At 39.2% G+C, this 72,089-nt stretch overlaps 1 protein-coding gene across 2 annotated transcripts; it reads right to left on the bottom strand.

The window, feature by feature from the left end:
• Positions 1 to 34,534: 34,534 nt before the first annotated feature.
• On the bottom strand, positions 34,535 to 56,205 carry Slc5a7 (solute carrier family 5 member 7). Of its 2 annotated transcripts, none has more exons than XM_050160547.1 (9): positions 56,018 to 56,205; positions 54,544 to 54,779; positions 51,119 to 51,232; positions 50,256 to 50,411; positions 45,148 to 45,296; positions 42,193 to 42,336; positions 39,965 to 40,118; positions 37,389 to 37,606; positions 34,535 to 35,851 (listed from the first exon to the last, which is right to left on the bottom strand). In XM_050160547.1, exons 2-9 carry the CDS (start codon positions 54,719 to 54,721, stop codon positions 35,222 to 35,224), a joined length of 1,743 nt encoding a protein of 580 aa, XP_050016504.1. In that variant the 5' UTR covers positions 54,722 to 54,779; positions 56,018 to 56,205; the 3' UTR covers positions 34,535 to 35,221. The 2 variants fall into 2 exon arrangements, with proteins under 2 accessions (XP_050016504.1, XP_050016505.1); XM_050160548.1 differs by lacking the exon at positions 56,018 to 56,205 and adding an exon at positions 55,739 to 55,984.
• Positions 56,206 to 72,089: the final 15,884 nt, after the last annotated feature.

The raw sequence follows: 72,089 nt of genomic DNA, 5'->3' as shown, positions 1-72,089 counted from the left end.
AATATCCATGAGTTTCTGTACTCACTAGAGATTCTTGTCCTGTTGATTTCACATTTCATTATGGCCAGAAAGGATATCTAGAATTATTTCATTTTTCTGTATTGGTTGAGATCTGCTTGGTGTGTGAGATCCCTGGCGAGGTCTATTTTAGAGAAATGTGCATTAGATGCTGAATAGAATGTGTACCTTTCAGTGTTTGGGGGAATATGCTGTAAATACATAGTTCTGGGGAGCTTACTTAGCTGGGCTGAGGCTCAGGCTTAGTCAGGGGGTGTTGTTGGTGTATATTAGGGGAGATACTTTAAACATGTTGGACAATGAAAGAATTGGAGTGCAAGTGGTTTAAATGCTGGCATGGACCTTAAGTGACTTCTCTAAAAACATTGCATATGATAACTTTGTTGTTCCGTATGAAATTGATGATTTGCCCTTTAAGAAAAGACAGGGTCCAGGGATGATTAATTAATACAATTTGAGACATTAAGAAAAGCCTCCCTGATTCCTTGTGTTTATGACAATTTCTTCTAGAGGTGATCACAAGTAATATATGACCAATAAGAACTGATGCTATGTTTGTAATTTAGGACAGGCAGCAGTCCATGCAACCAGAAGTAATTTTCCCCATGATTTCCACTGAGTAGCCTTAGCTGGTGTGCTGGCTAGTTTTGTGTTACCTTGACACAATCTAGGGTCATCGTGGAAGAAGGAACCTAAACTGAGAAAATGCCCCACAAGACGGCCCTGAGGTTCATTTTTTGATCTATGATTGATATGGGAGAACCCAGCTCACTGAGCATGATGCAAGCTCTAACTGGTGGTTATGAGTTCTACAATATAAGAGGCTGAGCAAGACATGAAGCAGCCCTCCTGAATGGCCTGTGCATTTAGGTTTCCGTCCTGCTTGAGTTCTGGCCCTGACTTCCTTCAGTGGTGTACTATGATGCCTAAGTTAAGCAAACTAAACCCTTTATTACCCACCAAATTTCTATGGCTATGGTGTTTTATCCCAGCTATAGAAACAAACTGGCTACAAATGATGATAGCCTCTGCCTCCCTATGTAGCTGTCTCTTCACTTGGGTGTAGAGAGTTATCAGGAGCACTGAAGGATCACATAGTTAGGAGTTAAGTGATCCCTATGTCAACATAGTATCAGAATTATGGAAACACTAAGGAAAGCAACTTCAACCTGCACTGAGCATGCATATCCACCCACCTTGTACACACCCAGTCTGGAGATCCCTGTTTTAAGGTAGAAGACTCAAGGTTTGTTCATTCCAATTAGTATAAAACTGCTTAGAGACTGCAGACATTTTTAGATTCAATTATTACTTCCAAATAGTGACTTCTAAAGGTAGTATTTTTTCTTTAATTGTCCTTTGTATTTCTGATTTCTCAACTGTTTCTTCCCATGGGATTTTTTAACTTGACTTCATGCCAGAGATGACCGTTATCCAATAACAAGATCAAAGTGAGATAGAGGATGACAAGATATTTTGTGGCTTCTCTGTTTAGGAACATAAGCATCTTTTAAATGTTTTTAAATTTTCAAGTAATTAACTAGGATACCAGGGTATACATCAAGAATGAACACTGGCCTTGGAGATGTTCTTGCCTTCACTCTTATTACTAAGGCTTCAGGACATATTTTATGTAAGCTTTATGACATGTTTTTACAGAATGAGGACAGACTGTACATCTCTGTAACTTGTCAGAGTATTTTTATTAGATAAGAAGTGATAGGCATCAACTCCCAGTCCAAGAACTTCCAATTGCAAGGTTGGAGAACTTTGTTCAGTGAGTGGCAGCTCCCAGTGATGGCAGAACAGGGCTTATTTTTTTTTAATTAATTAATTTATTTATTAAAGATTTCTGTCTCTTCCCCACCGCCGCCTCCCCTTTCCCTCCCCCTCCCCCAATCAAGTCCCCTTCCCTCGTCAGCCCAAAAAGCAATCAGGGTTCTCTGCCCTGTGGGAAGTTCAAGGACCACCCACCTCCATTCAGGTCTAGTAAGGTGAGCATCCACGAAACTGCCTAGGCTCCCACGAAACCAATAGGTCCAGTAGAATCAAAAACCCGTTGCCATTGTTCTTGAGGTCTCAGAACAGGGTTTAAAATAAGGCTCTCTCCCTGGGTTGGGGTGGGAATTTTAATAAGGTGCCTTGATCTGAGTGGGACGGATGTGACTAAGATCCATTCATGTCTTTAGGATGGATAGAACTCTAATGGTTTGGGTCAGTAGAGAATTGCCAAAGGAAGTGATGCCTGAGAAAAGTGAAATGGGCTTGAGGAAAAAGGTGGAAACATGCTCAGCTCCTTATTACTACCACGTCCTCAACTGTAGAGCCACTGGGTAACCTCAAATTGCCTTTTAGAATGTACATGGTAGATGTCAGAGAGCAAGGAGGACAAACAGGAATACCGATGGCATGGGTGAAACATATACTCACTCTTTGTGACACGACATGAAACAAACCAACTCAATATTTGAATTTGATGTAAAATTTATTAAAACATACATGGATGCTATACAATGTTTTTTTATAGTCATTTGTAGGATGTACAAACAGGATAATCACATGAAATATCCACTGAAGACAAGCACAAGATAAGGACTTTGAGTGTAACCAACTATACAATAATGATGAATTTCTGGAAATACTCATGAAAATTAGCTTATAGTTTGTTACAGCCCAAAAGACTTGCCTCAATCCTCCTATTACTAACTGCTGATTTTCTAAGACAGGAATCAGGTATTGATGAAGACTATTTGGAAAATACAAGGGTTTGTTTCTGTCCAAGTCTAAGTCTTTCAGCCGAAAATGAAAATATTGCAAAAACATTGTTGTCGTACAAAATTCACATCTTCTTTTCTGTTTATTCTTTCTGGTATTAGGATTGAAGTCAAGACCTTGCTAAAGTTTTATTGCTGAGCTCCATTTCCAGGCTCCCAAAGGCATCTTTTAAAGGAACAAGTTGTGTTACAGCACAGAGATGAAAAAAATTATTCCATGAGATGAATCAGATCAAGTAAATAGTCGAAGGACTCCAGTTGTTGAAGTAAAAGGAAAGAAAATATTAAAGTAAACATTGGAAGCGACAAGATGATAATTTATTTGAATCAGTTGGTTTTGCTTTTGTTCTGTAACCAATGAAGCCCTAGATTTAAACAGCTCTTGAAATAAGATTTTCAACCAGCAACAAAGAGATTTCATACAACAAACGGTGCATGTGTTGTGTGGCCTCAGAGGCCGCAATGAACAAGGTGGAGGTCAAATCCGAACTGGAGGAGAAAGAATCTTATTAAATGGAGCTGGGCTTGGGTCTGACTCAGCTGTAAGTCAGAATGCCCCTCTCCCCAATGCCACTTTTCTTTCTTCTTCCCACTCAATCGAGGATAAAGAAGTTGGGGACAAAATTATCAGCCCTTGGTTAAATGTGTAGACAAGCATGTCAGAAGGGAGAGAATTACTTCAGAATTGGACTTTTTTTTAAATCAAATCTTATGCAGATTAAAAGTTCTCTTAGTTAAAGATTTCAACCCTTTTCCTACTGGAACATTATTCAAAATTTTCTGAAACTTAACTCTCCTCCCATTTTCTTCCATCAGAGCCACTGCCCATATGGCCATCACATCATGAGCTAGACTCCAGTCCTTTTATCACCACAGGCAGACTCATGGGGAGTTATGAGCCTCTGAAGCCTGGAATGCATTTGTAGAAGCAAAACAACATATGAAAGCTTCCTGTCTTGGCCCTTGGGAGAGATGTTTATATTTTCGAAAGTTTTGCAATCAGGGTGTGAGGCAGTTTGTTTACTTCGTCAGCTGCCAACCTCCCCGGGAAGATGAGCACAGTGCAGAAGGCGGCCACCAGTAGAAAGAAGACCAGCTGTGTGACGAACAATCAGCACCTGCTGCTGAGACCCAGCCGCTCAGGGAGCCCCAATCATCACCGTGGAGATCGTTGCCCTCTCATTATGGCTGATGTCGTTTGAAATGAGTGTCTAAGGGAAAACAAGCCGCATCCGCAAAGTTTTATGACCCCAGTAACTAAGATGTCTATTTATCAGTGTTCTTCGGGTAGCTGAGAAAATGAGCGGCAGGAACCTGTAGAGATTTCTCAACAAGGCTTCTTGTAGATTTTACTGAACTGCTGCGTAAATGCTCTATAAATAGACCCAAGAGAAAGTGCCACTGTAGACCTAGAGTTGAGACCCTCACATGAGCTGTGAGTTCAGCTCCAGTCTCCAAGAGCAGTATGACGTTTTTACTACTGAGACATCTCTCTAGCCCCCAAATTAATTTCCTTTAACTAGAAAGAAAGTTGAAGCCTAGTATGTAGGTTCATACTTGTAACCCTGGAATGTGGGAAAGCCAACCATGCATCCACATACTCGAGAGTGGCTTTGCTTACATGATATTCCAGGCCTGCGTGGCTACTGAGTGAGATCCTGTCTCAACTAAAATAACAACAGAACAAACCCAATCAGCCAAACAAATTAAATGTAATCCTTCAGAAATTATCCTCCACAAAACAAAGCAAAACAGAAGAGATTTGAGGTACAAATTATTCAGCTCTACGAGTACTTGCATTTGAAAGGGAGCAAGTTCTAACCTTAAACTAGACTTGTGGTTCCTTTGGGAATAACAATGCTTCCTGGCCAAGAAAATGAAGTTTAAAACCCAGGGTTGACCCAGGTCCCAGGGATCTCTTTCTCTTAAGACTGTTACATGGATTGTATCCATAAGCTTCAGGAAAGAACTTGATACTTTAACTTGTTTCTCTATCTCCGAGGTAAAAGATGAAAATGTAGAAATATGGTTTCTATTTTATAAGTGATTTTTTTATTTCACTGCAGAAGAGTGCTGATTTCTATTGGCTAATATGTATGGATGAGCAAAGAAAGAGAAAATACTGCTCATGTGAAGGGTGACAAAATTGCTTCTCTGTCTGTGGGTGGGAGTCAGTTACCCATAATTTAGTCTAAATCCGTATTCAAGAAGTACTGGTGTGCTTGGCTCAGAGCTCCCTGTCTTTGGCCTTGTTCTGAGAGGAGATATTATTGTTCTCCTTTGAACTGGACACTGTTCTTGGCCCTTTGTCTTTACCAGGTAGTGAACTCTCATCTGGCATTCATGACCTCCTCACTGTTCTGTCTGTTCATAGGATAAAGGATGAGGATTCTGCTTTCTTCACGATAAACCAGCACACTTCTGAGTATGTGTAGAAAATTAATGCTCCATTCAATCAAGTAGACAGATGACTTTTCTCCGGGGACTAATAGTCTCTCAAGACTGCAGAGTGAAAGCTAAGCATCTGGATGCCCAATGCCATGCTTCAGAATCTGGGGATTAAGTGCAAGACTGTCTCTGACCCCATATGTAGAAGCATTACCAAGATGGACAGTTATGTCTATGAAAAGCCTGGGGTTATGAGACGATTATACAGGGTAGGTCATGGTGGTTGGTAGGTTATGTACACAACAGTAGATGAGTATCCCAATGGCATCTCTTCACATGCTGGAGACACAGAGAACCAGGTAGCTACCTGCTCAATCCAGGAAGCTCAGCAATCCCAATCTGTCACAGAATATGTGTGTAGAGTTGTTGGCATGTAGTCTGCCTTGAAAGGGACAAGAAGCTTGAAGCCAGTGTTAACAGAGAGTCATAGCAGCAGCAATTGATGCTTTCACTCCGGGAGAAGGAGGGAAGGTAGGTTTGTGCTAGTTTCTTCTTCTTCCCTGCTTGTTTTCATCCAGGCCATCTGTTGGAAAGTACTGTATTGAGGGTGAGTGTTTTCACTTCCAATCACGATCTTGAATGCTAATCTTCTGTGGAAGTGTCCCATAGACATGCAGGTACATTTTACTAGTCTTCAATATCCCTTCATCCTATTCAATTTCCAAAACCGCCAGCCATCGCAAGAAAAACTTTAAAGACTTTGTAAGATTGGAGACCATGATGTGGGTTGACTGACTTGTCTAGGCTTCTCACTTGGCACCATGTCTGCAGGAAATCCGGAAGCTCAGAGGTAGAGCTGGGCACACTACAGAACTGAGGTGGATTGGTGATAGAAACCTGGTGGGACCCTTCAGGGACAGGAGGATCAGTGCATAGAAACTCGTACTTATTTTTCTATTGATATAGTCAAATTCCCTGTGACCAAGGCAATTTATAAAAGAAGGTGCATATTTGAGGCTTATGGTTTCAGAATGTTGAATTCGTTGGCTAAGCAAAGGCACGGCAGCAGGGATATCTAAGAGTTCACATATTTATCCACAATTAGGAGACACACAGAGAGAGGTACATTGGGAATGACATGAGTCTTTACAAATCTCAAAGATTGCCCCAGTGACATACCTCTTCAACAAAACCATGCCTCTACTCTCTCCCAAATATTTCCACCAACTGGGAACCAAGTATTCAAACATATGAGCCTATTGGAGGCCAACCTCATTCAAGACGCCATATATTCTAACCTTGGTTACAGCTTATTTGGTAGTGAGTTAAGAAGTAGGTCAGAGTCCTTATGTTCTCACACTTCCCAACATCTCCTCTTGAGAGTCCTATATTCTTGAAATGAGAAAGTGTGTTCTTTACTGTGGAGATTCCTGCTTCATATACTGAAATCAGGGTGGCTTCCTTCTACTTTGAAGTAGACCATCTCCTGCCTCTTCTTTAGTTTCACATGCATACTTATGATCATTTGTGCACTATTCACAATACCCAAGACATAAAACCAATCATCCATAGGAGACTGGATACAGGAAATGTGCTCCATATGGTACATATATACAATGCAGTTTTATTCCACTGCATAGATGAAAGAAGCTAAACCATTTCAAGAAGGTGGGTAAAACTGGAAGTCATAGTATCAAGTAAATTAAAGCAGACTCAGACAAGTAGTATATTGTGTCTTTCATATGTGGACTCGGGACATATCTTAATTTAGTCAAGTTGACAACTAAGCCCAAAATAGATCTTGCACCAAAGGCTCTGCTTCAATGGCTCCCATTTATCCTTGCCTACTTCCTTCCATTAGCAGTGTGAGTGAGGGCATTTGTTCATATCAAACGCAATCATACAACATGACGTCTAATTGTTATTTCTGGAAAGATTCCCAAGTGAGTAGCCAGGAAAGTTTGTCTCCCTTTAAGCAAGCCGCACTTCTTCCTTGAAGGCAGCAGGCCTCCCTCTCTCTGTGTTCATGTGTTCCCACAGCAGGTACACTGGATAGTCATGCCTCTGGGCACTTCACTCTTTAGTATAATTATCTACTAGAGATAATAACTCAACATTGGTGAGTGAGGAATTAATGAAATCCTGGCTAGGGAACAGTGTCAAGGGCAAATGGCATCATTGCTGGCACCAGTTTCCGGGCATTCTATGATGGGCTTACAAAGGATTGGCTTACCTTCTTTTTGCTTTCATTTCCGTTACTTTTCTGTCTTCTCATTTTCAGGCTTATTCTAGTTTGCTGTCTAGACCTGGGATAAACACCACCATGACGGAAAGCAACTTGAGTAGGAGGGGATTTATTTGGCTTGCGTGTTATAGTCCGTTATGGTGGGAGGGAATAAACCTAGGTAGGAACTCAAAGCAGGAGCTGGAAGCTGGAACCACTGAGGAGCACTGCTTACTGGCTTGCTCCTTCCGGCTTGCTCAGCCATCCTCTATATAGCTCAAGTCCACTTGCCTTGAGATGTATTGCCCACACTGGGGTGAGGCCTTTCATATCAATTAGGAATTGAGAACATGGCCACAGGCCAGTCTGATGGAGGCAATTCTTCAGTTGAGGTTTTTCTTTCACCAGGTAACTTTAGTTTGTGTCCTTTTGAAACTAGTTAGTAAAATGCCCTCTCTTCATTTCTGTTTTTATTTTTTTTCTGGCTTCAGTTTTATGTTCTGTTTTTCTTCCTCCTTCCTGTTTGGTTGTGTTCTGGAATTCCCCACTTTTCTCTCCTAATTTCCATGCAGAGTTCATCCACAGAGGCACACTCATCTTTCTTTGGCAGAGCTTGTCCCCAAGAGCCAAAAAAGCATAAGGATTTTTATCCCTGACATTAAAACCAGTCTCGGGGTAGTTATTCATCACCTGCTTCTTGCCGCTAGAATTCAACATGTCTTGAGAGTATTCTCTTAAAAGCAGCCTTGAGAGGTGCCCTCACATCATGAGATGTCTTACAACCTCATATGGGACTTTTTCTAGAGGTGCCAACCAAAGCTATGACACCACAGAACTCTGTGAAAGCAGAAGCCTCCATGTTCTCTCTTCCGGGTACCAGCTTGGATTTCTCCGAAGCTGTGTAGGGCAGAGCTCTGAGTGTTTACTTCTCTGATGAATTCTTAATGCAAATGGCCAGCCGTCCTGGGGAGCACAGGCTTCAGTACCCACTGAGCGGGACAGCAAACAGCATGTGAGGTGCTGATGTCAAAGGCTATTAATGCAAATGAGAATTAATATTTTGCATCGAGATCTGCTTCCGGACAGGCTAATCACTGTGCCACCTGTTTACAGAAACACACTGCTAATCAGGCAGTGAGATCTTTTTAATTCCTGCGTCTCTCTGTGTACGCTTTTAAGCCTCCGAGAGCATTAAATTAGCCTCAATTAGTAAATCTAATGGATGCTGAAGTGCCGAACCTTTTAATTCCATGGAAAACAGCCCTCTGGGCACAAACATTATTTCAAATGAGATTTTAAGCATTTCTTTATTTAATGTGAGGGGGATGCATGCCACCAGTGCGCAGGTGGAGGTCGAAGTACAGCTTGGTTGTGTCTTTCCTTCCATTGTATGGGTCCTAGGGATCCAGTTCAGGAGTTCAGGTCCTCAGACTTGACAGCAAGTTCCTATCCCTATTGAGACATCTCTCTAGCCCAGGATCCGTTTTTTTCCCCCTAGGAGCTGTTTGCTGCATGTCTTGAAAGGTTACTTAGAGGTTGATTATAACCAGAACACTGATATTGATATTATTTATGGCATTTTTTAAAAATCATTTTTAGAAAAAAAATGGGTCTCTTTCAAGGAATTGCAAGTCTAACGTCTGAATTTGAATTTAACCCTTTCTCTTATTGGAGCAACAAAGGAGAAGCAATCTCACTGCATGCACTTTTCATGGCAAGAACAGTTTCCACGCAGATAAAACCATGAAGTATAAACCAGCAGCAGCTACGCAACAGCCACCTTTTCCTGGAGACCTTATCAGCACCAGTTCTCCCATTCACTGCTTTATTAAAATGCCCTAGGCTTGATTTCAGTGGATGTTTCCTGTAATAGAACACAATCAGAGTTCTATGTCACTATGATTTAGATGCCAAATTTATTCTTCTTAATAAAAAGGTGAACAAATCATAGGTAATGAGAAAAAACATTTTATTGAGTAGCTGCTGGCTATATAGTGAATGCTAGACAGCCTTGGGTTTCCACCCATAATTATGCTTCGTAGGGCCGGTGACTGATAACTTCAAGTCCTCCTGTGATAATAGTTGGAAGAAAAAGCTTAATCATGGGGTCTTGTACCTATAAAATACACAATTACCAAGAAATAATCATACGAGTTAAATAACGTGAGCTAACATTCCAAATAATATTATTTATCCTCATCCTTGCAACCAGTTTAGATTGGTAAATAGTTTTCTAACCAGAAGAGACTCTTGGCAAATGATCCAGAAGGTCTTTTTCTATGTGCATCTAGTAAAATGTGAAGAAGCCCTTTCTCTTGGAAGAGGAGGCTGATTATGACTTTTAGTTCGGTGGTGACACTGAGGGCAGTAACTAGATCTACACATTTGATATTGGTCAGCTTCAGGAGAATCATTTTGCACAGGTTGATTCAGGAGTCACCAATGTCTGGGAGACAGAGCAGGGAGACACAGCTTTTTAAAATCCTCCCAATACCATTATCTAAAGACATCTGTGTAGCAAGCTAGCAGCACCACTTAACAAAAGCATGAACATTGCATACCATGTAAGAGGCAGTCAGTCTTGACAATTTGTTAACTCCAAATTTAGTTAAATTCAAAGTTGAAGTTTAACAAGATAAATCTGGCATTTGTTATTGCCCTAGTTTGTAACCATTGCATCTAGGAAGATATTAACAGCTTCAATAATACTGATCTAATTAATACATTTAACTTCATAAATTTTCGGTAAATTTAATGGTTAATAAACCTATTAGGATTAAATAAAGAAGCAAAAGAATCAATCAAGCAAACTATTCTTAATATTAACAAGAATACATTAACAATATATTCAAATACTATCTTATACTAAGGGCAGCATATCTTTACCTCCATAATGGACTCCATCTCTTCCCACAGATACAGTTTGCAGGCTTAGAATATTCTCCAAGGTGTGTTGGCTTTTCCTTTCCGAAATTGGGACAGGAAGAGTGCAAACAGCAATCTGCTTCCTTGCAGTGCTTGGTGGTGTTACTATGCTCACCTGGCTTTGTGGTATTGGGCTGTTGGTTGACAGAGCAGATCTGTACTAGTTATATGTGTCAGTCTGAACTGCATCTCTGAATTGTGTTGATAAGCCAGAAACACTTGCTGGGCAAGTGCCATGTGATTAAGTTCTTCCTGGTGGCTCTGGATATTGACTCAGTCTTTGGAAGTAACAGATGGAAAGAATCTGGTTACACTTTAAGTGTTTTTCACTGGCTGAGACTGGCATATTACGCCATTTTCTTATAATTTTATTATTAATAAGAAGTTTTACTTTGCTCAACTTAGATGTGGTAGGGAGGGCCTTGGACTTGCCACAGGGCAGGGTGCCTTGTCTCTCTTAGGATTGAAGGGGGGAGGGGTGAGAGGGTATGGGGAGGGAGGGGGAGGAGGGAAGGGAGTGGGAATTTGGATTGGTATTTTTTTAAAGTAATAAAATAAAAAAACAATTTTTTTAGATCATTGGCTTAGAAGTTAAAGGAACTGAGTTCAGATCTACTTGGATTTACATTCAATTCTTCCATAATAGGCATTTCAAAAATAACTGTTCTATGCAAAAATTACACACTGAATACTATACCACAGACATGGGAAATGTGGGGTTGGAGAAAAAAATCAGAAATTTATGATGCATGATTAAGTAAGAATTTAATAAAATTATAGAACTACTTTGCCATGTTAACAGTCAGGAATGCATAATCACTACAATAGATATAGCATTAAACTTGGAAAAGAAGTCTTGTTTATGGACTATTATAATAAAGTGGAAGAAGAACTAGGACCAGAAATTGAACAGAAAGTTGACATGAAAAGAGGACCTAGGACCAGAGATAACAGTGTGCCTCGGGTATGTTTCTGCACATCATGGTGTTACAACATTTTATGTAAGTGAGTTTGGTCTCTTGCATTTACTCAGTATATCTAGTAGATGAAATCGTGGATAAACACAAAATTTGCATTATGCTATTATTCCTCTTGAATAGTGGTTACTCTAGAACAGATTCCTATTTTTGAAGGAATCTGAAATGTAACTAAGTTGACTGGACTTCCTCTAACTTATCTACCAGTCCTGAAGGCACTGCCTAATTCCTTGACAGTTCCTCCACCTTACCCATCTTTGTCAACTCTCTGACTTTGTTCAACCAGTAACCGAGTCTGCTGCATGTGCCTGAGCCATTGTTCTGTACCCGAGGCCCTCACAGTTCTAGGAACTGATGTACTTGAGTCTGAAAATATTACCCCAGCCCTGTGCTTTTCCCCTGGCTCACATATAGGGTCATCTGTCTGAAGCACCATCATCAAATTGCTTGCACATTAGGACCAACTGGGGAGCTTTGAAAAATCAAATTTCTCACTTGGTGTCCCAAAACAATTACTGGGAATCTCTGAAGTCCGTAATTAGGACTTTTAAAAAGCTCATGCAGTGATTCTGATGTACACCTAAGCTTAAAAACCACTGGTTTAAATTGCTGCTGTTCAAACTCAAATGAGAACGATCATATGGCATGTTTCCATTTCAGTAAGTTTGGGTGACCCCTCAAGATCATCATCATCTTCCTCCTCTTCCTCCTCTTCCTCCTCCTTCTGCTCCTCCTGCTCCTCCTGCTTCTCCCCTTCTCCTTCTCCTTCTCCTTCTCCTTCTCCTTCTCCTTCTCCTTCTCCTTCTCCTTCTCCTTCTCCTTCTCCTTCTCCTTCTCCTTCTTCTTCTTCCTCTTCCTCTTCCTCTTCCGCTTCCGCTTCCTCTTCTTCTTCTTCTTCTTCTTCCTCTCCCACACCGTGTGTGTCTGTGGGTTGTTATTTGTTTGTTTGTGTGTGTGTGTGTGTGTGTGTGTGTATTCATGTGTGGCTAGGTGCATAAGTGTAGATGTGCATATGGTGGAGGCCAGAGGGCAACTTTGGGTGTCTTTCCTCTGGAGCTGTCTACACTGATTTTTTTTAAAAATTTATTTATTTATTTATTAAAGATTTCTGTCTCTTCCCCACCGCCGCCTCCCCTTTCCCTCCCTCTCCCCCAATCAAGTCCCCCTCCCTCGTCAGCCCAAAGAGCAGTCAGGGTTCCCTGCCCTGTGGGAAGTCCAAGGGCCACCCACCTCCATCCAGGTCTAGTAAGGTGAGCATCCACGAAACTGCCTAGGCTCCCACGAAACCAATAGGTACAGTAGGATCAAAAACCCATTGCCATTGTTCTTGAGGTCTCAGTAGTCCTCAGCGCTACACTGATTTTTGAGACAGGGTCCTTTACTAGTCTGTAGCTTGCCAACTCCGTAGACTTTCTGGCTAGTGAACCTCAGGGATCTGTTTGCTCCTACCACTTCAATGCTGGGGTTATGAGTGGGCACCACTGTCATTGTGCCTCACTATTTTTTTATGTGGGTGCTGGTATCCAATGCAGGTCCTCATGCTTTTAAAGCGAGAACTCTGCCACCTGAGTGAGCCATGTCCCTAACACCAAGATGCTTCATTTCTCCTTTCTTTCTTTCTTTCTTTCTTTCTTTCTTTCTTTCTTTCTTTCTTTCTTTCTTTCTTTCTTTTCTTTCTTTTCTTTCTTTTCTTTCTTTTCTTTTTGTTTTTAGAGACAGGATTTCTCTGTGTAGCTTTTGTAGAGCAGGCTGGCCTTGAAGTCACAGAGATCCGCCTGCCTCTGCCTCCTGAGTGCTGGAATTAAAGGCGGGAACCATCATCGCCCTGCATGAGGCTTCACTTAAAATAAGCTCCCAGGTATGCAACACTGCTGATTCAAAGCCACATTTTAAAAAGCAAAAAGCTTTCCAGACAGTGACATAGCATTTGTGACCTTATCTTTGCTTTATCTTCCTTGGCCTTGGAAAACGTATTTCATCATACTTTCCAGCATGTGGAAATGATTGGTCACCAAAGGCCAGAAGCACCCTAACTCTGAATTCTGAAGCAGAATCAATCTTCTGCTGGTACCTGGATCAGGTATTGGGCCCTGTTGTTTCTCAGGAACACTGCCCCCCAAAGACAAGCTTTCCCTATCATGGTGAAGCACACAGGAGCATATAATGTTGTTTTTTTCTGCTACGGTCATTACTACCACAGAAAATTAGTTTTTTTTTTTTTTTAACCAATGCCTTGCCCTTCTGCTCATAAATACTATAGCCATGGACATAACTAAAGAATTTTCATGTGTGTGTTAAACTACTTTGGTCATTTTCTTGTTCTGGACAAAAGTGAATATTCCTTAGACCCTACTTTGGACAAAGGTCAGAGTTGAATTTTTTTGCCAGGGTGTCTGGTTGAGTCTAGCTAACAGGATCCAGTCCTCCCAGCCTTGGTCTAGGGAGCTCTTTTTGAAAAACTTCTATTCTGCTTTCAAAAAGCCTTCTTTTTGTGTATGAAACTAACAAAGAAATACAATTTTTTGAAATGATAACAAAATAATCTTCAATTCTGGCTGTTTGTGGTCAAAACCACGTTGTAGACACTTCAAGAAGCCACTTTCATGCATTCCATTCTATGGTTGGCAGTGTGTTCTTGTCCTTTGGTGGTATGAGACCTGAGGTACTACTGGTGAGTTTCAGCTAGTAAGTCCCTTACTGTCCTGTGAATCTGGGTCCTAGACAAAGATTTTGGAGGCATAAATAATTATTTCCCATTGTTTCTAGCCAGCTATACATTTGACGGAATAATCACCTCACCCTGTGTAAGTCCCTCCCTGATGAAATGAATTCAAAGCTCCGTGCTTTCTGGTCTCCCTGTGACTCCCATATACGCTTGGGCTCTTCCAAGGAAAGCACAGAGTGCTCTGCTCTCGACCTGACTATATCTAGTCTTCCCTTCCAAGTTGAAACAAATGCTGTAAAAACACCATTTTCAAATTCTGAAGATTATATTTCTTATTCCTTTGGGTATGTACTTTTCTTTTCTCATAAATGCCTTTCAAATTCATCCTGGTCTGGAACCTTGGCATGTGTTGAACCTTGACCTTTGCCTGGAAACAGTGCAAGGCAAATTGTTTTACCAAATGCCGCCCTTTCTTGCCATCTGTCTGGGAACTGCTGTTGTACTTGGAGATCACAAACACTGTGCAAAATTACATGAACCAAATACCATCTTCGAAATGAGATTAGCTACTCCATTATACTTGAAGATATAAAGAATGTTTTCTTTTCTTGAACACAAAAGGCTTGTATTTATAGCTTGATGCTAGAGGAACTAATTTCTTCAGCCCTACTGCCGGCATTTATGAATCATAATTTTACTTTTATGTATTGATTTTATGGTCTGCAAACAAGAAAATAAAGCAACAGTGGCAACAACAAATCTGTTTTTTTCTCATTCTCTCTGTTACTCTTAGTCTGAGCAAATAACCAAGATCACTTGCAAACTGAGAAGCTATGTTCAGCACCTGTAAAGACGAAGTAGCCTAAAGTGAGCGTGCTTAATCCTAGACCCCTGTGCTTATGTGAAGATCGCCTCATGTGTGTGTGTGTGTGTGTGTGTGTGTGTAAGTGTATGCACGTGTGGTGCCCATGCACACTTATGAGAGTAAGTAGACTCTCTATAAGAATACACCCTGCTGAAGAAATTGCATTTAGAAGAGAAGCATTATTTTCATCACCCTGGAGCAATGTATTCCAATAAAAAAAAGGGCTGTTTTCTTCCCATGAGCAATGTGCCTCCTTCATCTTAGGCTTTCTTAATAGAAGATGTCATGACTGCTCCCCCACCCGACCCTGCCTCCTGGATAGCACTCACCAAAAGAATTTGTCCTCCATTATGGAAACTTACACAAGCAAACATCTGTGTTCATAGGGTCTCCGCCAATAAATGTCTCTGTTGTTTCTTTGCCTGTCTCTAAGGTAGGTGCTCAGGCTCTGTGGGTAATGAGTTTATTGGGTATATGCTCTTTTAATCTTTCCCAGACAACATTCTTTCTCTATGTATTGTGTCATGCAGAGACTGGTATGGCTGATCAGCCCTTGCTTAGCCTCCTGTCTACTTGGGTTGAACAGTGTTCTTCTGTGTAGCTTATGTACCAGTTGGCTTAACATGCCCTTTGAAGTAAAGCCAGAAGGGTTGAAAGTGTAACTCATTCATAAAGTGCTTGTCTAATGATATGATATGAATACCAAATACTAATACCTCAGTTATTGGTGCTTGTGTGGAATGTTTTGGAAATTTTAGAGGACTTACTTGAAGCTAATAGATCACTGGGTGAAGGTTCTTGAAGGTTCCATCTGTCTCTCTCTTGGCTTCCTGTCAAGTGAAGACTCCTTGAAGATAGGTTCCTGGTACGATAGCACCAGCCCAAGCACATGGATCCTCTAAACTGTGTGTGTAAAGAAATCATTTCTCTGATAAATATTTATATCACTTATTATGGTGATAATCATGAGAAGCCAAGTAACATACCTGGTATGCAGGATGCCCCACGTTTATTTTATTGCCCACCATTAAAAAGCAACAACAGACAAAGAGTCAGAGAAGGAAACTGTTGGTTCAGTGTGCAGTGTTATTAATGGTCTTTTGATCATATTCCAGAGTAGCTGGAAGTTTTAATAATGCTAATAAACATAAGTACATTTTAATTTATATATGCCTGCATGTGTTATTTTCTCAGCCTTGTCTTCAACAAATGAGATAAAGAAGAGAACAGGATGAGGTGAAAATATAAGATAAGCAAGGTCAACTAAAAATAGGAAAATGGAAAAAAAAGGAAGGAAGAAGAGAGAATGATGTCATAAATTAGAAAAAAGAAAGAGCAGAAGAGCAAAACATTAAAAAGAAAATAGAAGATGATGAATGAAATCCAAAAACATAAAAGGTTTTCTATAAAAATATAGACTAAAAGTATTCCTGAAAGTCTGCCAAAAATCACAAAAGGATGGTGGGTGTTAGAAAACGGTGTGTTAGCGACCTGTTCTCAGGGTGTGTTTGCAAGGGTTGGGGTCAGAGGAGCGCTTGAGTTCCCGTCTTTCCTGTGATTGTTGCTGTTGGTAAGTCTTCACTTTCTAGTGTCAGATATCTACCAAACCTGCCTTCGCTTTAGAAGTTTCTCCTCTCCTTGTCCCTCTCCTTGTCCCGGCAGCCTCTGCAGACCACACTTAGCTTGACAGTCTATGGGCGTCTCTACCTTCCTGCTCTTCCCAGGTAGTGCACCCTGGAGAGGCTAATGTTCTGGCTGTCAGAGGCTTGGGGGCTGTCACTCAAGTACAGTGGGAATGGGAGATGCAAAAAAAACACCGTCCTCAGCCTGGTATGGCTAAACCTGTCTCCACACTTTTAAAATTTATGAGACATTGATCCTTCTGTCAGAGGGATGCAGCTGTGGATGTCAGGCTGCCAGCATGGCTCTGCAGCTCTCAGTCTTCACAGCAGAGAGCTGGCTCTGGAAGTTGATCCACTTTTGACCTCAAATTCAAGCTATGAGACTCTAAAGTTATTGTCAGTTTATGACACTGGTCCTAACCGCTGCTGAGGGATACTTTGTAAATCTTCTGAAATGTGTCAAATATTAAAAAAAATGCATGCAATGTTGACAAAATGGAAAATGGAACACAGATGAGGTAGATGACCAGTACTTTCTTCTTTAGAGCAATATTCCAATTTTCAGTAAGTTGCCATTGTGGGGCAAAGTGGTCAGTACATTTTTCATAAATCTATAGTCATTGAAATGGTGGATAATGATACCTAAGTTACTGCAGGTTTGTTTCCATAGGGTTATTGCTCTGTAATACTGAGAAATTAAAGAAGTGCGACAGCATGCCCATACATTTGTTTAATGCAATATTCTTACATTATTTGTATGTAAATTATATTTTTATAATTTCTGGTTATGACTATACCACTGAAAGCATTTCTGTGCAACTTTTATAGCAAAATCGAATTTACAAGTGAATAGTTTTATAATATGACAAAATTAATACAGGCCTGAAAATTAAGAGTAGTTACAATCAAAAAAACCAAAACCAAAACCAAAACAAAACCAATCAACCAATCAGAAAAAAAAACTGGTTCAGTTAGAAAGAAAATTCCACTTTCTATTCATCAAAGGACAATCTTATCCTCTGTGAAACAAAAGCATTCTGGGAAGAAGTAGCATCTGAATTAAGATGTGTTTGTAAGACGGTTGTTATCTGTTTCAGAGGATTGAATATGAAGATCTGGCAACAGAAAACTACAGCTACTGAAGATGTAGCTAGAGTTAATTCCCCAACTTGACCCCTTTTAACACTGGGCTGCAGACTCATTAAGGGTTGGATGGATATGAAGTAGTTCTAGTAAGCTTGCTCAGCGAGTTTCAAAAGGTGCTTGGCTCTGGAAGCAGCCACACAACTCGGGAATAGGAGGAGGGGCCAGATTGTAGCATAAGATTTTTTAAAAAAATCTTTTTCCATTTTTCTATTACTTAGTATATGTGTATTTTCATACAACCGTTATCCGAACTAAATTTTGTGCATAGGCTGAGCATCTTTATTTGGGAAATCCCAACACAACTTGTTCCAAACCTTTTGGGTCTCTGATATGATAGAAAAGTAGACAATTCTTTTCTCTTGAGAAAGATTGAAATAAAAAAATGCAAGTACCCTAAAAGTATCTTGTAAAATTAAATTATCTATGAAGTACTAGTGAATTTTGTGTTTTGAATTGTATCTCATCTTCATGAGATCTCAATATGTATTGACATATATTCTAAAATTGACAAAAATCTGATACCTAAAGCATTCCTGTCTAAAGCATTTCCCATAAGAAAACTCAACATGCTATATATTCAAATCCTAGTTTTATTTCTCCATTATTTTTGTTCTATTTACTTTTCTTTTCTCTCTTGTTTGTTTGTTGTTTTATTTTGTTTTTGAAATAGGGTCTCTCTGTGTAACCGTGGCTTTTCTGGAACTGGCTATGTAGATCAGGCTAGCTTCAAATGAAAAGAGATCCACTTGCCTTTACCTTCTCAGCTTTAGCAACAAAGCTGTGAGACACGATGCCAGACTTCTTTCTGTAGTTTCTAGTTCAGTGGTAAAGGACTGTGTACTAAATAATCTTGGTTATTTAACAATATCCGTATTGTTAAATAGAATGAAATAAAAATAAAAAATTACATTTAACAATAACCAAGGTTATGTACCACACCATCTTGGGTTGCCTGGAGGTACTTTCTTCCAGAAGCACGCATGAGAGGAACTGGAGAGGAAAAGCTTTTCCCAGCACTATGACCAAGCCACCCTGCCCCTCATTAGCACTCTGGATCCCACTGTGCAGTGGGGGATTGCCAAAGACAGCAGTCTCCTCATTCAAGTGCGAGACTGTGCCGTGGATAAACAGGTATATAAACAGTATAGCAATAAAAGCTTTACTGATAATAAGTCATATACAATACTGTATTAATAGTTATTTTGTTTTACATATGTTTTAATATAAAAATAAGATTTACATACTGATGAGGTGGTATGCATGTTTTTTTACATATTTAATTAAATCTTGACTACTATTTGATACTGCAGGCGGTAGAGCATTTTCTTCATTTTTTTAAGAGTTGATGGATATTTTTCTCCATAATCATCAATGTTGAAAATGTTGCTTTGGTATAAATACATAACACAAAATGGCCACAGTTTGTTAAACAACTTGAGAAAGTACTGAAATCACTGCCTGTATCCTTTCTGACCACAATGTGATGAAAGTTAAAATGGACAGGAAATGCATCTCTAAAATTCATGGATATTAAGCCTCTCATTCCTGAATGGTAAATGGGTAAAAAAGGAAATAATTTTTTTTCCTGGAACTGAAGAAGAATGAAAAAAATACAATACCACAGAATCTCTGTGACACTTTAAAAGTCACTCTGTGAATGAAATTTAGGAGCTTATATTAAAAAGTCAGAACACAAATCCATGGCTGAATAGAGCAACTAAAATAGTTGGAAAAGGAAGACAAACAAAATCAAAACCTAGCTGACAGTAAGAAATAATAGAATTCAGAGCAGAAATTTATGAAGCAGAAACAAAGAAAATATACAAAGAAACAAGGAATCTATTATCTGTTTCTTTGAAAAGGTAAACAAGGTTGACAGGCCCTTCACTCAACTAAATAATATAAAGTCATAGAAGGCCAAAATTAGCAAAATAAAAAATAAACAAGAAAATACTACAACACACATAAAAGAATTTTAGATCATTTTAAGGAATACTATAAAAATCTGCAGTCCAGTAAGTTAGAAGACCTAAAAGAAATGGGTGGATTTATAGATTCAGCCAAACTACAAAAAAGAAACAAAGATGTACCTAAACAGACCCATATGAAATGAAGAGATTGAAAGACTTAGAAAAAAACTTTCAACTAAAAATAGTTCAGAGTCAGATAGATTTGCAGCATAATTCTACCAGACATTGAAAAAGATCTACAACCTGTTTTTTTTTAATTTAAATATATATGTACACATATATTTAAATATGCATATTTAAACAGGAAATATATATATATATATATATTAAAGAAAGGAAAGAAACAGAAAGAGTACTCCCAGACTCTTTCTATGAAGCTAGGATCACTTCATTACCAAAGCCAGAAAGATACAAGAAAAAAAGGAAGGGAAGAAAGAAAGAAAAGAAGAAAAAAAGAAAGAAGAAATAAAGAAAAAATAAAGCTACCTACAGACCAATATCCCTGATGAACACAGATTCAAAAATGCTCAATATAATACATGCAAATGAAATACAGACATACATCAAAAAGATTATCAATCATGATTAAATTTGCTTTATACCAGAGATGAAGGGATGGTTCGATATGTGCAAGACAATAACTGTAATAAGTCATGTAAATGGATGTAAAGAAATAATTATCATCTCAATAGATACAGAAAAAAACCTTTCATGACAATCAATATGGCTACAAACAAACAAAATCTGGAGATTTTATCTTACCTTATCAAAATGTATAATTAACTATCTGGGATCCTATGTTCACTGTTTGTATGTTTGTAAACTTGTACAGTCACAGAAATCAGTGTGAAGAAGTATCCTCAAAAAGCTAAGACAAAAAACAAAAACAAAACAAAACAAAACAAAAACCCAAAACCAAAACACCAAAACCACAAAAAATTCCACATGATCCTTGGCACACGCCTAAAGGAATTGACATCCTACTTCCCAGATACTTGCTCAGCCATGTTCATTCCGGCTTTATTCACAGTGGTGAGGAAATGGAAAAGGCCTAAATATCCTTCAGCTGATGAGTGGGTACTGAGAATGAGCTACCATACACACAGCAGAATGCAATTCATTTGTAATAAAAAATGAAATCACAAACTTTTCAGGTAAATAAATTGAACTAGAAAAGATCATACCGAGTGACATAACAGACTCAGTAAGACAAAGGTCGATGGCCAATGGCATATATGCAGTATAGAAGCTGTACATGTGTAAAGGTCTTTACTTGGTGCTGCTCTTAGGAACTGCAATTCAGAAAACAGAGATCCAGGTAGTTTTAAATTGGTGCTCTAAAAAAAAAAAAAAGGCAGGGAATGTAGGGATTGGCATGGTAGCCATTGGTGTTGATGTGTTATAGAGTAATAAAACTTTCTTTATAAGGAAACTACAGATGAAATTGAGAATTAAGACTTACAAACAAGAAGATAAGGGACAGCATATCATTAGTGCAAAGGGCATAAGACCAGAGTCTTATTATCTGCTGAACTGTACTAGTAGTCTTGGCTCAGTATGTAGTCTGATCTGGAGATCTGCATTCAAGGGCGGATGTGGAAAAGTCTGAGTAGACTTGGGTAGTGTTACAATCTTGCAGGAATTCAATATATTTGATACATTCTAACTGCTTCTCCTCTGGTTTTGTAAAGCTCCTTCCTGGCTTCATTGTGATTCCTCCTGTTTCCTCCTATCATAAGACAAACAGGAAAGTGTGTCTTCTGGCAAATATTCGGTGTGCTTGTTGTCTGACTAAGGCCATGTCCTGCTTTCATCTTCTTCATATTCTTTCCTTGACCAGCACGAAGGACCTGCAGAGAAGTTCATCAGAGGTTGGCTATTCTAGGAGTAAACATGTCACTCAGAATTCACCCAGAGCTGCTCTGTGTCACTCAGATGTCCCAGGCAGAGGATATATCCACACGAAAAGAATTTTAATAGTAAATACTTTCATGAAAAAATATTTCTTAATTCCTGAAGCAGGCTAGTTGATAGGGAAACTATAATCTAGTTGACAAATTTAGCAAGGATGAATAATTGTATTAATGAAAATATTAATGAAAATAAAGTAAGACCAAGGAATCCTGATGCCTGGACCCAGAATAAGGCTCTCTGATTAGTGAAGCCTGGAAACAAACGAGACCTTTGCATTTTCAAAAACCTCTTGTGAAACTTTGACATGCATGTCAGGGTAGGAACTCTGGTATGAGACCTTTCAGGTTAAGTTAATAGAACATTCTTCCATAAAATTATCATTCTAGATATTAGACATATATATGTGCATAAATACACATATAACCATATTTATTTATCCATATTTTACACACATAAAATTTTCATTTATGTAAAATATTTAAGTATAGCATATACTAAAGTATGCATAGTTTCTTCTTATGATATGTCAGAGCATGAATAGTATAACTATTAGAATTGGTAAATAACCTTATAAACAGAACTGGGTACCATGCTCCAAATGTTTGCAATAGCCTGGATTCAAGCAAGACAATTAATTCTTAAACATTTTCACATTTCTAGGGCCCAAGAGTAGGGCTAGAAGCATTCAATACAACGAATATACAGTTGATGGCTGTAAATTAGATTCATGAAGGAAAAGAAAACCTGAATGTAGCACATAAAGTTGATCAATTTAGTCCACAGTTTACCTAGGCAACTGTTCCCTGTGGTTGAACAGTTGGTGCTGAGTCATAATGTGTTGGTTCAAAGTGCTGTGATGAGCCTGAGTTATAGCCCCTTAACAGAGACAGGTGTGCACCCACCAGTTCCCGCTTTTCACTTTGCTCTATCTTCTAAATTATAGCAGCACAGTTATGGTCCATTTTTATTAAAGCAAAAAGAAATCCATTTTTTCTCTTCAGGGGGAAAAGTAGAGAAACAACGAAAGAGTTTCAACCTATGTGATGCTTTGTACTTTGCGAACCCCTTATTTGAAATGTTTTATCCTTACAACATCACATTTTAAAGCTAGTGGAAGCAAATAGACTGAGTGGTACTCTGTACAGGTATTCACAGTCAAATGACATAATTGAAATAAATTGTGAGGAAGATTAATTTATTTAAAAATGTTAAACATTTAACTCAGAGGGAACCATGCTATCTCATAGCTATAGGCATTTTGTCTCGGTTTTCATTTTCTAGCAAGTGCTTTAGGAACACCCAGAACAAATAGTAGTAATTCATCTCTCCAAAGAAGGAGAGCTCTCCACCATTCCATTCATGTGATGCCAGGAAGGCCTGGAGAACAGGTCTGAGATGGGCGAGGACAGCCAGGAAGGACATTAAGGTTGCTCTTTAAGATGATGGAATAACTTGTGATTGCACAGTGAAGACGGTGTGACAACTCTATAAATGCCGCTAAACCACACAATGAGTGAAGGCAATCACTGGAATATTAGAACAAAGCAGATAATTTGAAAAGGGGGAACCTTCAATATCCCGAGTAAGCCACAAACTAATGAATACGTTTTTTTTTTTTTTCATTTAAGGACATTTGTAAACTTTCCAGCCCTTATCTCTTTGGAGGATTTCTCATGCTAAGGTTTTAAAGACAATGCTTGTGGAATACCCTTACCTACCAATAGGTTTGGAAAGCAAGAGTCCTTGTTCTGAATATAAAAATCACAACATTTGGTTGACAGTTATAGCCTTTTGTTAGATTGACCCTGATGGAGGTGTCATGGAAACAAAAGAAAGATAAGCATTCCTGGAAGAAGAAAGCTCTCTGTTCAGATCTGACTCCAGTGTCAATTAGGCAAGGGCCACACATACCCGAAATTGGTATTTTCAACCTTCAAATCCTCACTGACTTAGATAATTTGACTAGTTAAAACAGAAAAAATGTTTGAATTCTCCACCTTTATATCTTTTTATTTTTTCTGTTTTCACTCCTGTCCTATATTCCTCCATTTCAGCACTTTCAAATTTTACAGGGTTAATCGAAAAGGTTTGAGGAGAAAAATGACCTACCCAAATATCATGTCTAAATTGATTAAAGGAAGCAATTAATTAAAGATAGAGTTTTATACCTGCACACAGGCTGTCTCTCTCTAAAAGCTGGGTTCAAGAGATCAGCACTGGATGTGAGAAAGGCAAAGCTTTTATAGCTCAGGGTAGGAGGCTTCCAAATGGGGGATTTAGTAGGCAAAATACAGTTATAGAAGCAGAACATCAGCATAGCAAATTAGTCATAATGACTTCCTGAAACAAAGACATGATTGCAAGGCAGTATAACAAGGTAGTCATAATAACAGGTAGTCAAGACAAGGTAGTCATAACAACCTTTTGAAACAAACAAAGGGTTTCAAGATGGTTTTGAAGCATAGACATGGCTGCAATTTCCTGGAACAGGAAATATATAACCATTTGTATTTAAGATTATAGGCGGGACATAACCCAATCCTTGAGAAAAGGAAGTTTAATCATAAATAGGAATGAGCCTAGTTTGTCTTTACTATAAGACAGCTTTTAAACTTAAAATGGAAACAGTTGGTTCACCAATCACCTCAAACTTTTAAACCCTTTTCTATAATCTCTCTCTCTCTCTCTCTCTCTCTCTCTCTCTCTCTCTCTCTCTCTCTCTCTCTCTCTCTCTCTTTCTCTCTCTCTCTCTCTCTCTCTCTCATGCCAATCTGTCTAATATAACCCTTCCCTCTAGAAATCAGAACATATTAACTAATGCTATAAAAATTTTCTGTGCTGTTTAAGTTGAGATACTGTCTTTAGATGGGGTTTAGCCTTCCTATTCCAGAATAATGTGTTGTCCTCCAAATCCCTGTTTTGGGTCAGGCTGGCCTCCTGACTTTGTAACTACATAAAAGAGAGCAAATTGGTACAATTCTTTCCTCATCCTGGAATTGGAATGGTAACATTCCTCAGGAAGTTATTCTTCTGCAACTCTGAGAGAAAATTCCTGCTGTGACTGCAACTACTCTATCGGCTACAGACAGACTCATCTTCCTTAAATTAAGACCAGGAAATTCCTTCCCCATTTTGGACCTACCAGCTTATGCTGTAGGTACACTTTCCTTCTATATTCATATGAACCTACCTAACTAATGTCTTTTAAAGAGCAGGGTGCAGCAGCATACATTAGATCTACAAAGTAGTGGGTTATATGAGGATTTGGAATTCCCTGATGTGGGGAATAGGCTCACTTTACTACAGGACTGAGTACACCTTGAAGAGAATACAACTATGTGGTTTCTTCCCATTTTGGTTAAGGGAGGTCATTGAGATGGAAGCCACCATGTAATCTGGCTATCATCTTTGCTAATATAGATATTACTATATCTATATTATATAATATAATAACCATAAAGAAGGTTGATAAATATCATGTTATTTTGCTACCATGGTGGCTAGTGTCACCACATGGCACAAACCAAAATGTTGAAATCTGATAAAATTTCATGTCCCACTGAGTCTTCGGGGGATCACCACACCCCTTTTATGTTTGACTAAGAAAAAAACTATCAGACCTCCAAGTATTTAGTTTTTAAGGTTGATGTTTTATTTTGTTTTCATCTTGATATGGTTTTTACTTAACACATTTTTTGCCCTCTAGAGGGGACCTAAAAGTTTTCCTGGCCAAGCATTGCCAGCACAGGCAGACTAACAAAGCTTCAAGCTTCAAAGGTGCAAACTGTTCAATTCATTTAAGAAGAAGCAATTGTAGAGATTGAAGGCAGAAAGAGAGATGTGGTCTGACCTTAGGTGATGCTATGTTTATTTCCTGGTGAAGGGGTATTTTGTAACATACTTGTTCAGATGGCTAAAATGCCTACAGAGGAAGATGAGAGGTAGCCCTGTATAGAGGTGGAAATGATTTTTAGTAGACTCCAGGATATTAAGTCCCAGAAACCCAGGACAAAAGGATAATTGAGGTGCCTATTATAGCAAAGCTATGCTGGCCAGTTCTTTCAAGATCACTCAGTACCTGAGGCTTCTCCTACCCTAGACTTCTCTCTCCCAGGGGTCAGGTTTCTGTCTCCCTTTCCCCAGCCTGATCCTCATATTTTCCAGCCATTTTGACTACTTGCTACACTGGTATCTTAGCCTCTTGACCCTGGGCACCTCTCTTGGTCCATATCTCCCCCTCCCCCGGGAGCCCCCTTCTCTCCTCTCATAATGTGGTTTAGTCTGCCAGCCATGTTCAGCTTGGATTCTTCCTTCTGCCTATTTTCTCCTTTATATCTGTAAATTATTAAAATATTCTTCTTACTTCAGGAGTAACCTTGTTCTCCTTCTTTTATTTCATTTGTTCATTCAAAAGGGATGCTGAGAACCCTTCAACAAGAAACTATTTTTCCTAACTCTAGGAGAATATAAAAAATGCAGGGCAGGGTGTTTATAACTGTCTTTTTTTTTTCCCTCTGAGGAGGGTCTTTGTCAGAGGATGTAGTTATAGGTCCACTGAAGGGGGGGGGTGGTCCTCTGGTTATGTAGCAGGGGAAGGTTGTTACGACTCACTGGGAGGGATCAAGTGATTGCTGTCCTTACTCCTGAGACTTGGAAAATATTGTTAGAGAGCTGTAAGAGGTAAACAAATGATATTTTACAGAGTAAAACTGAGAGTTTTTTCAGGACGGCTGAGGAATAGTGAGAAACAGAGGCAAAAGAAATGGAGTGGGCTGGTGAGAGAAAGTGAGTATAGAGTTCAGGATGACAGTGACTAGTCTGGATGCCAGAATTACTGAAGCGAAATGAGCTAGCAGAAGCATCAGTGAGCTGCAAAGCATAGAAGGAAGGGAACAGGAGAAAATAGACAACTAATGTAAAGAATTGTACTTGGCCAGGGATAAAGGGGATGGAAATCTTTTTTAGCCAGATTTTTTTCACAGCATCTAAAAGGTCTTTTTTTTTTTTTTTTTTTTTAAATAGAGATGTAGGGTTAGAGCAACTGGGAGAGCTTGTGTGGAACATTTTGTTTGGGATAGCATACAGTTCAGTAAGTAAAACATTTTAGAAACAAGGTAAAATCATAAATATGAGGATAATAAGGAAGAAAGAAATAAACAAGGTGGGGGGGGGGAGCCAGAGTTGGAGGGAACCCAAAGCCCATATATAGGAAGAAGGCTGTGGTTGATTTCTTTTTTTTTTTTTTTTTTTTTTTTTTTTTTTTTTGGACCCTGTCTCTAGGCTCCATTTCAAGCCAGATAGGGGTTGTTGGTTTGGAAGCAGCAAGTTTGTGGAGACACAAATCCCATCCAAGTTACATATAGGATATATTATAGCAAATTGAGATTATCTATACATTCTGTTTAAATCACACTCAATGAATTTACAAATTGTAAAATACAGAAAGTAAAAGTTTCAACAACTTTAAAGAGTAATGAAAACCAAGGTGGGAGGAACTCAGAGAGTTAAACACCTTGACATTTGTAACCTCTGTGAGAAATAGTTTCCTTCTCAGTTGTTCTCAAGATGCAAAGTGTCTTTTTCTAGGCTGTTCTGTTTTTCTCTCTTTCCTATTACAGAGTCAGGTGGACGTCCTAACCTCAGGACAGAGACTTTGGAGGAGAATTTTAAATAACCATGTTTGGGACTAGGCAAGATGGGCCAAAATCTAACCCTGAAGTCAGCCTTCTCAGTAAAATAGAACATCGTGAAACAATACTTCAATATTATCCATCCCTAAAATACAGTTGAATGTCTGCAAGACTGAACCCGGTGATCTACATATCCATAATCAGTTTATGTGAGTCCCAGATGGAAGTAATCAACCTGGAATGCTTTTACCTCTTAGATGTTGCAGATACAAGCAGGATTTTTCTAGCCTTAAAGAGGCAGAAACACAAGTAGGCGAAAAGCTTAAAGAAAAGAGGCATAAGGCAAAGAGTCCTATGAAGATACAAGTTTGGAGGTAAAGCGGAAGTGGTGGTATTCTGGCTCTAGATATGGTTTTAAGCCAGAGTCTTGCAAAAGGTTTAAGTGAACTAAAAGTTTTATGGTGGAGACAGGCCTTGGACCATGCTGCTAGCTCATATTATGGAGTTACCTAAATTAATTAGGCATTAGAAATCAAAATTTCCAAATTTGGATTGAGTATAGATTTGTATTGAAATACTAAGGAGAGTTGCTGGTTGCCATTCTCCTAATTAGAGCTCCTTTAAGTTTGCTGTCAAACAGGCCAGAGGAATATCTTTTGGTACAGAAAGTTTGGAACCCACGACTTGTTCCAGGACTAAGAAACAGGCAGGGGTCAATGTCCAGATGTTTTGAGCATCCTTGTGGTGGCTTGCCACTCATGGGGAGTGGCGCTATTAGGAAGTATAGCCTTGTTGCAGTAGGTGTGGCTTCACTGGAGGAAGCGTGCCGTTGGGAGTTGCTCTTTAGGGCTTCAGAAGAAGCTCAAGGAAGACTCAGTGACTCATGCTTTCTTCCTGCTGCCTGTGGATCCAGAAGTGGAATTCTCAGCTACCTGTCTAGTACTATGGTCAGCTCTCTGAGTCTGCATCTGTGAGTTCAACTGACTGTGAATGGAGAACTTGGATAAAATGGTATTTGCATCAAACAGGAAGGCACTTTTGTCATTGTTTCCTATACATCAGAGTGTAACAACTATTTCTATTGCATTTGCCTGGCATTGGCTATTGTAAGTAATCTGGAGCTGGTCAAATAGAGAAAGAGTATACATAGGCTATCTGCAAACATCATAACTTTTTACACAAAGGCTGGAGTGTCATGAATCTCTGTATCCAAAGAGTGGTCAACATAAGGAGTCTGAGACTCAGTTCCTCATAGACACTGAGGGACATCTATATATACAGAAAAGCAAATTATCTTACCCATCAGCTCCTGTGCTCATCCTGGTAGGTTTAAATCAGTCTCTTGAACTGTATAGATGATCCATTGTTTTCTTCTTGAGTTCACATTTATTTATTTGTCTGTGCCTATGTGAGTTTGAGGGCTCACACATGCTCTGGTGCATGTATGGAGGTCAGAGGACAATTTGGGAAGTGGACGCTCTCCTTCTGCTGTGTGGGTCTCAGGGATTGAACTTAGCTCGTCAGATTTGGCAGTAAGCATACTGACCAGCTAAGACATCCTGTGTGTACTTCCCCTTTTCTCTTTTTGAGAATCTGCTTCTTGTCTCTCCAGGTAATTCCATCTTTTGCACGCACAAGGCCATAGCCCTAGTTCAGTCCACTCTCCTTTATCTCTTATTCCCTTTTATATCTGCTTCCAATAAAAATTGCAACTTTAATTTCTTCCTCTTTATCCAATCATTTCATGACCTTTCCCAAATTTTGCCACCTGACCCATGGAGTAACTAAGACAACATTATGACTGAAAAGTGAGATGGTGGTAAGACTGGAAGGTTGCTGTAGCCCGAGTCTAACCACGGGTTACATGCAGCAGTTAAGGAAAAGGTTGGTAACTCAAAAATTTATTGCAAGGTAGGTTTCTATCTTTAGAACCTTGGAGTCACCAACACAGATAAGAAACTGGTTTTAAAAATGATAACATGAAATGCCTAGACCATTGGTTTTCTAAGGGTGTAGGCTTCCTGTTTCTCTCCTGAGGTCATCCTCTTCCCATTCCCCCACTGACTCACTGTTCTCTGTACTTTGCAAGGTTTCGCTGCTCTTCTATTTTGAACTCTGACATTGGGGGCAGAAATATTTTAAAGATTATTTATACCATTTTTAGAAAATTACTTGAAATCAAGAAACAACAATTTATCACTTGATATCAAATAATTAGGAGACCAAGCAGAATTGAGAGCAATCTCTCCTAATAACGTGAGCTAAAATAAGAGAATTAGTTTCCACAGAATCTGCTAATGGACTAGTCAGATGAATGATAAAACCTGCTTTCAAATTGAATACTGTTTTTTAAAGCTTTTAACTTTTAAAGCTTGAATTATGAAGAAGAATGCATTCAAATTATGGATTTTAGTGGTTTTCTTTTTGATAGCCATGTTTCTGAATAACTATGGTATCAGAGTTGTTTTGCATGTAATAAACCAAAAAAAAAAGTTGAGCCAAAGATGGTCCTGACTGGCCTTGAATTTTGAATTTTTGATCCTGCTGCCTCTGCCTCCTTCAGCAAATCTTACCAGCATGTGCCACCACAGCCAACAAAACAAAAAGGTGTGGATATGTGGATAAAGGGGATTGCTATGTGATTCATTGTGACACACTGCAGCGTCCATGACAAGACATTTTTTCTTCCTTTTTTTCACTTTTATTTTTCTTAAATTTTATTTATTTATTTGCAGGCTGTGTTTGGGGAGAAGAAGATAAGTGGAATTGGGAGGCATGATGAGAAAGACACAATAAATAAATAAATAAATAAATAAATAAAAACTTAAAAAAAATGAGAGGGTCCTAACTGTGCTTTCCCCTTCCTGATACATTCTTATATCTCTGTTTTCAAAAGTGAACATTCTAGATCTTTGAAGTTCTCTCCAAAATGTAAAATGTGGGGAAAATCTTTGCTAATCCTTTAACTATATTAGGTGGAGTAAAATGACAAGAAATGGGGCTGATAAAGGTTAGATCTCTCCTAAGGGCTGGATGTGAATTTGATGTTGATTCAGGCACACGGCATCCACTATGCACTTTGGCTCTGTGAACACAAACAAATGGTTTGGGACAGCAACATTCTCTCCTGGGCTCAGCCCCATTGTTCTCTGCACTTAGTCACAGCTCATAGTTGATGCCGATGGCTATCTATGTGTGGGACATTTTAACCTACATAGAATTAGACAATTTACAATATTTTCTTGACGTTGGTTTCTTTTTAAAATTTCAAGTAATATTGTTTGGTTGCCATTGGCACTTGCCCCAATCCCACCACACATATGCTTTAAAGGCCAGATTTGGTTAGTTGTCATATTTTAAATTTACAAAATCAATCTCATATCACTTTAGCATCTCTATAAAATTCTTTAAGTAGGATATGGTTATGTATACCTATAATCCTAGCTCTTGGAAGACAGGAGCAGGAGGCCATCCTCAGCTACATAGTGAATTAGAAGCCAGTCTGGGCTATGTGTGACCCATGTCTCCAATAAAAAAAATACATTTTAAAATAATTTATGCTCTCAGCAATACACATAGCAACTAAACTAAACCTTTTCACTGCCATTTCTCAAGTTCCAAGGGCCCTTTTCAGTTTTGATGTCTTCTTTTGCACCCAAAGTATTCTTGATTCAGCAGATGGTACTGAAGATTGTCTACCGTATGAATTTGTGTATATTTTATAGTTTATTAATAAGAGGTACATACCATCATTCCTAGCAAGTCTGAAACCCACACAAGTATGTAAGTGATAAAGAAATACAGCTGTCAATGTATGTGTCTTCTTCTGTGGTCCCAGCCTTAATAGCTGTCAATTTATGCTATATCCAACGGAATAGAATATAACCAAACTAAAGAGAGCCTTCTAGAACATAAAGATGCTCAAATCAAAAGTACTGCATAGCTGAAATAGACCTCCAGAGTTTCAATAATCCTAACAATCTCCCTGTGGCAATAAGCACGAATGATAAGTCTTGTTTCCTATGGGTTAATTCAGCTGCATCTGTGCTCTTGGAGCCTGTTTGTAGTTACTCCTTTGGCTGTACCCACTACTACAAATTTCTTTCATTAAATCCAAATTGGTTTTGGTTTATGCGTTTCAATGCTTCCAGACAAGAAATGGTTAAATCAACCCAAAAGATGCATAGAGTGGCCTTGGGGTCACTCTGTAGCCTAGGCAGTTCTTGTTTTTCAGATTTCCTGCCTTAGCCCCCTGAAAAAGTGGAAATTTAGGCCATGCAACCACTTTGACTCTCCTTTTATGCTTCCTGTATTTTAATTTCTAATAATTCCCATTGTAGTATGTTTGAGATAAAGCAGAACTGTATGCCAGTTATGGACATATCTAAGAATATCTTCCATTGGTGCATAAACATGCCCTGTTTTCCTGTCGGATGTACTTTTCCTTCTTCCATAAACTTTTATATCCTTGTACATGTACATGTATCTTCTACTTGTCTACAGGCATAATACTTCTGTTTAAGGCCTAAGAGGTCAAAGTTCTGAGGCTAGATATAATTTAGATTTGAAGATGGCCTGAAAGAGTTAAACAAGAAACAGGAGACTGTCCTTGGAACACACTGAGAACTAGTTGGACATTGTGTGCTGGCTCAGTGTCCTCTATCAGGAAACAGACAGCTTGTTTATTTTTTTTAAAGATAAGTGTTTTTATATTAATGGAATGGACAGTTTGTTAATGTGTTTAACTCAAAGGAAGGGCCTAGGTATAATGTTTAATCTATGAAAATGTACATCTTATTATGAGATAAAATGCATAAGTTGCCCCAAAACTTTATAAGTTTCAGTTTTTCTACTTGACATTTAAGTATTTTTCTATACATTGTTTATTTCACTTCCATTGTGTAATTGTCTTTAAGTACCATTTATATGTAAAGAGAGACTCCCCCCAAAAAACATTAAATCTAGACATGCTATCCTGGATTGCAATGGCATAATTTAATACATTATCATTATGTTTAAACACATACATATATACTTGGAAATCTACTTATTTTGAGTATAACTTTGTATAATATTTTGATACATAAAAATATAGGTTTTGGAACCATTATATGCATTTGTCTATGCAGTAGCAAACATACATTATGACAAACTTATAATAAATTATATATGATACAAGAGTAAATTTTGTAGAAGGATAAGAAGGAAAATGAATTATGTTTAAAATATAATGCTAATTCATTATTTACAAATAAAAATTTCTATACACAGTATATTAAATTCACTCATTTCAAGCTTACATTCATATGATATTCACATAAAATTCATTACTTATTTGTTGCAATGAAATTGGATTTGGCACTGAGCATTTGAACAGCTTGTTGACATATCACTCCAGCTACAAGGCTCTGAACATGTGGAGGAATGCAATTTACCTAAGATATGTGTTACAATCACTAGTAAAGTATGGGAGTGAAACTCCTCTCTTGTTCTGATATTATTCAAGGGTATTCCCTCCCAAGTGACAGGGAAACACCTGGGTTATTTTGATTTCACTGAAGATGGACATGAAAATGAGGTACACTGGAATAACATACAGATGTCTCCATGCCAAAACAGAGCAGACCTTCTGCACCTTGAAGCTTCTTCGCTCGCTTGGAAATCAGAGAAAATTCATGCCAGAATACATGACTAATGTCTTAGAATTCTTCACTCATTCTTATGATATCTTAGTACCTTATATATCATCTTGTTTATCTTCAGCAAATTTTATGGGTATGCAAGTTTTGATAACCGTTTTGACAGTATATATTACAGCTTCAAAAACCAAAACAAAAACCCACTGTTTATTAGTTTATGCTCTTTCGGCTTAATATTTTGATGAGGCAAATGTTTCTCTCCTAATTACCGTTAATATTATTTTCTTCTAGTTAATAAGGTTATTTGGACAATCGTTGACTAAGAATACTACAGAATGTAATAATGTCTGTGAAAAGAGCATGCTTTGCTGTGGGCTCTGCAGTATGAGTGAGGCTTCATGATGTGCACATTGGAAGCACATAGCCCACCCATCTGAAGGGAAGACACATGATGCTGAGATGCTCAAAATTCACTCCTGTCTGTGTTGGGAGACCTGGGTGGGTCTGAAATACCAAGTTCCCCAAAATGCACCCCTGTGGTTAATACTTTTTCATGTCAAGTTGTCTCTTTCTTTGTCTGTGCTTTCCTTGACTCTTTCCTTACCCCACCTTTGAGAATCTCAGACTCTATACTTGCAAGCACTCCACTGGTACTAAATTTATTCTGAGAAAACCTGGTAGATGAAGCAATCATCCGTTCCTTAAGTACATACATGATTCAATAAAGAGGCTCAAGTTTTGAAACAACAAGGAGACATAGGAATTACAATATGTAAAATCATTTCACTTTACATTCTGAAAATTACACTGGGATTTTAAGCCACATTTTTAAACAAAGGATGTCCACCTGCTGATGCTTTGAAATAGTTCCAATTGCAAACTATAGAAAAGAATTCTAGGGCTCAGAGCACAAGGTTTGTACTTGATGTCGAATATTACAGACAGGTGCAAAATTACATTTAATCATTGACCTCTTGAAAGTCATGTGCAAACCAGATATTAAAAATGATGGCTTTTTTCTCTTCAGGACTTGTTTTACCTTTTTATTTTCTTTTACATTTTGAAATTCAATATATACACTTGTGGGGATCTGTCTGGTCCCTAAAAGTGGCTTATGTGGAACAGGACCCAGAACTGACCCTTAATTTTAATATATTCTATTAATGAATTTCTACAAATGAGTGTGGTTTGTTTTTCAGTCCCTTGGTGAGTTGCTTTGGAACTGCTGGTAATAAACACACAGTGAACACATGCTATTACAACAATCACCACAGGTGAATAGACAATGTAACAGGGTTAGACAATAGCCTTTCTTAATATATGGCTCAACTTTGCCTCCAATACTGACTTAGAAAATAAGCCAAGGCCTTATATTTGTAAGGGGTGACACCACTTCATATACCAGAGCTAGAAATATGTTTTTCCCTCTCCCCATATTCTTAATCTTCTTAAAAACTTATTGCTGTAATGCTGTCCAATAACCATTCATGCTTTGCTTCAGATACTTTCTTTGAGCGTATAGCAATTGCTGACACCCTCAAAGAATTCAGTGCTTTCTTTCCATCCCAATGTGGGCCCTATTTTCCATCAGTTACACATGAAAATGTCACTATTACATGAATTTTTGTTTGTGTTGTTTGTGCTTAGAATAATATATGGTATCACTGAAGAAAAAAAAAAAACTCAACAGATTGTGGGGCTGATGAGCCCTTATCTAACATGTGCAAGAACGTGGGATAGATTTCCAGCACCACCAAATAAATAAATAAATAAATAAATAAATAAATAAATAAATAAAATCTGAAGAGAGAAAGAGAAGAGAGAGAGGGAGAGGTAGGGAGGAGTGGGGTAAAGAAAGGAAAAGAAAAAATGGAGGAAGTGCAGAGAGAGGGAGGGAGGGATAGAGAAGAACAGGAAAGGCTAAGAGAATGCACACGGAAAACTAAGCAAATGCCACATTCAGATCATGGAAAAGCAGGCTAAACTACAGGTGGAGAGAGGTGAACTGGTCAACTCACTGAATAATTTACAGTAGTGACTGAGAATAAACACAGTATATGTGTTGTAGAAGTTAACCTAATGTCCAGTGCATTAGCCAGCAAAGATGATGAGAACCATTCAGACTGCTTCCCATGGGCTCGCTAATATATATTTCCTCTTTCCGTAATAGAGATACGTAATATCTGGCCATTTCTTTGGCTAGGACTTTATTCATTTTTATATGCTCTAACAAAGCTATTCAAACGTAAAAGTGCTATGATGAGAAATAATGCCATTGTTTTCACACTTGATTCCTTCTCTCTGTGCAATTGCTATTTTTTCTGAACTCGTCCATTATAACTTTTTATTTCTGCAAAGCCTCCACCCCCAAATGTTTATATTTTAACGTTTGTTAGATGTATTCCAAACCTTCTTTCCAAGACCATCCTACGGCAACGCTCTGTTCTGTATACGTTAGATGGGGTCATTGTACGTTATCTTCAGTCCCAGATCCCTCTGGGCTGGAATCAACATCAAGAAGGGCTTCTTTGTTGGTGAAAGTTGAGCTGAGAGTTAGACTCTGTCGAGGCTTCACAGGCGCGAGTTCATTTAATTTGATGTTTTCATTTCGGACTAGAATAGTCTTGTCCATGTTCTCCTCACTGTGCCTCGAAACGACGGCATCAAATACATCTAGTTTCGGAGGCAAGGTTCCACTTTCAAATAGATATTTGGCTAGATAAGAGACACAAATGTTGGTCAGGAATGAGGTAACCATGGAGAGAGTCTTAAAGGGGAATCTCTGGTTGTATATACCACTCTTGTCCATGTAATAACCAGGGTAGAAGATTAGGGGCTGCAAGTATAGATATGGCTCTCCTCCAGTAATTCTCAGGAAGAGTCCAAAGATGTAACCTGCAACAGCCCCATAAGTGTTGGTTCCTTTGATGAAGAGTACACAGAGCAGCTGCGGGAAGATGATGATGTACACTAGGTCAGAACTCAGGTACCAGAGCCCATACACAGTCTTTGTCAGCAAGGCCATAGCTGTTGCGGATGCTCCAAACACAAACACAGTGATCCTCATGACCCACACGATTTCTTTGTCTGATGCCTGGGAGGAATCAATGCAGAGTCAACTTTACAAACAATGTGCTGGCTCTTTAAGAGATGAACAAGATAAATGGCAACGGTTTAACACTGATCTTATTCAGTCCCTCATGTCCAAAGCTGATGTAACCCATGGCAATTAGGTACAAGGGTTTCTTGTACCATATGAATGAAGCGACATCATGGAACCTTTCTCTGAATGTACCAGGGTAAGCTGAGAGGAGCTAGGATCAGATGTCACACATAAAATAAGGCAAGGTAAGACCTCACACACACAAGGCGCTAACAGTACAGACACACTTAAGGTTTATTATCTGTAAGAGCCCTACCATTTGTAAAGGTAACTGCTTTTTTGGTGCCTTAAATTAGGTGTTTCTAGGGGGATTTCCTTGAAAAAAAAAAACCCTAATGGGCCATTTTTAAAAATTGTTTTGTAGGGACACGTATGTGTGTGCAAATGCACATGCTTCTGTGCACGTGAGGAGGTCAGAGGACAATCTGCAAGAGTCATTTCTGACAATGTGGGTTCCACGGATGGAACTTGGGTCACCAAGCTTTGTGGCAAGTTCATTTTCTCTACTGAGCCATCTCGTTGGTTCCAGTGAACTTATTTTACTGACTATGGCCTAGGAAACGGGTGAGAATCCAAATTTTACATGGTAGAGGAAAAGCTCTTGAGAGGGAGGGGTTCATTGTCCTCTAAGGACCACAGCAGCAAACTGGCCTAGATCCATTTGGCTCTGTAAGGAAAATCAAATCGAAAGGCGACTGTATGTCAAGGGTATCCTTTGGAAGTCAAAGATCACAGCAGTTGTTAGAAGTTTGAAGTAGCTCACCTTGATTTATGGCTACCAGAACTCTCTAACACCCTAGCATATTTAACCAGATTAAATGCTTCCTAAAACACTTGAAGATGCATTTGCTTTTGACAAAAAGACAAGATATTTAAACTAGTAATATGATAATCTCTTCGGAAATAGTTACACTAATATGTTCCCTTTCATGTGAAAATGAGCAATAATATGCATTGCTGTGATTCACTACATTTAAATATGTGTGTTTAGCCAATATAAGGGCTGGATGGCAATACAGACTCAATATGTATACACAGATTGGTTATCCTTTATCCAAAATGCTTGAAAGCAGAAGTGTTTCATACCAAAAGGCGTTTATTTTTGTATTTTGGAATATTTCATGTTTCATAATAAGATACGTAGAAATGAAACTCAAGTTTAAAAGAGAAGCTAATTTACTTTTCATGTGTATCCTGTAGGTATGGCTGGCAGGAAGGTGATTTGTAAGACTGTGTTTAGTAATTTTGTGAATGAAACAAGGTTTCCTAGTATGGGGCCTCCCACTTGGGACATACTGCGGGTTTTCAAAACGTTTTGGATTTGGAAACTTTCCAAACTTACCATAAGCATTTCAGCCTGCCATACTATATACAAAATCACACATAATATCCAATAACACAGTGAATGCAGTGGCAATGACGAAAAAAAGTAATGACAGATTATGACTGGTTAGAAGGCTCGACTTACATTTTGTCTGAAGGAAAGCTGGTAGATATTCCGAGCAAACATGGAACTTGCTGACAGGATGGAAGAGTCAGCTGAGGACATGACAGCGGCTGAAACAGCACCAAGCCCAAAGAAGGAAATGTACGCAGGGCAGAGGTACTGTAGTACGATCGGGAGGATCATGTCTCCTTCCTCCTTGGCCTTGGGATCTGGAAACCCATAGGCAGTCTGGTTCCAGTCTGTGGAGCAGAAACAACGGTCACCACTGAGAGTCCCTGTGTGGTCTGCTGAGGAGGGAAGTCCCTATGCTGGTCCTGTAAGATGGCTGACCCGCCTGGCTCCTGTGAGTGCTGATAGCATTGAGGCTGAGTCACACCTGCTGGGCCCTTTGTGTGCAGTAGTGCATAAGCAGAATCTCAGACAGCCAACTTTCCCTAAACCACACATTTCCTTCAGACCATTTGGAGTTGAGTGGGAGCCTAAAGTTCATTCTGTAAGGCCCAGGGACCTGTGCACACAAAGAGATCACAGCTGATTTTTTTTTTTAAATCACTCACCCTTTTCCTGGAGATTGTGTAACAGCCTTGGAGCTGCCTTTTTGTCGGTTTTCTCCTCAGCAATTCCATCTTACATAGGGTTTTCTTTAGGAGAAATAGGGGGCATATCATGCTAAGGATAGCCCCTTTTCATTCATGGAGTTCAGATTTTTTGGAGGTCTTTGAACTTAGTCTAACAGATGACTTGAAACATAAGTTTATCTTTGAATATATAGGTTCCACTTTGTTGTTTATTTGTGTGTATGAGTGTGTGTGTGTGTGTGTGTGTGTGTACACGTGTGTCCAAGAGTCTGTAGCACTCAAGTGCTACAGCATACGAATATGAAAGTCAAAAGACAATTTGTGGAAGTTAATTTGCTCTCTCCACCATGGGTTCCAAAGATGGAACTTGGGTTATCAAGTTCAGTGGCAAGTAATTTTTACCCTTGGGCCATCTCACTGTCCTTGTGTAATCTGTTTGCTTGCAGCCTGTGTTGAAGGAGACAAGGGGCCTGGCTATATACATTAGTTAGCTTCTTTGATATTTGATGGTCTCCTTGATGTAATGTCAGGACCAGGAAGGAGTGGTTTCCTTGGAGGCTGCCACTCCCCCACTTTCCATTACAGTCACCACCAAAGCCATGCTTATATGCTGAGGGCTAAAGCTGCAACTGAGAAGTTAAGTCACTAGAGATCATAACCAATAATATACACTCAGTCCTAGAAAACAGTACGCCATATGCTGGTTTTGTTACCCGGCTTACAAGTGCATGCAAACACACACTCAGGAGGTGGTGGATTGGTCTGTTCTTGTGAAACAAACCATATTTTCTTTTTACAGAAGCAGACACCTTTGCCAAATGTTTTTATCATTCAGCTATTGTTTTATATTGTGTATGAACATGGAAGGGGAAGATTATGCTGCAAATTATGATTTAAAACTCCTGTTTTAAAACTAAAATATAAATAAACCAAAGTAACTCAATAAATGGCATTACTTTTATAAGAGACAACAGGATGGGTGATAAACCCTTTCTAATCTGTTTCAATTACCTGTACTTAGAGAATGCTCCTCAATATGGGTTAATATTTTGTATTTTCATTCCACATGCTAAAAGCTGCCTCCCAATTACACTTAAAACAGCTGTAACTTAGTTCTGAAGTTCATAAAATGCTCCACTAACCACAGATCTCAGTTTCTGTCAATGTTTTATGATCTTATGTTTATACCTCCCCGGCTCTTTGAAACCCGAGTCCTTAAGGTGGTGTTATTGCTATTAGGCAGGGAGGTGAGTAGGATGTAAAGGTAGAGCCCCCCTGACCATGGTCAGTGCCCTTACGGGAGTTCTTGCTTCTACCATGGAAGAAACATAAGAGACAGGGATGATCAAGTTCAAGAAAATTAAAGGCAAGACTTCAGAAATGTTGCATAGAGGCCAACAGGGAAATAAACATTTTATATTGCTCTATTTTGTTGCCATAGTATTTAGTCCATATTAACCAATATATTTACCGCTTAGTTTCTGCAGGGAAAATAAATATCCCTCTTGGTTAGCAAACTATTGAAAATAGAAAAGGTAAAATCTCAAGTTCACAGTGGTCTGTGGAGACCAGGAGGATTGTCTCCTAAGCCAGTGGGTTGCAATTTCTGCTTTACTCTGGCTCACCAGGGAGGCTGTAGAAAGTCTTCAGTATCCATTACTGCCATTTATAATTAAACTCACCATGGAGTAGCCAAAATGGAGTGGTATTTTTACATCCCACTGCTTACCTCAGTTATACTGTGAGCATCACAGTTGATCTCCTGTTTGACAGAACACAATTGCTAACATAACAAAGTTTTTTTTTTTTCCCAAATGTTTCATCATTGACTAAGCAACAAAAGCCAGGCAGAGAATATGGAACTAGAATTCCCTTTGTTGAATGCTATAACAAAGGCATGGTAGGATCATGCAGAAAAAATTAATTTTAGTGTAGGGGTAAGCAGGCTATGAGGAAGAGAGAACAGCTTTTAGGGATTTGGGACGTGACCTTGCAAATGTGACAAAGGTGCAAGCTTACCTGTGGAGGCTCCAATGGCTCCTATGCATATGGACGGTAGAGCCATCACCAGACACCCAAAAGCTGCCAGGAAGGACAGCACCTGAGCGTAGGTGGCTGAGGACGAAGAGAGAACCCTCTGGAAGTAGGCTTGCCATGGGATTCCACCCAGCATCTGCAGGAGAGCCCAGAGATTGAGAGTAAGCCAAACAAAGGAGGAAGCAAATGAAAGGGTTCTTTTCCAGGAGCTTTGTAACACCACATCAATCAGATGATTTTAGAATGCTTTTAGTAGAGTTGTGAAGTATGGAACACACTCCACAGACCACGGATCCCAACTGCAGCAACTGTGTTTGCCCAGTCGTGAGGCTTTAACCACTTCCACAATTGCCAGTTTAAATTCTGATCTTCTGGGTAAAGGAATCGTATCACTATTGTGGTCTGGGTAAATTCATTGTACCATGAAAATGGAGTCAGCATGAATCTAGTTAGTGTCCTTTTTAATAAAACAAACAAAAGTGCAATAAAAAACTTAAGGGAGGTTGATTGCCTTTTCCACCAAGTAAGGATACAGCAAGAACGTGCTATCTGTGAAAGACCAGCCCACACCAAACATAGTCTGCCAGTGCCTCAATCCTGGGCTTCATAGTCAGGCATGAAAAACAAGTTCTGTTGGTTCTAAGACATCTAAGTCATGCTAGCTTCTTAAAATACCCAGAGGATATTAGTCCTAACTGTAACTGTAGATTTCCCTATTATATATGCTGAAAACCTGACCCCAGTTTGATGGTATTTGGAACTAAATTGAGTTTTGGCAGGCATAATCAGATGATAAGGGTGAAGCTATTCCAAAAGGGATCGGTGACCTTTGAATTATATACTTATTCTTTACAACATGAAAAGACACAGTGAGAAGTTAGTAGCCTAGAACCTGAGAAGAATCCTTGACAGAACCTACCTATGTTGGCTGTGTGACTTCAGACTCTATTACTAGAGTGTTGAAAAGTAAATTTCTATAAGTGGTACTTTGTTGTGGTAGCCCTTATTGCTGAATACAGAGTGCAATTTGGAAAATGAGTGTAGAAGAATAACAATAGGGAAAGAAGGTAAGAAGGCTTTAGGTCTAATGCAGAGCTAATTAGGGGTGGTGGGGCTGACAAAGGCTTCCAGTGCCATTAGCAGAACTTAGCAATCATGTTAGCATAGAGATGTATGGAAAGCAACCAGAAGGTCATAGACCATTTGTATTCCAATCCAAAGTTTACTTCTCTGGTTTCTCCTTCCACGCAACATATATTCGTTTTCTACTTGTCAAACAATTGAGATCATGAGTCTGACTAAAGAACTGGATATAATGTTTTATTTTATAGACTAGTCTCATGAGGAATTCAACGTTGTATGGGGGAAAGGACCATGAGATTGTGATGCTCTGCTTTAATTCCTAGCTCAGGCACATTTTGATAGACAACAAGTTGCCCGCTTCTGCTTTTCATCATTATCTCCATGTAGCTATAAACACATTAGCAGGCAGATGTCATTTTACACCTCACTCTTTATATTCAGATTCACAAAGTATTCCAGGAAAAAAGAAAGCCAAGGGATTTCTTCTCAAGCCTTAGTAGAGAAGATTCTATTGGAAACATACTTTCCCCCACATTTTCCTGCCTTTTACCGGGGAATCCTTTACCAGAAAAGACACAGCCAACTTGAGTGTTGAAGAGTTTGTTCATTTTCAGTAAAGTGCCACACACATAAACTCATAAAATATTATAAGTCCTCTACAAAGGAAAAAAGATAACTGATTTCCTCTCCACTGTCTACAAGAAATTATCAGTTTCTCACCTTGAAATTCAATGCAATGTATTATTTTCATACATCATCTCCTTAGTTAGCAGATTCATAAAGTCTGGTAGAATTTGCATGGCTCTTCCCTCTTCCTCGGCCTGCACTCTGCCATTGTTTCCCCTATGCCCTTCTGTGCCAGGGCTGTCATACCAGGGCTCTTTATGTTTCAAGTCACTTCTGTCTCTTGAGGACTCCTCCTCTGGAACCACTTCCTAGTGATGCTTCCCAACTTACCTCATACACTGAGAGCCAAGGCATGTGGCTCCAGCCTTCCAAGACAGGAGTCAATTCAGATAAGGCCATGCATCGGCAGGTGAAGCTTTGAATAAGCATGTAAAATCTTGAACATGTCTCTCATTTTATCAACAATTAGATCACATCTCTCAGATCACAGTGTCTCTTACCAACAACAGAAAATTGTCAAGCCAGGTGTAAACTTCAATCGGTTCGATGCTTCCCAGCCAGGGACTCTGGTATTTGGCATGCACAGCGGTGAATCCGATGTCGGTGACTGCAGGATGTGACAGGGCAAAGGGAACACTGATCCACTGGAACAAAGAGAGACATTGGAGCATTGGCTATGAGCTTAGCTGTCCTGGACATGCACAGGTCCTATTCCTAGTTCATCTTTCTCAGAGCTGGCACAGCTTGAGAGTTGTTCTTTCTCAGAGAGAGAAAGGCCTGGAATTATGTTTTCTATAGGATGCCATGGAACACGGATTTAGAAAGAAAATAAAAAAAAGCACATTGACCACACATGTGTTTGACTGTATAGAATTGTATAAACCATAGAAGCAATCAGCTTATTTGTGAAAGAAAACATTCTATCACACAGAACAAAAACGACCAATGAACACAATTCTGCATGCTTTGTTGCTGAGCAGTAGCGTGTGGTAGGGCCTATGGGTTATGAGTGTTTTCGGCTTATACTGATTTCACTCCACATAGCCTGTTGTAAGCTGAATAGTGTCTGTGTGCTTCTTCATGTCTCATTTCCCCCTGACTTCTTCAGCTCTGCCCTTCTCTATCAGTGTACGGGCACATCCTTGAATCATCTCCTTCCTGATTATATTAATGAATGAATATCTTTGACCATTTTGCAGAAGACAAAAGTATGTAGTAGTGTGAGTGTGTGTTTGTGTGTGTTCAGATTTGCTGGGCAACAAGGTTTGCAGGTAGAGGAGCGGCTTCTGAAAATAAGAGGCAAAGACTCAAGAAGAAAACCTTGAGCTTCAAGCTAAACGAATTTAAGTTTGTTTTGTAGGTAATTGGAAACTAGAGGACATTCTCTGAAGGTTGACAAATATTTCAGTTTAATATCATGGACACTAATGGTGAGTTTCAAAACACAGAAGCAAATGGGAGTGCCACAGGTAGGCTCTTCTACCTCCTGACAAAGGTCTTAAAGCTAGCAGTGACACTGGAAATTGAGAGGTGTTAGTAAGACCAGGGAGGCTGAGTCAACAGCTCCTGGGTTAGAACATGAAACAGGAGCCAGAGCTAACACTAAGCGAACCAAGTGTTCAGTTTCAGATCTCCAAGGATGGTTACAAAACCCACAGAATTACATAGTCTGAGAAGGAAAGGGTAAGGTATGGATTGATTATGTATGTATGTGTGTATGTATGTATGTATGTATGTATGTATGTATGTATGTATGTATGTGTAGGAATTAAAGTTGGGAAAATAAACTATATTTACAGCCAATTCTATAGTACTTTAAGAAACCCATAACTATGTAGTATTCCTTAGTGAATAATACACACACACATGATCTAATTTAACTTAAGAATAAAAGACTAGTTAACACCCATAACTTATCCACTTAGTTATGCTTTATGGCCAAAAAATTTCCAATATATATCCCAACATAGGTTTGCCTTTCTCTTCCTATGCCAACACAATTGATTCATGAGTCTGTGTGTCTTAAGTTCTGGTCTCATACAAAGCAGTGACGCAGGATATACATCATTGGTAGATAGATTCATTCCCCTGGGATTGGGCTTCTTGGAATAACAAACGCATCAATTATGAGAGCTTCCCTCACCACCCTGACCTCACCTCTGACACTCCCTGAGAAGTGCCTGTGTGTTCTCAGCTTCCTTAATGGATAGCCGTGATGATGCTGAGTAAGAAGCAGAATTAGTTTGGGCAATTTAAAAATAAAAACCAAGAATTTGTGAGAAAATTAAATATTCTCAGTTTAATTTTAAAATGTGTGAATGACATCTTACAACACAAATAATGTCTAGAAGAAGAAGGGGAAATGCAGTTTTTGTGACTATATAGGAATTAATATTTACAGTGTAAGTCAGATGGCAGTCAATGGATCCCTCCGGGACATTTTTACTGATGATGCAAAGTCACATTAAAAAGTTATGGGAGTCATTTTTCATCTCCCAACATGGAAGGTAAAAGCTAAAATAGTCAGTGGAGATTTTTACTATAAGAAAAACAATTAAGAGAAAAGAAAATCAAGGATATGTTGATTCTGATTGGGAAAATGACTACTCATGCTTTATCTGCGGCTCTGCACAAGGACAGTGGGCATGATGCTTGCATCTAATGAGACTGTGCACATGGACCCATTTCAGCCCTTGACCCAGAATGGACACACATTTCTAGTTACATGCCTTTTATATGAATTAGGTCTTGTATACTGTCATAAATGGAATTGTTGCTTTGCATATTTAGACTTGAAGATATCAAGCTTAAAAAGCAGACAAGGATAAACTTAATAAGCCCAGAAGTACTTTCACTGCCGTCCTAATACTAGTCATTCTTCACAGTGATAGGATTCCTACTTAATAAGACAGGCGTGTGATCTAATTTACAGAGGAATACAAAAATAGTAAATCTTGCTAATACTGTATGTAAGTTAACCTTTCATTTTTAGATGCCTGCCACAGCGTCTTTGTCCTGTCAGTCTCCCCGTGGTAAATAACAGAAGACAAGAAGAGTATTTTGCCCATATTAGCAATGAATTAATTTTGCTCATGAGATGAAAGTGTTGCCACTGAATACGAAAGAGGCTCACAAGTACGCCTGATCCACACTAACAGGGGTGGAGAGCAGAACCCAGGGATTTGTAGGTGTTAGGGCATACCTTTCTGTCAAATGCTGACAAAAACAACCAGGGGTTTGATCTAACAAGTTCATAGAAAAAAAATTATTATTTCAGGTATCATTAAATCTACTGTGCATTTTTCATGATAGAAAAATCATATATCCACTGATTTTTTTCTGAGTCATGTTAAATATTATATTTTTAGAAGGAAATGAGGCAGGCAAGCAGAAAGGGAAGGAGGGAGGAAGAGAGGAAGAAAGAGGAGATAAAATATGAGGGCAGGGTCACTTACCAGTCCGATAAAAATGCAGAAGAGTTGTACAACATCAGTATATGCCACAGAGTAGAGCCCGCCCACTAGGGTGTAAAAGATGGCAATGAGGGCAGAGACAATGACCGACGCATTCACATCCACATCAATGATGACGCTGATGGTGGCCCCTAGAAGAAAAAGACCAGGCAGCTCAGTGGTCAGGGAACACCGGTGACTCTGCTTCTAAAGTGAAGTCACAGCAGGTATGTTAATTCTATGTCTTAATAAACTATGCAACTCCCTACAGATAGCAGGATATACTTGAAGTTGGTGTTTCGCTAGACAGTCTATGCAAGACCTCTCTGAAACACGTGGCAACAGAACATCTAGAAACATGGATAAACAGAACTCCATTCTCAGAACTTGTAATGCTTTGACTATATAAAATTCTGACAATTAAACATGCATAGCAGCCTTCCTTACATCCACAAGAAGTCTTTCTGAGAGGCATGAGCACTCATTTCCATAATGTGCGATGGATATTTATTTCCATTTTGCTGTCTGCTAGCCCGGAATAATGCACAAACCTTACAAGATACCAAAGAACTGAGTCAAACTTACAGGGGAAAATAATACAATTGGTAAAAGTAATTATCAGTTTTTTTTTTCAAAGTCTCCATAGATCTCGTTAAATCGAAAGCATGTGGCTTCTACCCATAACATACTGAAGAATCTTGGCTTTGAGAAATCATAGTTTTGAGACTGGAGAGATGGATCAGTGGTTAAAAGCACGTATTTTTCTCACAGAAGACCCTGATTCAGTTCACCCAAATGGTGGCTCACAACCATCCACATCTCCGGGTCCACGAGATCTGACAATCTCTTCTGATCTCCATCAGCACCAGGCACACAGTGCACATACATCCATGTAGGCAAAATATCCAAACACACAAAATAAACAAATCTAAAAGAAAAAAGAGGAAGTGATTGTTTGAGTAGCTTTCATCTTCAGTATTTGTTTTTGTTTTCTTGCCTTACAGCATTGCTTTTGTTGCCTGTCTTCCCACTGAGAATTTTGTGAATGGGCAGTTTGGAACACTGCTCCCTCTTCCTACTCCTCAATAGGCATGCCCATAGTGTATACCACCTACCAGGGAGAAACATCCATTATTTAAAGGGCAACTCAGGCTGATCTAAAACAAAACTACAAAATACGTTTTTAGCTTTGAGTACATTACGATTTCCTCGAATAAAAAGAGCAATATAATAAAGAGCTATGGTCCAAACATTCAAGAGGTCAATTATTTATCAGGGTTTTAAATAAATGATAGAATTAATGTATGCACAGGGCACTTTTTCTTTTTCAAAAGTTTGTTTTTTCATGTTGGAATTTTAGTTACAAATCTCTGTCATTCTTTTCATGGTGTTTTCTGCTTTCATAAAATTTACAGTTTAATTATAGGCAAAGTTCACAGCAATAGTCTTTGGAAATACTATTCTGCTTGAAACTCAGTAACTTTGGAGTTTCAAAGTTTCACCTGCCTTTCTATCACAATATACTTGGGTTGAATTTTTTTCTCAATACTTTATTATGATTATGTCGATTGTAGTGAGGAAAAGCTGCATCTCCCGACCTGCTGGTGTAAAGTTATAAAACAAGTCATTGAATTTAGCTACTATAAATATAAACACACATTTACTTCATGCAGCCTAAGGTGTCATCAACAGTTTGATTTATTCCAGACTGAAAATAATAATCAGACATAGCCTGGCAACAACAGGCTGGCATTAACTGGTATTGACTGGTATTGGCTGATATCACGGTTCAGTATGATTCAACAACTTCATGTCAAGTGTGAGGACACAGTAAGCAAGAGAAACGATGTAGTAAAAGCCACAGGTCCCAGAGAACTTTGGGGATGTTAGTGTTACCCATTCACTGACTGCTGGACTGCACCATGAGACATCACGTTTTATTTAATACAGTGGACCAAACATGAGAAGGATAAATGCTCGAGTCATGCCTGCAAGAGGTTATTCCGGAAAGAAAAATGAGAATGGACCAGACAAAGAAGAGATGGTGTGGATGAAATCTATAAATACAACTGTCCTCCAGGGGCTCTGTGAAGCTGCTCCCACCTGGAACGTACACTGAGAACAATCTCTTCTGTAGTTGTATTACCTTAAATAAATGTCTGTTGTAATTACAGAGAAAAGAGTCTCCTATGTTTTTATTCCCCATGCTCATTCATACTAGGTGAAAATGAACACAAATAGAGTTTATACTAGTTCTTAAGTGTCCCAAGATTATTTCTTACAAGCACTACTTTTGAAATATATCCAGCAATTATAATCAAAGAATAAAGACAATAACTTTATAATAGACATGAGCTTCTAAAGCATAGTTTTCTTCCAAGAGCAACAATGTGTGTGCAGATATTTGTTGCTTGTAGTGTATGTGTGCATGTGTTACTTTGCATGTGTGTTTATACCGAGAGACTGTTCACACTTTTCCATATGCATGAAAGATATATGCGGACATAGGCAAATATTAGCAGAAGTAATTCTATTGCAGTACAGAGTTTATCCACTGTATTTTGTATTTGTAAAATGCTGTAGAAACTTTAGCTCATTAGTTCTATTCACCTTTCAGAACCATTATTTGGGAGGTTTATCCAGTCAGAGTGAGCATTTTGTATTTTGTTGTCTAGCCCACTCCTTTCTGCCATACCTCGGCAGGTAGTCTGTTCTTAAACCCGAAATTCCCAGTGCCAAAACATGTGGCAAACAAACTCCCCTTGTTTCTCCACTAATGAGAGCGAGGTTGGGGGAGACTGTTCTTTTTTAACATTGTGTCATTAGGTTCTAAGTTGAAGACTGCTGTCTAGCACAGGGGCGTGGCATTTTCCCCTGAGTGACTGGTGTCTTTTATGAACTTGCAAATTGTCTTCCTTTCCTCACTTCTTTCCTTCCATAGTTAGCAACCAAAACCATGACCTTAGATTATAGAGGAATTTGTGAGGCTAAGGAGACAAAGTTGGTGTGAACCAATCTCAGATGGTACAGAGGCTACCTAAGATAATACTGGAACCAGGAGACAAGCTGGTTTGGCATATATAAAATGGGAGGAAACTCCTTTTGTTCTAACCCCCTAGTGCCTGGCTGTAGACTTTAGCCTTGCTCTTTCATTTGGAGAAGAGGTAGGGAATGCTGTGTAGGAGGGGGGCCTGGATGTGGCCTCCTGACCCCATTGAAGAGGGCTGTGGGAGGCCAGCTCTGCAGCTGTTCCCCAGCTCCACACGCAGTGGGCTGGGACAGGCCTGCCTTTGATCTAAAGGAAGCAGACTGGGACTGGAGATCTTCCACAGTCCCACTGAAGACACTGGAGATGAGTCCAACCATGACAACCAGATGAGTCCAACCCTGACAACCAGATTTGTAAAGTGCCAGAAGCAAGATGGAAGAGTCACAGTTCTGGAGGAGACATGACTCAGGGGCATGAGGAGAGGAGAAAAGCAAAGATTCTGTCGTGACTACAGATTCTGCGGAAGTTTTGGCTTTTAGAAGAAAAGAGGAAGACGGAGCTTGCATTTACAAGGAGTTGGCTACCAGAGAAGGGCAGACCTGCAAGCAGGGAGACCCCTGCACGGACTCCAGTGAGGAAAGTCTGGCTGAGGAAAGCAAGAGGGAGAGGTACAGAGGTGAGGGGATGATCAACCCTCAGGAGGACTGGACGTGAAGAGCGGTCCTAGAGCTGATGAGACTGACAGAATGAAGGTGGCCGAATGCAAATGATGCGGCACACAGCTTCTCCAGGGTCTGCATCTCCAGTTGCCTCAGCAGCCTTACTGAGGCTTTTCATGTTTCAGCAACTGGTCATGGTTGTTTTCACCTCAAAACCTGCACCTTCAAGAGTAGATATGGGTGAAGAGAAGCTGGGGATTGAACACTTTCCATGACTTAACCAAAACCCACCTAAACTTGAGAGAGAATTCTTGCTATGCACTGTCATCCTCAGTTTTACCATTAACTAGCCATAGCATTATGCTTTCACAAAAACTCATATTGGCATGTCAAGTTAGATGGTTTTGCTGAAAGCCTGCCTGTTCTGCCCACAGGCTGTAAGATCCCATTTCTCTGCAAATGTTATTTACGGTTGGAACTCACACGTTGTTTTATATTAGCTTTTAATAGGGCATATCTTACATAACAAGATTACTGCTTTGAAAAATCTTTATAAAATTTAGGTTTGCCTGTGTTTATCAATCTTAGCATAGCAATCATCAGAAGAGAAAACTGGAAGAGATAATTTCACAGAAGTGAAAACAGTTACTGGGGATGAATAAAGGCAGAAATAATTTGTTTAGATTTATTTCCCTTAATTGTCCTCCTGGACATTTTTTTTTAATTCTCATCCAAATTGTATCATTTTGTTGTGCTTAATTAACGTTATTAAGTTATGCTCAATTCAAGGAAGTCAGGACCATGAGGGGTTGGTCCACCCACTGAGATAGTGTGTCTGATCTAATGGGAGCTCACCAAATCCAGCTAGACTGGGACTGAAAGAGCATGGGATCAAACTGGACCCTCTGAATGTGGCTGACAATTGGGGCAGACTGAAAAGCCAATGATAATAGCACTGGGATTTGTCTCTACTGCATGTACTGGCCTTTTGGGATCCTATTCTATTTGGATGCATACCTTCCTAAGCCTGGATGGAAGGAGGAGGGCCTTGAACTTCCCACAGGGCAGGGCACCTTGCCCTCTCTCAGGACTGGAGAGGGAGGGGGAGGGGGTGTGGGGGAGCGGGAGGGAAGTGGGAGGAGGGGAGGAAGTGGAAATTTTGATTGGTATTATTTATAAAGTAATAAAAAAGTTTTGCTCAATTGTGTTTTAAATCATAAATATCTTACAAGAGCAACTCATGAACTTTGTAACTCATGGTCACACTGCAATGTTGTGATTCAGGTTCAAAATAAATGAAGCTGAGTCCAGGTTTCGCCTCCACAGCCATACCTTTCTAAGCAGAGAGATTTGATAGGAATAAATATGGATCTCGACACGGTTTTAAAGATTTTTTTTTAAAGAGTCCAAACCCTAAGTTCAGGAGTTGGAGACTCAGTAGAACCATCTTTTTTAGTCCTTACCTAATGCAGAGAAAATTGCTGCAGCCCAGAACATCTCTCCCATCAGTGCAGGAATGAACAGCAGCCCACCCATGCGCTTTCCATAGATCTGCTGAAATGGGTCTAGCATGGTCACATATCCCTTGGAGCGCATAGGTTTTGCAAAGAACAGACCACCTAGAACAAATCAAACAAGTGCTTGTGAGAACAGAGTCGTGATAGATACCTTTTTACTATGTATCTTTCTCCCCCTAGGAAAATGAATTTTTAAGATATTTATATGTACTAAGAATCCCAATTTACATGTCCTATGAAGATGGTACTAAGAAATATTTAGCAACCGAATGTAAATTCTGTGGCACATCTAACAGTGCTGTGTCCAGTGGGTAAACAGAGCATGTGAATTGGAAGACATGGGCCAGGTCCGTGTGCATTAGAAGACTTCAATGCATTTCTGTCACACAATCCAACATTTAGACACTTTGAGTAAGCAAAACTCCAATAAAAGCATTTTTTTGTGGGTAGAAAAATGAGGAACTCTCATATAATATTGAAACGTTTTAATAGTTTCACTTACCCAAAGGAACAAAGGGACAATGGAGCTGATTAGGCTTTAATGATATAGCCATGCTACTTTTTGAAGGAAATAAATCACAGTTGTTTAAGAAATTCACTGTTCTAGTGGCCACAGGCTCAAAGAGGATTTTTACACAGTGAATAACCAGGAGATTAATAATCTAAGCAGTGGTGTTCTGCTACATAACAATTTCTGGTAATTGCTACTTAGAAATTTTCCCCACAATAGTTGCTCATGCCATTTGACTTATTATTTATACTTCATTCTGAGAACTGTGTGAGTCACTGGGATCTCAACACCCACTTACCTAAGATCAGACTCAGAGAATACCCTATGGGTGCCTGAGCCCATGCAAGACCACAGCCTGGGCCATAAACTGCTTCAGCTGTCCCGTTGATGTAACCTCCTCCAACCCAGGTGGCTGAAATAGAACAAACAGTTGGGTTACACACTCTCTTCACCTGGTGTGCCCTGGGCCTAACCACTCAACACAGTGGCCAGGGGATTCAGGTGACCGTATAAGCTCTGCAATGCAGTATTCTGACAGGTAGCTCTTTTTTCAGATATATAAAAGTTCTGTAGCACAATTACTAGATGAGAGGAGTTAAATAACCAAAGAAAGCTGGCTTGGGCTAAGGAAACTCGAGCTAGTTTTCCTCATAACAAATTTGATTCTTTATTTTTTTTTCAAAATAATATTTTTTAATCCTTTGAGAATTTAATATGATGAATTTTTATCATATTCAGCCATAATAATGTCCCCTAATATTTCCCAGACCCATACTTTATTCTTACTGGAAAAATCAAAGTCAACAGAACTCTAAGATTTTGTAGTTTATGTACTTCTAAACGTATAACAGAAAGATTTAAAGTGATCCCTGTGCACAATGTATGTGGAATGATGAAGATCTCAGGCTCTTAATACTCTTATCATACAGGAGACTGACCAACCCATAAAGAATGCAATGTAGAAGAATATATCTCTATGTATAGAAATCCTGTCCATACCACTAAGATGTGATTAAGTGTTTTCTTGCCAGAATTCATTCCCCTTTAAGTACAACAGGCAAAAAAGAGTGTATTGGAAGCCGGGCGATGGTGGCGCACGCCTTTAATCCCAGCACTCGGGAGGCAGAGGCAGGCGGATCTCTGCGAGTTCGAGACCAACCTGGTCTACAGAGCTAGTTCCAGGACAGGCTCCAAAGCCACAGAGAAACCCTGTCTCGAAAAACAAAAAAACAAAAAAACAAACAAAAAAAAAAGAGTGTATTGGGACTAAGGCTGTGTGTGTGTGTGTGTGTGTGTGTGTGTGTGTGTGTGTGTGTGTGTAAAACAGGAATTAAAGAAAAAAGAGGCCTTGAATTTCAAAGAGAACCTGGGGGGGGTCATGGGAATGTTTGGAGTGAGGAAAGTGAAGGGAAAAATGATGTAATTGTATGATTTCATCACAATCTCAAAAATAAAAGAAAAAAATCAACATAAGAAGACTTTCCTGATTAAGAAATTTTAGGCATATTTAATGGGAAATTTAGGTGCTGAATCCTGAAGTGGGCAGGAAATGTGGAGTAGCCACTCCCATCTTCACACAAGCTTTTACACCTGGTGTGCAGACACTAAACACTATCGTGCATTGATTTCCTCATGCTAAATCCCGTTGAAAATTTAAAGTTTTTCTTCTCTACCCAGCACACTGAGTACTTAACGAGGATTGGACGAAATCTATGGTTACCTGCTTAAAAACCTGCGACTTCATCCTTGAGCTAAGATGGCTGAAACCAACAACATGCCAGCAATACCTGGCGCAGAACGAAGATGGCTCCCTGGTCTTACAGCACAAAGCTTCTTAGCAATTGCTTTTGACTGCATGGCTTTGCAGTCCCTCGTCCAAAAATCAAATCTGTGCCTGGGTGGTTGCATTTATTATGATACAGAACTGAAAACTTTGTCATTTACTATGATTAAAAGCAGCATTTCCATTTGTTACTGATTTAGTCTTTTCTGGGCCACAATTTGTTCCCCACATTTACGTATATTTGTGTCAAACAACGAGCAAGAACACAAATTCTTTTAAAGTATATGTTTTAAAAGAATCTACATTTCATTCTCTATTTTTTTATGAAATGCATGTAAGAAGTCTGAATCTAGTGAGGCTTAAGTAATATGGTTCAGATTTTAAATGAATGGTCATATTGACAAGGGTCTTCTGAGCTTGGAGAAAAGACTGTTACCATGTCAGCTAGACTATGATAATACTTTATAAGAAACAGTCTCATTTGACTATTTTTTATATACTTTAATGGTGTGCTATGTTTTAAAAAATCTGCATGTGATGAAAGAATGTATTCAACCACAATGTATGACTGTATGAAATAGATTATTATAGAGTAGTAGAATATTATAATAATCAGCAAAGAATAAAATGATTGGACATTCAGCAGCTCATTTTTTCTTGTGACTTTTGGGAAACAATGTGTGTGTGTTTTTTTTTTTAAAGAGATGTAGTATATCAGTGAGAGAGTTGTGCATGGCACAGCGTGGAGGATCCTGAGTGTGGTCAACCAGACTTGGCCCTGGTCTTTGATAACTAATCTAAGTCTGCAGAGTCCCTTGATTCTGCAACCCTTTCACAGTGCCTGCTGGAAAGAGCACATGAATCCATCTAAACTATTAAGTGAACGTCTGAATTCACAATGGAAATGCCTGGCAAATAAGAATCTACAGCCCATACAGAATACTGTAGATTTCAGACAACCAAAATGAAGGCTTTCAGAACATGGAGACCATCTTCACAGCACAGATAGGTTCCTAGCTGACACACAGTATGAATTGTCTTTCAATGGCACCGCTGTACAGAAATGGATATTTCATGTGGATACAATTTTTAGTAAGATATTTTTCTAATGAGGAGTCAAGAGTTCCAGCTAGAGTAGATTATGTTGCAGGTATTAAATATTCACTAAACAAGGCCCAGATATAAATGTTGTCGATCATTTACGAGTTTATATTGTTTTCACAATTATGTTCAGTGACCACGACGAATATGAAAAACCGAAGAAATGACTCTGAGATCAAAGGAAGAAAGATCAAGGGCCTCTCCTCACACAAAGAAAATTGCAAAGGAAGAGAAATGCAGATGCTGGCCAGGGGATTCCTTTGAGGACACACCCTGATTTTTTTTTCCTTTTTATATCAAGGATCCTGGAAACCTTTCTTTTCCTTGTAAATAGTTTCCTTTCAGGAAAATGGTTATTACATGGGAAGGTAGGCTTCTAACAGACATTAGTTAGACTAGAATTGTAGTGTCTACAAAATGGCTTCTTAGAGATAAACTATCACAACTAGTTAGTGTTCATTTATCATCTAAGAGAACTCAATCACAACCCCACGCTTGTGTTAGTGGGGGCGTGGAGACACCGTGGTATAAAATCACAGATTCACAACTCCAAAGACTAGGGCTTCGCTTTCCTGCACCCCTTTGTTTTCACCACTACCCACCCACCCACCAAGCAAGAAAGACTGTATTTGCTTCACTAACACTTAATCCAGTGATTTATTGTAAATTCATCTTTGTCAAGTACTATTGAGATTAAACCTTTTTCTTTCAAATTAAATATGAAATTACTTTAAACTGTCCAAGTAGTGGGCTAAAAAGACTCCAAAGGACAAGCAGCAATGTCTGTCTTCTCTCTCAAAGCACAAGCCATCATGAGAAGGAAGCGTGGCAACACCTACCTGTCATGGTAAAGCCACCGACCAACAAACCAATATCTCGACCCCCGACTATGATGGCTTCGCTCCGCTCTTCTGCATTGCCGCTGTTTTTGGTTTTCCATGCAGCCCATATTCCAACCAGAAATATAATGAGGTAGAACAGGATGATAGCTACCAGTCCTTCTACATGAAAAGCCATTTTTTTTATTCAAGGTAAGGAGCAGATTCTTCCACAGTGGGCTACTTCATCAAGCCTTCTGCAGAAAATACAGCAATGCATTATTAAGCAGCCAAGCACTGTGCCTACCCAGGCTGCCAAGAATAAGCAGCTGGCTCTAGCCATCCCTTAAAAAAAAAATAGCTTGCATTGAAATTCCCATGAAACGAGTCTTAGCCAACAAGTGTCTGATCTGCTTCTACTTATCAAGTTAATGTTTGGGATTTTGAAGAAGCAGGAAAAAAAGGTGAACACAAATACAATTATAATATTCTTATTTTCATAAATTCTTTCAAGTTAAAATCAAGTCTCATTTGTATTTTATCCCAGGTCTTCTATCAACAGATTGCTTGCAATGATTATGCCTGTATTTGGCCTTTGAAACGAAATCGATATTTTATGACTGCTTAGTAATTTAAGTGTGTCCTAAAGAAATAATCCAAGAACATTCACTTGTGTGTGCGTGTGTGTGTGTGTGTGTGTGTGTGTGTGTGTGTGTGCGTGTGTGTGTTCATCATTCATCCTCTACTTATCTTTTCAGAGGACTTCAGTAAGCAGGTCCAAAAGTGACCCAACATGCTGGTGTGTGTGTTGGGGGAGGACGAGAAAAATCCATTTAAAATGCATCGCTTGTGTTTTAATTTACTGTAACAACTAAGTATGCTTTCGTTGTTTAAATGATGACCCTCGAGCATCTCGATCTTCCTTTGTCCCTAGTTTATAGCATGCCCCCACCTGTCCTCCCGCCGCCCCTTCCTGGTCTCTATGAGAAAAAGGATTTTCAATAAAGTAATGAATACATCACAGTCACGAAAACGAAGAGCGAAACGGAGAGGACTGCTGTCAAGTTCTGAATTAAAGCTTCATCTTACGAAATTCTTCTTCTTTCATTCCGCGCACTACCTCGGTTATCTCCTATGCCCAGTTCACAAGCTTAAGTTTCTGATGGGAGTCTGCACTTTACAAGTGGGTGGTGAGGCGCTGGGTGCAAGCACTCACCTCCGGGATGCCAGCGAGCTTCTGGAGCGCCTGGGACTCGGTGGGCTCCGCCTTTGTGATCGCTAAGTCACCAAACTCCCCCTCCGCCCGAGCTCCTTGGTGCTCAGCTCCCCGGGACCCCGTGCCCGCCCAGGGTCTCCAGAACCAAGTATCTGCAGCCGCTGGCACCCGGAGAGCCACAAGTGCCTTTCAGCTGAGCCGAGGCTGCCTCTCCACCAGAGTTCCTTCCTCCTCTCAGTCCCCGAGGGCGCGGCCGCAGCTCGCTCCCCGGGCTCTTACCTGGGCGTCACCCTGGAGCTGTTCTGGGGTCCGGGCGTCCCCTGATCTCCCGAGCAGCGAGGGAGGGAGGAGCGGGGTGGGTGGGAGGGGGATAGGTGGAGAGCTTGACGAGGGCGGCGAGGGTCAAGGTGATCGATCCGGGTATTGGGAAAAGTCTCTTTATAAGGGAGGCGGACGGGGGCGATCGTCAGAGCTCTGGAGACGGACGTCAGAGCAAAGTGGTGCTGGGCGGGAGCTGCGCACTGTGCCCTTGCGTGGCGCCGGGTGCAAGGGAGAAGCCTGGCTCACAGCCAGCACTTGCCCAACTCCCTGTTCCCACCCCAAGTCAAGTCACGGGCTCCCCTAGAATGGAGGGCTCCAAACCCTAAAGTCATTCCCAAGTCTAACTACCCACTCTTCTTATCTCCCTGAGGTGCCAAAGATAGGGATGGACTCAGAGCATTTTACCTGGAGATAGAGGAGGCTTCCCAGACCGGCTTTAGGGTGTCTCCATGAAAGCTCTGATCTGGGCAGTGTACCCCTGTGTGTGGAGTGATTTCAAGCCCTTGGTGATGGGCTTCATGTAGAAGACATTTTTCAGAAGGTTTAGACCAGTCAGTTCTTTCCTTTTTGGTTTATAGTCATACTCCCTTCACTTACAAATGGGGTTACAATGGAAGTCTCTTATAAATGCAAAGTTGTTTAAAAAACAAAGTTGGTGTGTAGACACTGGAAACACCGTTCCTTGCCAAGCAAGCCAGTTGCTTGTTTGTTTAAAAATATTCTGTTCTAGCTTTAAAAAAAAAGCATTCAGCCTATCACTTAAATGCATCTATAGCTTTACTACATACCTATGCATCTGGTATTTTGTGACTGATTGCTTATATGTCTCTTGTACCTCTCTGTAGACGGCTTTATCCTGTAATGTCTGGTCTGTACATACGGTAGACAGAGATATCTGGACATCGTTTTAAATGTATGTGTGTTGCAGGAGGGGATTACAGAGAGGGTATGAGAAAAAGAACAAAAGATTGAAAGCCACCAAGTCTCAGCCCTGGGGCCACGTTCTCACTTCTCTCTCCATTCCAGCAAGCCAGTCTATTAAACTCTGAACGAGTACACATGAGAGCTAATGGGGTGAACTCAATCCTTAGCTGCTGCCCACCTCTCTGCAACACGTTGCAGATCAGCCCCCGCGCTGGAGAGGATTTAGAGAGGGTCTTTCAAAAGTACATGCCCCCCTTCCTTTATTCTTTGTGTAAACACTAAATACCCCCAGCTGCCTTACATAGGTGAGAAAGCTCACTGACATCCAGAGCATAGTGAGGGCAGGGCAGAGGGGACAGTTGTCACAACTAAGGTCTATGGTCAGTTAACCGTGTTTCTGGGACAGACCTCCTTTGAGCTCAGAAAAGACGTTTTAAAGCATTTTAAAGGAACTGACAGAAGACAGGCATGAAATTCCATATAATCACTCAGTGTTCTCATTGGGATCCATTCATTCATTTGTTGTTTTATTTTTAATAGGTATAAATCAATTTCTGATTCTGGACTTAGGCCACAGATTAAACCCCAATTTTCCTTCTGGAATGTTCTTTAAGGTGATGACACACATAGTTCAGTTGCTGCAGGACAGGCATCAGAAATTCAATGTCTGAAATAGTGTACCAGTTCGTGGGGCATAAGGTCAGGGAGTGTGACTCAGGCCAGGGAGACAGAAAAAGTGGCTGTCCTCAGAGAACATCACTAGGCCTTAGGAATAAGAATCCGGAGTGCAGCCAGGGCTCACACTCTAGGGTAGGTGGGGCTAGGGGACCTAATTAACTCCGAGAAGCCAGGCATGCCAAGATATAGACTAACAGCCAGATTTCAGTAGTGAGGGCGACCTTGAAAACAGGGGTCTGGAGAAGCCTGATGGATAGAAACTGTCCTTCATGACTAAGAGCCTCAGTTGGAAATGACAACGCCTGATGTATTGAGTCTAGCTCTGGGCAGACATGTCCTCATCTGCCCAGTCATGTGAGCACCATTGTCTGACCGGAGAATGACGTTGCAATGTACTTCCGGTGCAGCATCTTCTTCAGGACTTCCGTTTGTCTTTTGTTTTCACTCTATACCTCTTCTCTACTTTCCTGAGAGCATGTTGCTCATACCTGGAGCAAGGGAAACACATGCCAGTGGGAGATCAATTCCAGATTTAGGAACGGGAAAGCAGGCTTGCATTACAAATCATTTATTTAGTTATCACACATTTCCTATGCTCCCTTTTGTTCCAAACAGTGTTCTAAGAACTGAGACTACATGGAGAAAATGATATATAGTACCCTACCCTAAACAACTACTTATCCTTAAGAGGACAATAAAAGGAATCCAGAGGAAAGCCTCTTAATTTCAGTGCGGGGGAGGACACAGCATTTCTCTCCACACAGTTTTTAAGCGCAGCACAGATATGTCTTCATGACTGACACATTGTTCTCGGAGGAGGGGCCACTTTGTTCACACAGCAGAGGCTGCTTTGTGCTAAGATTATGAGAGGTGCTGGATCCTTGTCCTCAGTCAGTTTCAAGTAGCTAACCTTGGCACACACAGCATCATTCACGGATAAGAGGCATCAGAAGCACTTATATTAAAAAAAATTGATTTCTTTTCTTCTTTTTTTTTTGAGAATCAAAGGCAATGCCTTGAAGTGCACACTTGAACATGATGAGAATATTAATCCAGATACATTAGTGAGGTTCAGTGTGGCCCTTTCCCACAAGTCCGTAACTTCCTGGGCTTCCCATACACCTTTAGCTTGACCCTCTTGCAAGTTTTAATTTACTAGCTTTTTAATTGTAATTGGTCAATCATTTTAAACCACAGTGAATATTGCAAACACAGGATGCTTTAAAAACTGTACAAGAGTAATTATTCAGATTCTGGAAGTCCTAGACAAAGGTTTGGGAGTATCTTTTCTTGTGAACCTTCCCCAGCATGGTGTTCTGGTTGAAAATGGCCCCCATAGACTCCTACACTTGAATGCTTGGTCCCCAGTTGGTATAGGAAGGATTAGGAGGTATGACTGTGTTGGAGGAGGTGTCCCATTGGAAGTGGGCGTTGAGGTTTCAAAAGCCCACCGCTGGCCCAGTCTTGTTCTTTCTCTGCCTGCAACTTGTGGATCAGATGTGAGTCTCAGTACTGCTTCAGTACAGGTTCAACTCAATACTTTTTAACTTTTACAATGGCATGAAAAACATTCATATTTAGCAGAGATTTGAATCCACAACTTGGATATTTCCAGGGGCTACTGATATGTCACAGACACTCCTTCCTGATGGCCATCAGGACACCAAGGCTTCCACCGGTACAGGGGCAAATAACCAGCACTCCATGCTCACTGTATTCACTAAATCATGTAGGGTGTTCTACCCTCCTTGATAAAATGGGCTTTCTGTTAGATGACTTTGCTCAACTAGATTCCGAGTATGTTATTTTAAGCTACAATGCACAGTGGGTTAAGTGCATGAAATTTCAAATTTATAATATTTTCAACTTCCAGTGGGTTTACTGGGATGGAAGTCCAAGGTAAGTCATAGGTTATCTGCCCAATAATTAAAAGCACTTAATTAATGAATATTTTCCTTTTGGTGCTCAATAACAGCTAGTAAGCAGAAGACATTTTGGCAGCCTATTAGTGTTCTTAGACTTGTTGTTTAAATTACCGATGCCCTGGCCTTGCATACATGGTAGACAAATTCAGCCTTCTCCTTCTTAATGGTTTTTTATATATAATATATGTGTATAAACATATGTGTATATATTACATGTATGTGTGTGTATATGTATGTATAAAACTTCAAAGTGTTTTATGGTCCTCTTAACCAATTGCCTACCAGATCCATTTTGTGTCTAGGAGTGGGATTTGAGATTTCTTTTTTTTTCTGGAGGGGGGGGGGTTGAGATTTCTAAAGCCCATGCCAGGGCTGGCTGGCTTTCTTTCTTTCTTTCTTTCTTTCTTTCTTTCTTTCTTTCTTTCTTTCTTTCTTTCTTTCTTTCTTTTCTTCTTTCTTTCTCTACCTGCTGCCTGATGATCATGATGTACAGTTCTCAGCAATCTATCTAGTGCCACGATGACCACGGATTAAACCTCTGAAATTGTTAGCAAGTCCCCAATTAAATGCTTTTTTAAAAAAGAGAATTGTCCTTTTCATGGTGTCTCTTCCCAGCCATAGAATAGTAGCTAAGACACAGTCTTTGCCAAAAATTTCATCTCCAATTAAGTGAGCCACTTCCTTTGCCACAAATTCTCCTCTTTGCTTCAGACTCATTCCAGATATGGATAAGAACCTTTTGTGGGCTTCATCAGTGTCAAGCTGGGTTACCCTTCATGGTACTTCTGTTATGAAGCAACATGTCTCCATTACTTTATGAACATGAAAACAGGGGGTTGTTGTTTCATTCTTTACATATTAGGCTCTTAGTACCGCACCTGGAATGAAATAGTGAAAACTAGCAGAATCAAATTATTTCATTTCCACAGACGCAAAAATGTTAGACCTAGTATTTGGGAAAAACTAGAAAATTATTTAATTGAAGCTAAATAAGAAAATGATGTTTGGAAAAGGCAAAAGGAGCCATTAGAATAGTTTTGTGATTACATACCATTGAGAATATCATTGTGAATTCAAGTGAAAAATATCTTTATTTCGTTATTTTAAAGGCTTGAGTTGTATTTTGCCTGATAGCAAATGTGCATTTGTGCATATGTGTCTATGTGTGAACACACGTATATATACACCTCGTGTGTGTGTGTGTGTGTGTGTGTGTGTGTGTGTGTGTGTGCCGGGTATGAATGCTGGGTATCATCCTCAGTCATTCTCCATCATATGTTTTAGACAGGATCACTCACTAAACCTGGAACTTACCCATTCTGGAAGAACTAACTAAACAGTAATCTTAGTAACCCTCCTATTGCTGAGAATATAGGTACACACTGTCACATGTAGCTCTTTCCATGGGTTCTTGACATGCAGGTCTACATGATTCTGCATCCGTTCATCTTGATGTCTGAGTCGTCTGTCCATCCCTGACAGCTAATGTTTTACAGGGTTTCTCAAATGCCAAATAGCTAAAACATAAAAATAGAGATACAAATTGCTTTCAAAAATTTCTTGGGCAAATAGCCCATTCACCAGAGAAAGGAGGCCATTGTAGACCAAAGTAATAACTACACCCAAGTTCAGCTTGGTGAATCAATGGTTTTTACACTGGTGTCTAAGAGAAACATAAAAGGGCTACATTTGGGAACAAAGAAAATTCAAAAGGAACCACATCACTAAAAAGCCCACCCTATCATTTTTTATTGCTTCATATTTCCTATTGTATGCTTATATCTAGTGATCTTCATTCATTCATGATTTTATGGGCACTTAGTTGTTTACACTGTTAAGCTATTCTGAATAATATTGCCAAATATTTATATATTTTTCTCTGTATAAATGTCTATTTCCATTTCCTTTGGATAGAAACCCAAATGTGAGGTGGATTGCATTATATGTTATGGATTTTGGAGCTTTTAAAATAATGACGAACTATTTTTTGGGGGATCATTTTGCATCCCTGCAAGCATTGCGTGAAAGACACTTTATTTTTACATGCCCTTGCCCTCACTGTTTTGCTGTTTGTCTTTTTGGAATTATATCCACACCAGTACTGTGCAATAGTATTTTTGTGAGACTTTAGTATGCATTGCTCAGAGGATACACCCCAAAAAGCATCTTTTCATGGGTTTAACTCTCAAGCCTTTGCTGAAACATCTCTTCAAACATTCAAATATTTTTTTCAGTTAATAATTGTAATTGAAATTCTTATATAATACAATTTTAGATTCACTCCGTTATTGTGTATGATATGCAAAGATCCCATTGTTTGCTGGTTTATTCCTCTGGTCACATTCTAGAACAACTAGGATATGCACTGTGGTGTCACCATCTCTGAATTATGGCAGCGACACCAGTCGAGGTGTAACCCTACCAAGATTTACTCTTTCCTACCTGTTCTTATCTGTGTATACTAGTATAATCTAACTAGCCTCACTCAGCTTACCCTTTCCTACTTGTTATATTTATGCATACTCAAAGTAGATCTTCTGAGCCCCATCTCCATCCATACCTACTGCTGATGGGCCCATTCTTTTGCACACCAAGTACAAACACCTGAAGTGGCTGTAGGTTTGTAATTGCAAAGGTTATCTTGTCCTGAACCTGATGCAGACTTACCCTTTCCTGCTTGTTATATTTGTATATTCTACTATAACCTACTAACCTGACTCAGACTTATCCATTCACATATGTACTTATTGGTGCACATGTATTTGTGTACATTTAACTGCCATGTTATCTCAAGTGAAGATTTGCACACTTGTCAACAGAATCAAGATAAAGGAATGTTCCGTCCAACTATTCCTCCTGGTACCTTTGAGCAAGAACCATCTTACCTCTTCTCATTCCATTCCCTGACAATCACTGCTCTGTTTGCATTCTTCAAATTTTATCACTGAAATATGTAATGAATGGTGCTAGAGAGTTGACGCAGCAGTTAAGAACACTCGTAGCTCTTGAAAAGGATATGAGTTCTGTTCCCAACATCTGCATTGTGGTCCACAGACATCCTTAGCTGTGGTTCTAGAAGATATTTGATATGCTCTTCTGAGCTTGGTGGGCACCAGGTATGCACTTGGTGCATATTTATCTGGCTAGTTTTATGTCAAGTTGGTACAAGCTATACTCATCCGAGAGAAGGGAACTTCATCTGAGAAATGCTTCCATAGGATCAGGCTGTAGGCAAGCCTGTAGGGCATTTTCTTAATTAGTAATTGATGTAGGAGGGCCCAGGCCATTGTGGGTGGTACCACTATGGACCGGTGGTTCTAATTTCTGTATTAAAGAAGGATGGGTAAGCCATGAAAAGCAACTCCATCATAGCCTCTGTTTCAGACCCTGCCTCCAGGTACCCACTAGGTTTGAGTTCCTGTCTTAGCTTCCTTCAGTGGACTGTGATTCAAGATATGTAAGGCAAATAAACCCTTTCCTCCTACGTTGCCTTTGGTCATGGTGTTTCATCACAGCAGGAGTAATGATAATTAATACAGTATATATTTGTATATCTATATACATATATATGTTTGCAGGCAAAAAACACTCATGTATAAGCATAAATAAATCTAAAAGAAGAAGTGTAATAGAAATTAAACATTTTACGTTAACCCTAAAGAATTGGCTTCATTACTTATAAAAATCCTTGGAAATTTACGCAGCTTGCTGCATTTATTATCATTCCTTTCTTTGTGATGATGATGAAAACTGAATCCAGGCCCCCATGCTTGTTAAGTAATCACTCTCCTCGCTCAGTCATCTTTTTCATTATTAACTGCTATAGTATTGTGGAATTGATGTGTTATAGTTGGTTTATACATTTATCTGTTGAGAGAAATCTAGACTATTTCTAGTTCAGGTATGCGACAAAGTTACTATGGAAATTCTTGTATAGTTTAAGTTTTTATATGCACACACTAATTATACAATAAGCTTCATTATGATTTTATAGTACATACATGAAATGCATGTTTTCATTTTATCATTAATTTAGTTTATTATTTAACAGCTTAATATGCATATTTAATGTATTCTGGCTTCATTATCCCCTCCACACACACTTTCCTATCTTCTTTCTTTCTCCTTCCATTTATTCTACCAATCATTTGCCCAGATTTATGACTTTTGCTTTTGTTTCATGACTCATTTACTTTAGCCAAGGACATTTGTGAGAACATTGGATTGGGACTAACAATTGAGACCTGGTGGGGGTACTCGGTGGATATGAAACTGAAGGCAATAACTCCCTCTCTCCTTGAATCTACCAGTCACAAATAGCTTAACAGTGAGGAGTAGGCCCTCTGAGCCTCATCTCCATCCATACCTACTGCTGATGGGCCCATTCTTTTGCACACCAAGTACAAACACCTGAAGTTGCTGTAGGCTTGTAATTGCAAAGGTTATCTTGTCTTGAAGCTGGCACCTAGAGCTCTTCTCTCTACCTTCCAACTCTTATGTCCTTTCTCTGCCTCTGCAGTGTTTGTCAAATCTTGGAGGGATTGAGACAAAATTTGACCTTTCACTTATTTTCACATATTATGTAGGTATGAGTTTCTGTATTGACCCCTGTTCTTCTTCTTTGACTTCTTTGACTAAGGCTGAGCAACATTTGGGCTCTCTATGGTAAACTGTATTTCTGTCACACTCACACCCCAGTTATATATAAGATTAATATAAAAAGTTTCTTCTGGGGTAAAAGCCTGAGAGTACACATATCCCACTTTTTGGTACATACACTCATACATACACATATACACACATACACAAGAACATACACAACAGACACATACATACATTACACACATACATAGACACAACATGCACATATGCATACAAATACACACTCATATACACAGTCATACACATTTACACAGACACATACACACATATAGATACACATGATCACACAGAATCACACCTACACATGGACACACATAAATATATACAAAGACACATGTACAAACACAAACACACACACATATATATATACACACAGAGAAATGCAAAGATTCACATACATGTACACACATCACATATTGACAAACACAGAGACATACAAAAGCACACTTATAAATACACACAAACACACACATACACACACATATATATACACAGATATTCACAGAAACACATATGCAGACACACATACATGTATACTCACAGACATCTAAAAAACACACAAGAAACACAGATACCAACACACACAAAACACATACACAGACAAACATAGGATAACATATCTAAACCTTTTAACTGATTTAAAGTTTTGCTTGAGGACTGCTGTTTACTTTACTTAGTTTAAGGCAAAAGTTGTAATGTCATGGGATACCTGAGCAGAAAACCTCCTGAGACGCCTGACTAAAATGATATGGAGTCTTTATTTACCACCACTAGGGCTGTTCCAGGCAACATAGTGGGAAACAGCCTTGATCTCCAGTTTGAGTGCTTAAAGGCAAAACATGTGACTGACATATACAAGAAGGCAGCTGTGGACATCTGCAGCAAGCAAGCCTTGTTTACAGAAGTAGAGAGATATTAGTTCAATAGTCAGGCATTTCCCATAGTCTTGAGGTCAGGGACACATTGTATAGGAATTTACGGCTGCTCCAAGGAACCAGATACCAGTTTACCCAATTACCAATTTTAGCACTTAACAGTATTCTTAGGAATACTTTCACAAGATGTCATAACTCTTGTTCATTAGTCCACTGTAATAACAGATACAAGCATTTTGGAAACAATTATTTAATTCTTTATTTTCTTAAAAATCATAGCAAGTCAATAAATATACAATGTATTTGGCTATGGTATAAGAAAAGGAGATGGGAATTGGACAAAGCATTGTTTACTATTTAATGTTTAAGATTAATACCCAAAACTTTTTCTTATATAAACTATTTCTAGCCTTCTTACAAAATTGTATTTTCTTGATACTTTTATAGTAAAAGATTATTATTTTCTTTTTCATTTAAAATATAAGCACAAAATTGACTTTTTATAGTTTATAAGAATATTGGTTTCTCTACAAGTGTATGAATGTATTTTTATTGTTCATGTAACTGTTACTTTAAAGAGAGAAGGCTTTCGCTTGTCAAAAGTAGAAGAGTATTTTCCTTGATTCTCTCCTAATTAAAATTAAATTAGCCTTTTGTAAGAGAGTAGTTATTTATGTGTGTGTCTTTTATTGATCATGTAAGATTTCATTTACAGAGAGCACAGTTTTCTGTGATATATAATGGATGAGTTGTCAAATGAATAAAACAAGTAGTTTCTAAAACAAAAAAGTCAGTGAGGTGCCTGAACACAATATGGCATTCATTGGGAATGTGGTCATGGAGTTTTTAAGAGTTTATATTTCAGACAAGTTCTAAGTTTACAGAAAAAGGAAAAGACAGAAAATCATAGAAATTGCCATGTTCTCTGTGTTTCAACCATCTGTCACTTCCTCTTGCTCAGTGTTTCCCACCTAAGTCATATATTTCTTGTAACTGACAAAACCATATTGATTTATTATCATCTAAACCTCACAGCAACGTTAGCATTCATTCTCGATGTGTTGTGCATTCTTGTGTTTAGAAGAAGGTTTCATTATGTCTTTGGTCCCATATAGAGCTGTTTCAATCCTATGAATGGCCTAGATGTGCTACCTATTAATCACGCCTTCCCCCTAACCACTCTTTAGCCCTAATGTCTTATTGTTGCCATAGTTTCTCCTACAGAATATCAAATAGTTGCCATTGTCACACATAGACTTTTACACTGGCTGCTACCACTTAATACTATGTATTTGATATCTTCCCATGTATTTTCATGGCTTGGGAACTCATCTCATTACATTATGTTGATCACTTTATCCTGGGTCATGAAGCTGAAAAACATTAAGCCTCTCAATTTCTTGGCCCTTCAATATTGAGTTTTCTACTCTGGATCTTTGGCCTCCTAATACAAATTTTAGACTGCGTTGATATTCATAACACCACCTATGTGTTTTCCTTGTTTTGGACACTGTAATTTAATTACAACATTTTATCTTCTTTCTCCATAACCCCCCCATATACCCTGTCCTGCTCTTATTAAAATTCATGGTCTCTTTTTTTATCAATTGTTACTCTATGCATGAATGTATTTGTCTACATATTATATATTACCAAATGCTTGAATCCATAGAATATTGCATATGTATATTCAGAGTTGGCCATTTGCTTTTATCTAACTAAATTTATAAATAAGCCAGGTAGCCAACTAGTAGTTTGCAGACATTGAAACTTCCTGTCAGCATGGAATCTCCACCCCCCCATTTGTTAATTTCTTCTTTCATTTCCTTTTCACATTGTAGTAGTTTTCCTTATACTTCTTTGGGAATTAAAAATATATGAGTATTTATATTTATTAAATAATAATTTAAATGTTATGATGCTTTAAATATCAAATTCTACCTCTTTGTTGTTGATACAGAAATGCTAAATTTTTGTATATTAACTTTGTATCATTCAATTTTTCTTTAACTGATTTTTAGTTTGTGGAGCTTTCTTAATAAACTTTCAAATTATTTTACAAATATTACTCTGTCCTCTGGAATCAAAAACAGTTTGGTTATCTTCTCACTCTGTATATTGTTTAATAGCTTTTTTATTGCATTGTCTGAGTCTTCTAACATAATACTAAAGCACAGTGGTGAGAACACAGTTCCTTGCCTCTGACAAATTACATTAAATTTGGTTTAAAGCTTCTTCAATCCTTTGATTTTTTTTGTAATGAACTACACTAATTTATGTGTAAATAAGCTACAACCTAACTTGATATAGTCTTATAAAAAAAAGCCAACCACAACAGTTATGCTTCAACTAACTACAGATTGCAAACTGGTCAGAGCCTTCCTGTTTAAGGGGAACGCCCCTTCTACCATCTTCAAATAAAGAAAATGATTAGTTATAACCAATGAGTGTGTTTCTATATTTGCCTTTCTGTATATAGATCCTTTCTGCCCATTCTGTTGGCTGGACCTCTTTGAATTTTCACTGAATTGACATACTGTATGATTGATGAATCACTCTTTGATCAAATAAACTCTGCTAAGTATAATTTGTCTTCGGTTTCTACACAGTGTTTCTGATCTTAAATAGAAAGCTTGGAGTTTCTGAGCATTGAGTATAATACTAACTAGAGAATAACAATAGCTATTTTTATAGAAGTTTGCCTCTATTATCAGGTTACTGAGTTTTTGCTGTTCTAAAAATAAATAAATAAATATTGTTTTCCTCAAATAATTTTTCTGTCTATAGTGGGGCTACATGGCTTCTCCTAACTCCGTCCTTCTTTCTCCCAAAATCCAGTTTAGTTTTTCCCACCTACCTCTGTTCTACCCTATGATGGGCTCAAGACAGTTTATTTATTTATGAATGGTAATCATAGCATACAGAGGGAAATCCCAGATCAAAATCCTACTCTTATTTTTGTAGAAAATGGAATTACTTAGCAAGCTACTACAGCTTTTCAGTGTTCCCAATGTTGCTGATAGATGATTGCTCAGCGTTCCCACCAGAAAAGAATATGAAGCCAAAGTGAATGTATATTTTTGTCTGCAATGCTTGTCCACTGTGAAATGGATCATTACAACTTCTCCTCATTTATTTGAAATTTCCCCCATTTTAGCAGAAGAACTTGTTTGACTATTCAGTCCCAAATGACTGTGGTGATTTCAGAATCATGGGATCAATATTAAAAATAAATCAAGTAATCTTAAGGCAGGGCCATTATTAAATCCTTAGTATTTTTCTATAGTAGGATAAAGATCTCTGTTCTAACTACTCATAAGACATACATTATACACTTAAGGAAATCAAAATCCAGCTAAGATGACTATATAAGAAGGAAACGTGATTTACTTTTGACATTTTGTCCACATGAAACATTAGTAGTTATTTACTTTTTGAAGGGAAGAGTTAATATAAAAGAAAATGTATCAGCCAACTTCCTATTTACTGTTGTGGCTGCCAAAAATAAATGTTCCTAGTTTAGTGATGGAAGGATGCTGAGCCATTTGTTAAGTTATCCCAAGAAAATGAAAACACTTTTGCTGAATGTGGTAATGTAATCTACTGTCTCAATAAATGCACATTGAGTTCCTACTCTCTATAAGTCTATGTGTGTAATAACTTTAACCTTTTCACTTGCCATGTAAACTGTATAACAAAACTACAACTCAGAGATGAGCAGTTTCATGTTGTCAATCCAGTGAGGAGAGCAGACTGCTATTTTTCTCTTTAATTCTCCACAGAGTCAGAGCTTCCTATTCTTGTAACACATGGGCTATAGAACTTTCAAGTAATTGTATATTTCTAATTCTTGGCCAACTAGTATCACTGAACCTTTCTTTCTCCCATAAATTTTCCTATTTGAGAATACATTCCAAATAAAAACAGAACTGGGCTTGGTGCCATAAACCTGTAGTTTCAGCTACTTGGGAGAACTCTGAGGCAGGAGAATAAAAAATTGAAGGCCTACCTGTACTTCAATCAAAATAAAACAATCCATGACAAGGCTAGAGAACTGGTTCAAAGGTAGTAAGCTTTTCTAGAGTGCCCACCACATATAAGTCCCTCTCAATCTCGAGGTCTAGAAGCATCAAACAAACAAGCAGAAAGAAAGAAAAACCACAGGAGATTATGGCATTACTTATAGAAAGGATTTTTGTTTAGGAAAGTAAATGATTCAGTAACTTTATTCAATTTTTGCCCCATGCTCTAACATTGACTTCTTTGGAAGTAAAGTGACATTTCATAGCCCAGAGTCAGTATGCAGACATAATTTGCTTAGGTCAAAAACCTGGTAAACCCAAACATTTTTAAAATCAAATTTCAGATAGAAATTCAAATTCCTGGAAGGCTGAAACAATGATATGTTGAAGTTCTTTAGACAAACAGAACTGATAGAACACACACACACATGCACACAAACACAAACACAGGATTTATTTTAATGGCTTACAAACAATAGGGGCTTGGGTAGGCTAAAAATGGCCATCAGCATATTGGAGAGAATATGAACTTGGTAGTTTTCTCAGTCCATGGAGCTGAATGGCTCAATAATCCCACTATGGTGCTGAGGGCCTGTAGAAATCCTGTGGGGAGTTGTTCATCTTTCCTGTGTACTGGAAAACCCAGAAGCTGGGTTCTGGTCTCAGTGAAGGATTACATCTCTAGCAGCAGCAACGGCACTCACCAGCAAGGAGAGCAGCCAGCCAGGCTAACAACCATGAGCCTGGCTTTAAACTACATTTTAGTGCTTTTCTCAGTATTTTAAAATATTTATTTTTACATCTAAGTGTCTTGTCTTCGTGTGTGCCTGTGTACTTTGTGTGTGCCTGGTGGTCAGGTGGTCACCGAGGCTAGAAGAACGCATCGTAACCTCTTCAGAACTGGAGATGCAGGTGGTTGTAAGCTACCTTATATGGAATTTAGGAACCCAAGCTGGGTCCTCTACAATGGCATATGAGCAACATTTGTCTTTAACTTCTAAGCCATCTCTCTAGCCTCCTCTTTAGAATATTTTACTTATTCCTCGACAATTTCATACAAGCATGCAATGTATCTTAACCATATTCCCCAAACTCTCCTTTCTTTCTGGCCCCGAAAGCATACACCTCTCAGACTCATGGCCTCCTCTTCTTTTCCCCATAAGGCCTGAGTCTGAATGGTGCTGCTTACATTTACATGAGCACAGACCAATCCACTGGAGTAAGGGCAACCTAAGCCACACCCCTAAGCAAAAATCACTTTTTCTCTCCATCTTAGGTAAGATTACTATTGTTGTGATGAAACACCGTGACTGAGACAACTTGCGGAGGAACAGGTTTATTTATTGTCTTACACTTCTAGATCATGAAAGGAAGTCAGGACAGGAACTCAAAGATGGTAGGAACCTGGAGGCAGAAGCTGATACGAGGCCATGGAGGGTGCTCTTTACTGACTTGCTCCCCAGGGCTTGTTCAAGCTGCTTTCTTATAGAACTCAGGATCCCCAGCCCAGGGATGGTACCGCTCACCAATGGCTGCCCTCTCCAGTCAATCACTAATTAAGAAAATGCCCTCTGGGCTTCCATACCTGATGGGAACAATTTATTTGTTGTAGTTGCTTACTCTCAGACGTCTCTAGTTTGTGTTAGGTTGACATAGAACTATCCAGCACACTCCCCCACATCCATTGGCTGTCAGTAGCTCCTCAGCTAGGGGTGGATCAAGAGTCCTCCCCCCCATTCAAGTTAGAGTAGTGACTAGTTTGACATGATACAGGCTTTGTACAGATACCTATAGCTGATGGGAGTTCCTGAGCACAATGGCCATAGCATGTCCAGAAGCCAGCATTTCACAGCATTCCTCCAAGATTCTGGCTCTTATATTTTTTCCTCAGCATTTCGTCAGTAACTTTCTCTAAACTCAGGAGATGTTGCTACACTTTTCCCATTTAGCACTGAGCGCAACAGTCATGAACTCTCAGCACTTTGACTAACTGCTCTTTGCCCTGAGTACTGCCCACTGCAAAAAAAAAAAAAAAAAAAAAAAAAAAAAAAAAAAAAAAAAGATCCTTCGTACAAGGTTGAGAGTAGTACTAATATATGCTTATAAATGCAAATATTTAGAAGGCAATTTGGTAACATGTGTTTGGTCCTCTTTACAACTGGCAGCCTACCAAAGGGTATCGTCCACTCTGGGAGAGGGTCCTCACTGCTCAGTAAATCTTTCCTGAAAGATGCCTTCGCAGACTTGCCCAAAGATTTACTGCTCAAAGGACTGTAGATCAAGATCAAGTTGACAAGATTAAATATCAGAGCTTGCCAGGATGGCCGTTGGTCTCCACAGGTGAATGGTGAGGTAGACTACATAATTATTGCCTGACTTGTTTGTGGCTATAGACCTTACCAGCTGCTCTTAGTTTCTGAGAATGAGAACAGATTGTACTCTTCAGTTTTGTTTTGTTTATTGCATAGTGGGGGGCAGGTGGTGATTTCAATAGTTTTGTGTTTTCTCTGACATAATAACGGACAAGACAGCTTTAGAGAAAAATTGTATTTCAGTTCGGTGCTCAGGGAATACTGTCTATTAGGGACAGAAAAATCAAGTTTGTGGGAGTGGTCCCTAGCTATGGGAGTGAGCATAACCTTCCTAGTGGAGGCAGAAAAGAGGGTGCTCAACTAGGCTGTGGCTAGGCTGTGACTGTGAGTCCTTCAGTGACTCCCTCCTTCCAGCTAGGCTCTGTTTCCTGAAAGCCCATCAGCCTTCTAAGTCAGTGTCATCTTGAGGACCAAATGTTCGAACCACATGAGCTTGTGGGGGCATCTGTATTTAAATAACACCCAAAGGAAAGATAACATCAATTTCTCTGCAAAACTGGAAAAAAAGGCAAAATAGAATCAATCATCTTATAATTTCTCTTTTGTTGAATACATTATCTGATGATACTCTA

This window comes from Alexandromys fortis, unplaced genomic scaffold (assembly GCF_014885135.2).
Source record: "Alexandromys fortis isolate MF-2015 unplaced genomic scaffold, M_Fortis_MF-2015_v1.1 scaffold_116, whole genome shotgun sequence".
Classification (NCBI taxonomy): Eukaryota; Metazoa; Chordata; class Mammalia; order Rodentia; family Cricetidae; genus Alexandromys; species Alexandromys fortis.
This window is presented reverse-complemented; position numbering and strand designations above follow the sequence as displayed.

What these genes read in the sequence shown, in the direction of transcription:
- Slc5a7 (XM_050160547.1), bottom strand. Translation starts at nt 54,721, where the DNA reads ATGGCTTTTCATGTAGAAGGACTGGTAGCTATCATCCTGTTCTACCTC. An exon ending in CGGTGGCTTTACCATGACAG is followed by an intron (nt 51,233 to 54,543) that starts GTAGGTGTTGCC and finishes GTTCTATTTCAG; the next exon opens with CCACCTGGGTTGGAGGAGGT. An exon ending in TTCTCTGAGTCTGATCTTAG is followed by an intron (nt 50,412 to 51,118) that starts GTAAGTGGGTGT and finishes GATTTGTTCTAG; the next exon opens with GTGGTCTGTTCTTTGCAAAA.